The sequence below is a fragment of the Chrysemys picta genome, chromosome 10 (assembly GCF_011386835.1).
Source record: "Chrysemys picta bellii isolate R12L10 chromosome 10, ASM1138683v2, whole genome shotgun sequence".
Lineage (NCBI taxonomy): Eukaryota > Metazoa > Chordata > Testudines > Emydidae > Chrysemys > Chrysemys picta.
In genome coordinates this window covers 38,982,171-39,054,259 of record NC_088800.1, presented here as the reverse complement: position 1 = coordinate 39,054,259, position 72,089 = coordinate 38,982,171, and the positions used below count along the sequence as shown (strand labels likewise).

The window sequence follows — 72,089 nt, the reverse complement described above, 5'->3', positions numbered from 1 at the left end:
TTTTTGGCCCCCCCCTGCCCCCCCCCCGCGTCACCCCCTCTCCCCCCGCATCCCGATATTTGTCTTGGGTGATCTGGTCACCCTAGTTGTGTGCAACTGCCCAGCTGACCCTGCTGGCTACACATTGCGGATGTGCTCCTGCCTGGAATACACAGGAGGTGTTGGATCTCCTGGGTCTATGGGGAGAAGAGGCTGTGCAGGCACAGCTCCGATCCAGACGTAGAAATGTTGATATCTATGAGCAGATTATGTGGGGCATTGAGGAAAAGAGCTACAAGAGGGACCAGCACCAGTTCCACATGAAAGCCAGGGAACTGCAGCAGGTGCACCAGAAGGCCAGAGAGGCCAACAATCAATGTGGTGCAGAGCTGCAGACCTGACGCTTTTACAAAGAGCTGAATGCCATCCTCAGCAAAGACCCCACCACAACCTCTAAGACCCCCACGGATACTTTGGAGGAGCCCAAGTCACAGACCGTGAACAGCGAGGAGGAGGAGATGGATGAGGAAGAGGAGGAGTATGGGGGACAGGGGATCCAGCAGCACAGTGAGCCAGGACCTGTTTTTGACTCCAGCACAGTCCAGCCAGTCAAGCATGGGCGAGCCTGATGCAGGGGAAGGAATGTCTTGTAAGGATACAGTTTGCTTTGAAATTACAGCCATGGAACCCCCAAAGTAGTAGGACACATCTGTTGATTTACTTTCTTTTACTTGTGGTAGAAGAGGTACTGAAACAACCAAGAGAGATAGTGTTGCTATCTGCTTTCCATTCCTGTGAGTGTGCTCCACTCACCACTAGGATGGCGCCTCCTCCTGGTCACTCTGGGGAATAGCTCACAAGTTCGACACCCCTTCCCATGGTTGCACGCTGTCTCTCCACCTCTCTCTCTGGGTTTGCAGCCCATCTCTCACTCCATGAGCTGCTGCCGCCTCTTCATGGCTCAGTCCTCTGGCCAGGTCCTTATACGCGTGTTCCCCTTCTGGGATATCAAAGTCTTCTCACCAGCAAATCCTAGGCAGTCTTCCCATTTGCTGCCTAGTAGTGCTGCACTCTCAGTGGCTGGCAGGGGAACCTGGGCCCGCTCTCTACTCCAGGTTCTGGCTCAGAGTCTCTTTAGCCAGCAGTCAAGGTCTGTTCCCTTCTAGACCTTACTGCTCTCCCCAGATCTCTCCTACCTTCCTGGCTTCCGCCCCTCTGGGTTTTCCAGCCTAAACACATCTCTCTTTTCCCGGGGAGTGATTGCAGCCCTCTTCTGCTACCAATTTCCTGTCTTTATAGTTCCAGCCAGCTGGTTCCTCCTCTGCTGGGCTCCCTCACTCCGTCAGGGGATTGCTTAGCCACCTGATTCCCCTTAGCTGTGGCTTGTTGTGTTCATTAGCCCCCTTCTCACTCTGCATTAACCCTTTCCGGGCAAGTATGGGGTGAACACCCCATCACAACACCCCTTTAGAGTTGTGGGAGAGGGGAGCCAGGGAGGGCAATTTATGTGCACTGGGATGTTCCATGAATCCTCCATAGAGATCTCAGTGAAACTTTCATGGAGGTACTCTGGGGAGGGCTGCCTTATTTCTTCCACCGCAGTTGGACACTTTCCCACACCATTCAGCAATTATTTCAGTAGGCACCATTGCAGTACACAGGCTAGCAGTATATGTGCTCATGTGGCATTGGAACGCCAGCAGCAGCTACGCGCTCTCTGCCTTTGTTACCTTCAGGAGTGAGGTATGTGCTAAAATCACCCCTGCCTGTGGAAAACAGTCCCAGTATTCAGTCCCATTGCCCTATACACATACCCTCATGCCTGTGAGCTATCTTCCCCATCCCCGAGGGCCATACTCCCCATGCTTGTGCTGCGACTGGTGCTGTTCTGTATCCATCCCCAGGAGAAGTGAGAATGTAGTGCTTACAACTTGTGGGGATCAAGTGAAGTGAGTTTAGTATCCTCAGTTTCAATTTCTGTCGTGAATACACTGACCATGGTACCTCTGTGTACTGTATCTGCAGCTGCTGGTATTGTGGAGCGGGGACCCTCAAGGCCATAGTCGCAGAACGCCTGAGCCTGATGAGGAGGAGAAAAAAGAGGACTGGGATGATATGTTCCAGGAGAAGCTGCAAGTCTGTGCTGCATCAGAAAATGAGACCAGGGCCAGGAGGATCACCCTTGCACACTACCTGGAGAAGGAGAAAGTGGAGAGGAAAGAGGCCTGGGAGTCCAAGAAGGAAAAGGAGAGGGAGATGCACCAGAACATAATGGCGCTTCTCAAGCAGCAGAGATGTGGCAGACTTTGGTGGACTGCAGGTCCAAGAATTCCATGCTCTCCTCCCTTTGCAGCCCATAGCCAACTCAATACTGAGACCTTCCTACCTGCCCCCTGTGACAATGCGGTTCTGGCGGAACCCAACTGAGAGTGCCAACTCAGGACAAATTGCTCAAATAGGGCAGTTACAGCCCAAGGCTGGGGTTTTTTCCACCTCTAAGGCAAACCACCAGCCAGACTAAGAGGACTCCAGTCTCACCCCACTGGCTAACTGCAAGTCTCACAAGCAATCTCCTTAGATACTCCAGTTTCCCAGTATTACCACCAGTATCACTCGTTATGGGGACAAATGGTTATGAAAACCAATACCCCAGTAAAAGAAAAAGGTTCTTCTGATCCCAAAGGACCAAGCCCCAGACCCAGGTCAATATACAAATCAGATCTTACCCACAAATCACGCTGTTGCCGATCCTTTAGAATCTAAAATCTAAAGGTTTATTCATAAAAGGAAAAAGATAGAGATGAGAGTTAGAATTGGTTAAATGGAATCAATTACATACAGTAATGGCAAAGTTCTTGGTTCAGGCTTGCAGCAGCGATGGAATAAACTGCAGGTTCAAATCAAGTCTCTGGAATACATCCCCCGCTGGGATGGGTCCTCAGTCCTTTGTTCAAAGCTTCAGCTTGTAGCAAAGTTCCTCCAGAGGTAAGAAGCAGGATTGAAGACAAGATGGAGATCAGGCATCAGCCTTATATAGTCTTTTCCAGGTGTCAGATCACCTCTTTGTTCTTACTGTGGAAGATTACAGCAACATGGAGTCTGGAGTCACATGGGCCAGTCCCTGCATACCTTGCTGAGGTACAAGGCGTATCTGCCTTCTCTCAATGGGTCCATTGTATAGCTGATGGTCCTTAATGGGCCATCAAGCAGGCTAGGCAGAGCTAATCTCAGCTTGTCTGGGATGTTACCCAGAAGCATAGCATAAGTTTGCCATACAGACAGTATAGAGCCAATATTCATAACTTCAACTACAAAACTGATACACACATCTAGACAGCATAATTATAACCAGTAAACCATAACCTTGTCCTAGACACCCCATTTGACCCCCTTTATACAAGATTTGGGTGCCACTACAGGACCTTGGTTGCAACAATGATCTATACGGTCCCAGTTTATGTCAATAACGTCACACCCCCAACGCAAAATTGATGCAGGAAGGGATGACACAAACATCACTGACTGCATCCCAAGAGCTCCCCATCCTGGGTTCTGTCTCACTACAGCTAGTATTGGGTTAGAAGCCATACCAGTGTATAACAGAAATGGTTCATCAAAGTCATGTTCAATAACATGATTGAACCTCTTTACAAACTCAAGGTAACACTTAGTTAGAACAATAGTGGATTGGATCTGCTCTGGCAGCATGGTTCCTGTATGTGCCATGTGATCTTGCCAAGAGCTAAAGAAAACTGCTACTTTATCCATACAAGCTCGGGCCAATGTTTGGAACCCAATTAACATCGAATAAATGCAGATATTAATGTTCTTCATAGTCCAGGAATCTTGGCATTTAGCCATGAAAGCAATATGGTAGTGTGCCTCAGTCTTCCTTTTCATACAGCACATTAGGTCTGGAATGTCCTCTCCCCTGTGAAAAGTTCCCATATTGTTTATATGCATTGCCTGTGAAACCCCAGTGTAACAAGGCCTTTTAACATAACGTGTGTTTTCATGTATTCCTTTTAACATGTTCAATGAATTCTCCAAAAGATTAGGCACATTGTACATTTTTACCGTTTGTGGCAATAGCAACACATTAATTACAAAATTTAGCAATAACAACAAGTTCATTGCAAGTGTCCATCTACAGTCATGTTTGTCATGCCACCCCTTTGGCTCAATACCATTGAAGTTTGGGCATTTTAGGGTTAACCTGTGGCTTCCCTTTGCAAAATTCAGTTTTCTCTTTCCTCCTTGTCCTGCAGGATCAAACCCTGATTTCTCTTGCTTAACAGAATTCACTGGCTGATGGGGTGGGCCCTCTGTGCTAACAGCTATTAGCAAGTCCTTCCTTTCCCAGCCAGGCAAGTAATTTGCACTACCCCAGACCAGAGCCAGTTCACCAGTTTTTATATTCGTAACTGCTATCATCTCCAAGGCTGGACTCTGTCTTAAAGAGATACCACACAAATCCAAAAAGTCTGCGGGTGAGAGTTTGCTTCCTCTCCCCCGCATCCTCAAGCATTTAGCCATAAAACTGCTCTGCTCTGACACATCAGTAACCAAATCTGTCCTCAAACCCTGAAGCACAAACTGCTCATTTAAAGAATCAGAAAGGAGACATTCCTGTTCCAACACCATTGTCTCCCCAACAAGTTGGCCCCACACAGCCACTTGGTTATAGGGATGCCTCAATCCCTTAACAACTTTTACTTCCTCTGAGACCTTCTCAAAGCTACCCACACTGGATCTTTTACAAGGAAAGTTAGTGGATCCCTTCACAACAGACAATTTTTGGCTGCTAGGAACTGAAACTTCCTTGATTAAATCACTCTCACACCCTTCAATTGCAGGGAACTGCTTGCACCGAGTACCATGAGGATTCCTTTCTCCAGGAGCTTTTCTAAGCAGAAATTCACCCCTCACAGAAATTCTGCCCTTACCCTCTTCACCTAGGGCTTGCTCTAAAGGCACACTTTCCTGAGCAACAACAGACTCTGTCTGGGTCTTACTTACATTCAGGATCACCTTTGGCCCATCAGGCAGATCTCTACACAATCCCCTTTCAGGCGAACCCATAGACTTCCTAGATAAAAGGTTAGAAATACTTCCCTTCTCTTTGCCACACACAAGCTTAGGAATTTTTTCCTTTTTGCTACAAGTTGTTAAACTGTCCGTAGGTAACACAACCAAATTACCTTTCTGCTCTCCTTGTGCCCTGGCTAGGGTATCACCCTGATCAGATAGAGTTGTTACACCCTTCTCCAACCACACATGAGCCACAGGCAAAATACAAGCACCAGAACTGTTTGGTCTCTGGGATTTTGCTAAGCCACTAACTGGATGCAACCTAGTTACGGGGCCATTCTCCCCAGCAGATGCAAACTTAGGACCATTCCCTTCCTGGGCTATGGTTGAATCCAGAACCAACTCTGAGACAACTAAATTACTCTCAACCATCACAGGCCGAAAGGCACCTTCTGTCTGCTCCACAGACAAAAAAGAGTTGGAGACGCATTTTCCTTTACTAGACATACTGTTTGGGATTTCATTTCCCTTGTCCCAGCACACCGGGCTGTTCACAGACAACTGCTTGGAGACTGGGGTAGCTTCCTCCATAGGCAAGTCAACACCCCTGACAGACACAGGCACATTTCCTTCACTGTCACTGTTCTTCGCACAGGAAACAGATAAGGTATAGGGGCACTCATCTTCCACTCTCCTTGCCTTCCCAAACTGCTGACTAGATAAAGCCATCAGCTCACAAGACTGCCTAGGCTCATCCAAAATCTCCTTGTTCTCCTCTCCCTTCGCTTGATCTAATTCCAGATTTACTTCTGAGACATTAGATAGACATTCAGAAACTTCATTCACAGCCAAACAGCTACTTTCCAAAGACAAACTTTTGGAGAAACCCTCCATAGGCACAACCTTAGGAACAATCCTCTCTTGTGCCTGGTTTGTATTAACTTGACTGACCATAGCTTTAATATCATTTCCAATCATAATATCCTTAGGGATTATGTCTTTTACTCCCACAACCATGGTGCCCTCCAATCCCTTCCATTTCAGGTGGATTTTAGCCAAAGGCACCCTGACAAAATACTTAGATAAGGCTACAACAGTTACATCTTCGCCTGGCAAATAATCTTCCTTCCTGACAAGACTTGCTTTAACCAGAGTAATATCTGCTGCGGTGTCCCTCCATGCCATACACCTCACTCCATTGACTTCTGCACTGCTAATAAACTCTGCATTATTTCCCCCATATTTAGCTTTAATGTGAGTTTTAAGGTCAAATCCTTCAGAGACAACAGAAACAGCATTTGCACACAGGGCACCAATGCTGGGCTCTGTGTGGCTTGCCTGTGAGTTTACAACAACAGGGTTAGCATTGGCCGTGGCATTTGGGGTTGCTGGTTTTGGGCTGCCCTTCAGTGTCGGGCAGTCTGGTCTCATGTGGCCCAGCATACCACAGCGATAGCATGTAACCTGCTGGGGATGCGAGTTCCTACCCTCCGGGCCCCCTTGAACTCCTTTAGAAGAGTCAGGTTTATTTTTAAATCCTTCCCTCCTCTTGAACTGGGGAGACTGGTGATCAGTTTTCCCCGGGGTTTTACACCCTTCTCGAGCCCTGTTTTGGGTATGGGCATCGGCAATCTCTGCTGCCCGTAGGACTGACTCAGGGTCCCTGTCACACACAGCTGCTCTCACATTGTCAGGCACAATGTCTAAGAACTGTTCCAAAGTTATTAAATCCAGCAGTTTTTCAAAACTCCCATGAACCTTGGCTCCCATAACCCACTTTTTAACAAAACCCATCAGCTTATGAGCACATTCTACAAAAGTACAATCCTTAGGCATTTTAAACTCTCTAAACTTAACTCTGTAAGATTCAGGAGTAACCTTGAATCGCCTTAACACAGAATCCTTAAACCGCTCATAATTTAACGCTTCTTGTTCCCCCAAGTCATTAAACACCTCCCTGGCTTTTCCAGTTAGTCTGGTTAGCAGGACAGGCATTCGCTGACCCTCAGGGATCTGGTACAGATTGCAGAGGCGTTCAAAGGTAGACAAAAACTCCTCTATATCCTCAGTATCATTGTAAATGGGACACATCCTTTCCCAGTTTTTCTCATGGCGGGGGGGAAGTGGAGTACCAGGTGGGGATGACTTTCTCCGCTCTTCCATTACTTGGAGCTGAAGTCTGGCCGTCTCCTGTTCCATCTTGTGAGTCTCCTGTTCCATCCTGTGAGTCTCCTGCTCAGCAGCGAGCAGCTCTAGACGCCCCTTACGGGCTCTCTCTTCAGCCTCCTTCTTTCTTTGATCAGCCTCTTTCTCTCTCTCAGCAGCCTCTTTCTCTCTCTCAGCAGCCTCTTTCTCTCTCTCAGCAGCCTCTTTCTCTCTCTCTCTTTCTAACTCTGCTATTTTGTGCTTCTCCAGCAATCGAAGATCTGCCAGCTTCTGTTCATGCTCAAATTGCAGTTGACTTGTCACCCTTTGCATCCTAATTTTTTCTGCATCTTCTGCAGCCTCAGGTAAGGGCTGTGCTCTTGCCCCCTGATCACTGGCTATTAGCAGATTTCTCAATTCTTCCTTTGTAGCTTTCTTTCTAAAGCTTATCCTCTTTTCTGAACACAAATTTTCCAGGGCTTTTTTCCCAAGTCCCTCATATGCTCTTTGCTCAGCCATTGCAGCAGCTCTTTAACCAACAAAACTCTCAATCCCAAAATTCAAATTTGGATAGCGTGGGGTTCTGACCCAAAGCTTAATTGACCTGGTTCTGTGGATCCTGCCGACTACGCCACTGTGACAATGCGGTTCTGGCGGAACCCAACTGAGAGTGCCAACTCAGGACAAATTGCTCAAATAGGGCAGTTACAGCCCAAGGCTGGGGTTTTTTCCACCTCTAAGGCAAACCACCAGCCAGACTAAGAGGACTCCAGTCTCACCCCACTGGCTAACTGCAAGTCTCACAAGCAATCTCCTTAGATACTCCAGTTTCCCAGTATTACCACCAGTATCACTCGTTATGGGGACAAATGGTTATGAAAACCAATACCCCAGTAAAAGAAAAAGGTTCTTCTGATCCCAAAGGACCAAGCCCCAGACCCAGGTCAATATACAAATCAGATCTTACCCACAAATCACGCTGTTGCCGATCCTTTAGAATCTAAAATCTAAAGGTTTATTCATAAAAGGAAAAAGATAGAGATGAGAGTTAGAATTGGTTAAATGGAATCAATTACATACAGTAATGGCAAAGTTCTTGGTTCAGGCTTGCAGCAGCGATGGAATAAACTGCAGGTTCAAATCAAGTCTCTGGAATACATCCCCCGCTGGGATGGGTCCTCAGTCCTTTGTTCAAAGCTTCAGCTTGTAGCAAAGTTCCTCCAGAGGTAAGAAGCAGGATTGAAGACAAGATGGAGATCAGGCATCAGCCTTATATAGTCTTTTCCAGGTGTCAGATCACCTCTTTGTTCTTACTGTGGAAGATTACAGCAACATGGAGTCTGGAGTCACATGGGCCAGTCCCTGCATACCTTGCTGAGGTACAAGGCGTATCTGCCTTCTCTCAATGGGTCCATTGTATAGCTGATGGTCCTTAATGGGCCATCAAGCAGGCTAGGCAGAGCTAATCTCAGCTTGTCTGGGATGTTACCCAGAAGCATAGCATAAGTTTGCCATACAGACAGTATAGAGCCAATATTCATAACTTCAACTACAAAACTGATACACACATCTAGACAGCATAATTATAACCAGTAAACCATAACCTTGTCCTAGACACCCCATTTGACCCCCTTTATACAAGATTTGGGTGCCACTACAGGACCTTGGTTGCAACAATGATCTATACGGTCCCAGTTTATGTCAATAACGTCACACCCCCCACCCCACAGTATTCTACATGACATCAGAGGCCGCTGCACTACCCCTACCATTCCACCCCAGGGGACATTAAAGACAATCACAGCTGTACATTCACTGACCTGTGAAAGCCACAGTTGGTGTAGGTGTACCTGAAGTGGAAATGACTGTTCTTTCCCTTAATTTATTAAGTTTTGCTAAGTTCTGATTTTTTTTATTTGCCTGGTTCATGTTACAGAATAAAACTCTGTTTTTTGGAACATAATTCATCTTTATTAGTTCACAACATATGCTGGCTGGTGCCGATCATATCTGACAACCATAAATTTTCTGTTACTTCATTTTGTCACAGCACCCATAACATTCTCTGATATTAATAGATGCATTGGTAATGTTATATTCCTACACACACAGTACTCACTACAAGATTCATACTGGGCTGAAAAAGAGCAAGGCCAGGTAGAGCACACTACAGCAACACACACTACTCTGGCTTACTATTAAAATGGTCTTTCAAAGCCTCCCTGAGATGTATAGCTCTGTGATGAGCTCTTCTTATAGCCCTTGTATCTGGCTGTTCAAATTCAGCAGACAGCTGCTCCACCTCTGCCTTCCACTTTGGTGGAAACTTTTCCCCCTTTGCTTCACAGATATTGTGCAGGACACAGCAGGTAGTGATAACCCTTGGGATTTTCTTTTTTCACTGAGGTCCAATCTCCTAAGTAGACCATGCCAACGACCTTTTAAATGACTAAAGGTACATTAAACTTTCATTCTGCACCTGCTGAGCCTGTAGTTGAAGTGCTCCTTGGTGCTGTCGAGGTGGCTGGTGTCCAGCTTCATGAGCCATGGGCGCAAGGGGGAGGCTGGGTCTCCCAGGATCACTATTGGCATTTTAACATTCCTAATGGTAGTCTGCTGATTGGGAAAGACAGTCCCTGCTTGCGTCTTTCTCAACAGCCCTGTGTCCAAGCCATCCACTATGTCCTGCACATTGCCCAAAGTCAGAGTCCTGCATAGCAGGAGATGATTCATGGCCCTGCACACTTGCATGACAACCACCCTTGGGGTAGATTTCCTAACTCAAAATTGCTTCCCGACTGACTGGTAGCATTCTGGTGTTGCAAGTTTCCACTGTGCAGTCACCGTTTGCTTCTCAACTGTCAGCACGGCTCTCATTTTGGTGTCCCTGTGCTGGAGGGCTGGAGCTAGTTTGGCACACAGATCCAGGAACGTGGCCTTGCGTGTCCGAAAGTTCAACAGCCACTGCTTATCATCCAAAACCTGCTTGACAATGCGATCCCACCCGTCAGTGCTTGTTTCTCGGGCCCAGAACTGGTGCTCCACCATCTGCAGCTGCTCCGTGAATGCCTCCAACCACCTTGAATTGTTTCTTTCTATGTCCCACAGCAATTTAGTCTCCAAGGAATTGTCATGTTCCCCATGTCTAGTCTTGTGGCTCTTCAAATATTGCAGGATTGGGAGTCCTGTGCTTGCAATGCTCATGACAATAGTGTTGAGCTGTGCAGGCTCCATGCTTTTGTCAGAGATGGTGGACAGCGAAGAGGGATGTACGGGTTTGTGGGGATTTTGAAAAGAGATGCAAAATGTAATGGGATGCAGATGAAATTATGGGATGGAGACCATTGCATTGTGGGAAGTTGAATCCATGCTCCCAGTCACCCCTGCAACTCATTTTGGCCCCATTAGGCATTGCAAAAACTTCCCCAAACACCCTGCGCTGGATGGCTGTGTGTTGCACAGTGGGATAGCTACTCGTGGTGCACTGCGCTCTGCATTGATACAAGCGCTCCTGGTGAGGACGTGCACTGTTGACACGGGGAGCATAGTGTGCACATGCACAAGTGATGTAATAACTGTGGCGGCTGTATGCTGACATAACTTAGGTCAACATAGTTTTGTAGGGTAGACATGGCCTTTGTCTAAAAACCTTATATAATGACAGAGGTTTTGGAACTTAGCTGGGGAATGAAACTGCACATCCCACCAGTTACAGTTGTTGACCTGAATGTATAGGGCTAGTTTATTACAGCTTGCCAATGATCTGACCAGAAGATACTTAGGTTCTTGTCCCAAATTCAGGCTACAGAATTAGAGAACATAGGGAGTTCAATGTTTTGTATGGAAGTAATACAGTTCTATAGTCCTTGGTGATAACATCTCTTTTCTAAAAGGCTACTTAAACTAGCATACTCACACCCTTCCTTGGAGACCTGGTAGTGGGAGACAGAGGACCAGCCTCATCTCTGGCACGCCCAATGAATTCGATGGTCCAGGCTCCTCAATCCCCAACTGGTAGAGATCAGGTTTGAGTGTTGAGCTAAGCTATATTGCAAAAACGGAGCGGATAGCTTAACAGAAGATAACAAAGAGAAAACGCGACCACCTATCATGGATCTTATAGGGTCCTGGCACTGCCCTGAATATTCATATCAATGCCCAAACTTCTATGCCCAAATCTTATTTCCTCACTCAGATAAATCTTTGGGTATACTTACTATATAGGCTAGCATATTCTGACATATTCATACCATATTCATACATATTAATATCGATTATCTCATCCTTGAAACTGTTACCTTTGGCCTAGATCATTACTTCCATGTTCTGCAGCGTACCTTGTGGTTAACAGTATGTTCCAGAATTTTAGTAAACACATTCAGTTCTCTGTTCAGTTCTCCATTAGGTTCCCCAAAATAAAAGCATAACCAGTAGGCCATTTATCTATGCCAAAAGGTACAAACACTTATGCTAACTTGCTCTAGCTAATCATACAGGATACAGGCCTGTAGGTCCTGGCATTACAGTCAAGTAATGTGCACTGGAATTATTCAGTACATAACATAAACCAAGGGAATAATACAGTCAATCAAACCAATAAAGAAAACAGAGTATATAATATAGCAAGCTTGCAGGCTAGCCCCATGGGCTACACAGTGAAAAAGAGACACAGAGCCAGCTCTTTACCATACATCCTTACATCTGTTTCTGTATTCTGTACAGTGCTGTACTAATTTCTGATAATCTCAGATTAAATAATTCCAATTGAGGAATAATTCCAATTCAACAATCTCGAATCATCATTAACTTCAGACATGCAACAGACTGAGATCCCTGGAAGATATACATCAAATTACTCTTAGAATATGCCCATATTCTGCATTAGTGATTTTTTCCTTCACTTGGAGGCTGACGAGCAAGGCCCTGGACATCTTCTGCTGGTCAGCTGAGAAGTGGCACTGGTTCTGAACAGGACACCAGTGTCTGAAGCAGGAAAACAATTATCTTGTGACCTTTACGAGCCATGGGTTATAAATGATACCTGCAGTTGCTGTGAGAAGTCCTTGCCATTATGTGGGGATGCACCTTCCCTAAGTCTCTGGCAATTCAAGAGGTCCTGTCTTAGTAGCAGTAATTGGCAGCATTATTTTAGATGTTAATGATTACTGTTTGTATTACAGTAATGCCTAGAGGCCTTAATCTGTACCGGCGCCACTTTGTTTCAGTTTTCACCAAGAAGGTTAGTGGCGATTGGACATCTAAAATAGTGAATGCCAGTAAAAATGAGGTAGGATCAGAGTCTAAAATAGGGAAAGAACAAGTCAAAAATTACTTAGACAAGTTAGATGTCTTCAAATCACCAGGGCCTGATGAAATGCACCCTAGAATACTCAACGAGCTGAGGGGATATCTGAGCCATTAGCAATTATCTTTGAAAAGTCATGGAAGGTGGGAGACATTCCAGAAGACTGGAAAAGGGCAAATATAGTGTCCATCTATAAAAAGGGAAATAAGGACAACCCGGGGAATTACAGACCAGTCAGCTTAACTTCTGTACCCAGAAAGATAATGGAGCAAATAATTAAACAATCAATTTGCAAACACCTAGAAGATAATAAGGTGATAAATAACAGTCAGCATGGATTTGTCAAGAGCAAATCATGTCAAACCAACCTGATAGCTTTCTTTGACAGGGTAACAAGCCTTGTGGATGGGGGGCGGGAAGTGGGAGATGTGGTATATCTTGACTTTAGTAAGGCTTTTTATACTGTCTCGCATTACCTTCTCATAAACAAACTAGGGAAATACAACCTAGATGGAGCTACTATAAGGTGGGTGCATAACTGGTTGGAAAATCGTTCCTAGAGAGTAGTTATCAGTGGTTCACAGTCATGCTGGAAGGGCATAATGAGTGGGGTCCCGCAGGGATTGGTTCTGGGTCCGGTTCTGTTCAATATCTTCATCAATGATTTAGATAATGGCATAGAGAGTACACTTATAAAGTTTGCGGATGATACCAAGCTGGGAGGGGTTGCAAGTGCTTTGGAAGATAGGATTAAAATTCAAAATGATCAGGACAAACTGGAGAAATGGTCTGAAGTAAATAGGATGAAATTCAATAAAGACAAATGCAAAGTACTCCATTTAGGAAGGAACAATCTGTTGCACACATACAAAATGGGAAATGACTGCCTAGGAAGTAGTACTGTGGAAAGGGATCTGGGAGTCATAGTGGATCACAAGCTAAATATGAGTCAACAGTGTAATGTTGTTGCAAAAAAAGCAAACATAATTCTGGAATGTATTAGCAGGAGTGTTGTAAGCAAGACACGAGAAGTAATTCTTCTGCTCTACTCAGCACTAATTAGGTCTCAACTGGAGTACTCTGTCCAGTTCTGGGCGCCACATTTCAGGAAAGATGTGGACAAATTAGAGAAAGTCTAGAGAAATGATTAAAAATGATTAAAGGTCTAGAAAACATGACCTATGAGGGAAGATTGAAAAAATTGGGTTTGTTTAGCCTGGAGAAGAGAAGACGGGGGCGGGGGGGGGGGGGGCAGTTCGCTGCTCCAGGCCAATGGGAGCTGCTGGAAGCGGTGCAGGCCGAGGGAGATCCTGCCTTGAGTGCAGGGGACTGGACTATATGACCTCTCGAGGTCTCTTCCAGTTCTATGATTCTATGATTGTGCAGGACACTGGATACATAGAATACATAAACTAGATGCCTGGTAGGAGCTTCTTTCTCTTTGCTTGATGGAGGATCAAGTTCTCACTTCCTGAATTGAAGGGAACAGGTACCCACTTCTCCCCTCTTCTTGTGGGGACAAAGGAGGGACCTGGGGAGTGCTTGATGGGGCCAAGGGCTTCAGGATTCCTCTGGGTTATTTGAAGGGCTGAATAGCAACTGATTTCTGCAACTCCCAGAATTTGAATATTATTTGAATAGGTTATTCACCAGGGCCTAATGTGTAAGTTTGATAATTAGCATGGTGGTAAAATGGTCATCGGATGGGAATGCATATGCTTGCCCATGGGCAGTGGAATTTTTCCAGGCTTGGGTTGGACAAAGGTGGGCTCTTCCCCTGCTGGACAGAGAAAATACCATGCACGTTTATGATACTGGGTGCCCAATAACACAGATCAGAAATGACTGACAAAGAGGGTAAGAAACCTGAAGACATCTCCCCCCCACACCGCAAAAAAAGGGGGAGGGAATGTTGCCGTTTCCTTTCTGATGGCATTTTAGCCTCTCCAGCCTGTTGCTGCTAAGAGATTGATCTTTTGTGGAGCTATGAAGGTGGGGGATTTTATAGGCTCTGTGGGAAGACATGGTCCAAAGCTCAGAGGCAGGTGAAGACTGTGTTTGCAAATGTCAATACCACATGCAAATCATTTGCAAACTGGCCTTGCAAATTTGTTACTGTTTATTCTAAGCCTTTGTAAAATGTGAGAGGGTTTGGCATGTGTCTTCCAGGGATCAAAGGGTAGACCAAGCAGATAGAGTTGCTGGGTCACCGTCTGGGCTTTTGGGCTTTGCATATTGCACAGGCCTTCAACAGCACATTGGCCTGTTTGCCCGGATGTGCTGAGGAGCAGTTTCTGGGCTTTGTACTATTTTATTTTCCTTTCCCTACTAAGGCTATGAATTAAATATATCTAAAGGCTAAAAAACTCTAAGTACCAGGAAGTGGGTGGCTCAGGCAATATGGAGCCTTTGGCCTTTAGTCTCTTTGAATTTGGTCCAGGTCAGTAGTGTCTGTAAACTGCTACCATCTGGATCTTGTTGAGTGGTCTGTGTGAAATGAGCTTGGTGGATCTCAGCCTGTTTCCTCTGCTTCATTAACAAAAATTGGTCCCTTCATTGGAAATCTCAGCAGAGAAGCCAAATATCTACTTAGATTGTAAGTTTTAGGGGGCATGGAACATCTTTTTATTCCGTGTTTGTACAGCCCTTAGCACAATGGGGTCCTCATCCATGACCGTGGCTTCTAGGCTCTACCACAATACAAATCAATAGTGATAATAATAATAAAGATGAATTGAGCCACACACTCTGAGCTCCATCCTCCTAGAGGTTCCCCTTTCACGCCTAGAGGTGGCCCTTTCAGAACAGGGTTGAGGTCCACTGGTGGAATAGGTTTTGAACTAATATTTTATTTGTTTGTTTAGAAGAGGTTTTTGTCTAAGATATCCCAGTGCGGTTTGCAGGGGACACTTAATTAAGGGAAGCTGAACTAAGGAAATTCCTAGCCCACCCACACATCACACGTAATTGTGGCTTTTACCCATTAATATCCAAACATGGCCTCCACTATGTGTGTGTGTGTGTGAGAGAGACCACTTCAACACTCATTTTTGAGCACTGTCACCTTTGTGCACAGGTGATGGTATTTAAAAATACATGTGGTAGCATGTGCAAAGCTGCACAAATGGAAACCAGGTTGAAGCTCCTCTGAAAACTTGACCCAAAATATTAGCATGCTCACTGTACTGGTGGAGAACTTTACCCCTGCCTGGAGGTTGCTATTCAGTTTTACTGGCTTACTAAACACCTGTACAGAACTGAGCAGTTCTTGGCGCTCGTTCTGCAGGTGAACATCAGTTAGAAGAGGAAAATTACTGGGAGAAAGCAACAGGAAGGTGCATCATGCTTTAGGTGGCATTGATGGCAAATAATATCCTCTCATATTCATGCAGAGTCTTTCATTAAAAGGAGTAATTAGTGTTTATACTAACACAAATTCATTAATTCCTATAGCACCCCACCTATGTCATGGAATAGGGGAATATTAGTGCTCCCATTGTACAGGTGGGAAACTGAGACAGAAAGGCTTGATCATAACTGCTAAGCACCCGCAGCAGGCACTGCCTTCAATGAAATTGAAAGGGGACAAGTTAAAAACTGATCAAAGGAATTCCTTTTCACATAATGCATTATTAGACTGTGGAACTCATTGCCACAGGATGTAGTTTAGGCCAAGAACTTGGTAAACTTCAGAGATGGATTAGACATTTGTATGGACAACAAAAACATCCTGAGTTGTAATAATTAAGGATAAAATAAGAGTATTGGAAAGGAGTTAGGGATTGGGATGGGCCCTTTTGGGGGGAAGATTCTCCCACATTTGCCTGTTGTGGGATTTGTGTACCTGAAGCTTCTAGTGCTGGCCAGCATTGTGATACACAATACAGGACTTTCATGAGCCATGGGTCTGATCCAGTCTGGCAATTCCTATGTTCCCATGACTCAATTGGCATTGTGTATGCTCAGCACCTCTGAAAATCTTGCTCAAAGCTACCCAGAGGTGGCCATATCAGGAACAGAACTCAGGAATTCCTCATTCCCAGTCTGGTGTTGTAACTGCTAGTCAATGCTGCCTCTGATGGCACTAAGAATCCCACAACACTTTCCATAAGAGTTTTCTGACAACTTTTCTTTGGTTTTCTGACAAAATGCTACCTCCAAAATTGTCCTAAATTTCCCCTGTCATTTTAACTGGATCATCACAAATGTTGTGCAGTGTCCCGGGAGCTGGTAAATTACAAGCTGCATCCCACCCCAGAGGAGATTTCTATTTCAGTAATGAGCAAAGAGAGCCTCTGGTATATGAATGTAGAAACATGTTGGAGTCCAATTTTTGTGTGTGAAAGGTGCTGAATAAACATGAAGTAATTGCTGTATCATGGTTACACTAAGAAGAAAATTGTGTCTTATGACTGGCTGATGACAGTCTTGTGTCAAGTCAGGTCATTGCAATTGTTTATTTCCATAGGGTTTGACAGTGCTGAGGACTGGCGCTTTGTTAACCTATAAGGTTGCAAAATTTAAATAATAATACCTAGCATGTCTCATCTATAGATCTCAAAGCATTTTACCCCTAATTTACAGATAGAGTAACTGAGGCACAGAAAGATGGACATGCCTAAATGGTAGAGGTAGGAAAGAACCCAGGTCTTCTGAGTACCAGTCCAGTGCACAGCCACACTGCTTCTCATCAGTGAACGAATTGTCATTGTTTTACAGCTGAATGAAAATGATTATTCACCACTGATAAGACAATTGGATGTCATATGGAAATTCCTGCCCCCTAATAGCCTCATCAAAGCTTTTTTCTGAACCTCAGCCTTCTCTACTCTTTAAAATGACAGTGTAATTTTTTTTTTTTTTTTTTTTTTTTTTTGATGCTCAAGAGCTTTATCATCCAGAGAGTTCTGATAAAGGAAGTTCAGAGCCATATTTTCCTGGCAGCCTCAAATGGCTTTCTGAATTGGAGGGGTCAAAGCTGTGCAAGCCAGCACCTTGTATTTTCGCACACACTAGCAGGTAGTTGTTAGTCTGCCAGATTTGCATAGCAAAACATAATTTGCCTATGCAAACCTGGGCTTTTTGCATGTACACAAAATCGTGGGCTCAGATTTAGAGGTTTCTGTTGAAAATATTGACACTGGGACGTAGGTAGTAAAAGGTATTAGGTCAGCTCCTGTCCTCCACTGCAGCCACTTTGCACCAGTCCACCAGCTCAAGGTACCAGGAAGCTGACTGGTCTGGCTGCCTGAGTATTCCATCAGTGTGGGGAAGTCCCTAGATGGCTTACTGCTGGTATAGTGGCTCTGACTCCTCGCCCCTCCCTGCCCCCTGACATAGGTAGCATGGCTGGGGTGCCATTGCATCCAGCTGAACCCTGGCTGCTGGAGTTGTCCCTATTGGCTTTGGGCAACCAGCACAATGTAGAGCAGCCCCAAGGGTACTCCAAGATGTGCCTTTGGATCAGACTGGCAATTTAAGGATTGGGGTGGTTTAAATCCTCTGTTTACTACTCTCTCCTGAACAGCACTGTGTACAGAAGGTTCAGGCTCCAGGATCTGGTCCATTGACTTTATATTTTGATGAGTATCGAGATTTATGGTCCCTCTAGGTAGTCACTGACCCTCAGCAAAAGGTCCAGTCTTTCCCCCTGTGGTCAATGAACCCTGAAGGTTACTTCAGTGGAACTCAATATTTATTCTTCTTAATCATTTGCGTTTATTGGTACTAAAATAAACAAAAGCAGAACAAAGTAGTTGCCTTGTTCCGCTGATTTTGTTAGGCCCAGCGTGGGTCAGAGCTGAATCACATGGTCAGACTTTCCAACACTGTTTGGGCAGTTGATAGCCAGAAGAGCTGACACTAGCCAAGGGAAAACTGCATGTCAAACCAGAAGGGATGCTGACCTTGCTGGTTAAATTCCTTGAAGTAGTTTCGCATGTATCTATGTGTTTACCTATTCTGATCACTTCCTCCTCTCCCTGTGAAGAGCTGATGAATCTATGTGGGAAACACATGCTCATCAGTTTGGAGCCCATCAAAGCGTTATCATCTCAGCAGTGGATTGAATGACTTTTAAAAATCTGATTCATCCAACATGTGGAAAAACTGGGTCAGGAGCCGAAGAAGTGACTCCAAGAAAGAAGGTGAAGGCTCAAGATGCCTTCACTTATATGGAGCTTTTGTGGACTTGCACAAGCAAGTCACATCCTGGCATCATTTATGTCTGGTTTGAGACAATATTGATATTGGTAAAAGATAAGTAATGTAATAAAGGATGTCAATTTGTCAAATGACTTCCCAGGCCTGCAATGCCAGCTGAATCATGCATTCACTGAGTATATAGGTGCCCGTGTTCTGTATCTGAAGTTCAGAGAATTATTTGTAGGACTAAACTCAGAGCTCATCAGTGGAGTTAACACCAGGAATGGATCTGGTCTGGATTTGTTATTGTGGGCCTAGAAATCCTGAAGGAACCTTTTCTTTCCTGTGCCCTCACTTTGTCCTGCTCCAGGCCAGGAAGCTTCTGCCCTAGAATGTCTAGGTAGCTAAGGGGATATCCCCTGACCATTTTTGGTTATGATTTCCCATCCTCCTCTTCAGGCTTATTTCTCTGTTTTTTCTTTAGGGTCAGGAAGGCCTTTTCCTAGATCACAATGACAGCAATCTGGAGGGGGTTTCACCTTCCTGTGGAGCACAGAGCCGGGCTCATGCTCACTGAGAAGACTCAAGCTGTTGTATTACATACATCTCAGGGCGTGAGAGTTGGGGCATCGGCGAATCTTGGTCCTTCCCATCTTTGTCTATATCTCCAGTTGTTGCAGGCAAGACGGCCAGTGGCAAAACCCGGCAGCTGGGGGTGCTTTCTGTGGGACTTTCTATCCCTCTGCAGATTTTGCAGGGGCTTAGAGATTGATCAGTGCAGTGCATGGGAACTGGCGGGATTTCTGTGGTTAGAAGCTGGAAGTAAAAGCTGAGGTGGTTCGAAGACTAGGCCGGCCTTGAAATAGGGAAGAGGGGAAGGTAAGAGGAACCAAAACTGAACCTCAGAGGAACAATAGTAGGCTCTAGGGAGAAGTGAAAACAGCTGTGATTACTAAAAGCAGTGATGTGAAACAGTGGGAGGGCTATTTGTGTTTCTTTCACTTCACTGTCTGGGCAGGTTTTCTTGGTTCTGACCCTTTCCTGCAGCCTTAGCTACAAATTCTTTCCTGCTCTGGGCTGGACCATTGATGTCGGTGTATTCTTACTCCCTCTGACTGTCAAGCCTGCAAAAGGCATGGAGGGGTATGGTCCACTTCTGGAAGTGAGGGATGGAATTCCAGCACCGGGTCTGGACTAGTTCATTAATTAAACTTGGTGAGATTGGCACTACTAACCTTGCCAGTCTAAAACCTTGAGAGGGCTGGCTGGGGTAGGAAGGGAAGGCTCTTCTCTGCCAAGCCCCTGGGTTCTGGAATTCTCCTCCCCCTCAGTATATGTTCAATGGCATCTTCCAGAGCCAGCATTATTTCAAATGCAGTTGTAGGTGGTAGTCTGAGTCCGTTGTATGGAGTGTGATGTTGGGCACTGAACATTTCCTTCCCACTCTGGGATGTATCTGGGCATGCTCTGGTGGTTTATCTTTTGGGTTTTTTGTTAAGGTACTCAGGTGACCCTCACTGCTGTTCCAGGCATGACAATCTGGAGGCAAATTTGGTGTGGGGAAGGGGTGCTTGGAGGGGCGGAAAATAGCACTTGCTTTTTAAAGAAGCTGAATTGAGCTGCCTGAGCAGGAGAGTTGGGATATTCAAAGCTGGTGAGGCTAGTTTGGGTCAGATAATTCTACCCATGCAGAAATAACGGGACAGGGCCAGCTCCAGAATTGTTGCTGCCCCAAGCAGCAAAAAGAAAAAAAGTGGGGGAAAAAAAAGAAGCTGCGATCGTGATCTGCTCTACCGCCGCTGCTTCAGTTTTCGGCGGCAATTGGGCGGCAGGTCCTTCGCTCCCAGAGGGAGTGAGGGCCCCGCCGCCGAATTGCCGCAGAAGAGCTGGACATGCCGCCCCTCTCCGTTGTCCGCTCCAAGCGCCTGCTTGCTGGGCTGGTGCCTGGAGCTGGCCTTGTAACTGGAACCACCAAACATTCCAAAGTGCAGGCCTGTTGTTGGTTATTTCACTTTCCCACTGGTTCTTTTTGCTGACAGATTCTAGAAACTTTTCCAGTTGGACACGTCACCTGTCCCACATGCCTCCTTCCCTTCCTCACGCAGCCTGTCTGGCAAAATCCTTTCTCACCAAGGGGCTGGGTTTTGCGCCTAATGCAGAACAGGGTTAACTCCTCATTTCACCTGAGTGTGGAGTGGGCGTGATGGGTGTTCTTCACCTGGCGCTGTATAAAAGGGAAGGTGCCAGGCTCTGCTTGTGAGTCAGACCACAGCAATCACCAGACATTTTACAGAGAATGCCGCTCTGAAGAGACTCATAGACTCATAGACTTTAAGGTCAGAAGGGACCATTATGATCATCTGGTCTGACCCCCTGCATGCTGCAGGCCACAAAACCGTCCCTACCCCTTCCCTTGACTCTGATGTTGAAGTCCCCAAATCCTGTGTTTTAGTGACTTCAATTGGCAGAGAACCCTCCTGCTAGCGATCCCTGCCCCATGCTGCGGAGGAAGGCGAAAAACCTCCAGGGCCTCTGCCAATCTACCCTGGAGAAAAATTCCTTCCTGACCCCAAATATGGCGATCAGTAAGACCCCGAGCATGTAGGCAAGAGTCTCCAGCCTGACCCCTGTTAGCCATTATACTATTTACCTGCCATTGCTTGGTATTCCTTGGCTAATATGTTTTACCATTAAACCATTCCCTCCATAAACTTATCTAACTTAATCTTAAAACCAAACAGGTCCCTCGCCCCCACCGTTTCCCTCGGAAGGCTGTTCCAATATTTCACCCCTCTGACGGTCAGAAACCTTCGTCTAATTTCAAGCCTGAACTTCCCCACGGCCAGTTTATATCCATTCGTTCTCGTGTCCACATTAGTACTGAGCTGGAATAATTCCTCTCCCTCCCTGGTATTTATCCCTTTGATATATTTAAAGAGAGCAATCATATCCACCCTCAGCCTTCGTTTGGTCAGACTAAACAACCCGAGCTCCTCTAGTCTCCTTTCATACGACAGGTTTTCCATTCCTCTGATCATCCTAGTGGCCCTTCTCTGCACCCGTTCCAGTTTGAGTTCATCTTTTTTAAACATGGGAGACCAGAACTGCACACAGTACTCCAAATGAGGTCTCACCAGCGCCTTATACAACGGAAGCAGCACCTCCTTATCCCTACTAGATATACCTCGCCTAATGCATCCCAAGACCGCATTGGCTTTTTTCACCGCCACGTCACATTGTCGACTCATAGTCATCCTGCGGTCTACAAGGACCCCTAGGTCCTTCTCCTCCTCTGTTACTTCTAACCAATGCGTCCCCAGCTTGTAACTAAAATTGTTGTTAGTCATCCCTAAATGCATCACCTTACACTTTTCACTATTAAATTTCATCCTATTTCTGATACTCCAATTCACAAGCTCATTCAAGTCTCCCTGCAGAATATCCCTATCCTCCTCCGAATTGGCAACGCCTCCCACCTTCGTATCATCCGCAAACTTTATCAGTCCACTCCTGCAATCGGTTCCGAGGTCAGTTATAAATAGATTAAATAAAATGGGTCCCAAAACCGAACCTTGAGGAACTCCACTGGTAACCTCCCTCCAACCTGACAGTTCACCCTTCAATATGACCCGCTGCATTCTCCCCATTAACCAATTCCTTATCCACCTCTGGATTTTCATATCGATCCCCATCTTTTCCAGTTTAACCAATAATTCCTCATGGGGAACAGTATCAAACGCTTTACTGAAATCCAGGTATATTAGGTCCACTGCATTTCCCTTATCTAATAAGTCCGTTACTTTCTCGAAGGAGATCAGATTCGTTTGGCACGATCTGCCCTTCGTAAAACCATGTTGTAATTTATTGCAATTGCCATTAACCTCAAGGTCCTCAACTAGTTTCTCTTTCAGAATTTTCTCCAGCACCTTGCACACTACAGATGTTAAACTAACAGGCCTGTAGTTACCTGGATCACTTTTTTTCCCTTTCTTGAAAATAGGAACCACATTAGCTATTCTCCAGTCTAACGGAACCACCCCCGAGTTTACAGATTCATTAAATATTATCGCTAATGGGCCTGCTATTTCCCGCACCAATTCCTTCAATATTCTCGGATGAAGATCGTCCGGTCCTCCCGATTTAGCCCCATTAAGGTGTTCAAGTTTTGTTTCTACCTCGGATACGGTAATCCCCCATCCTGTATGCCCCTCTGTCACGGTGCTAGTATCCCTAATACCTTCATGGGCCTCATTAAACACCGATGCAAAATATTCGTTGAGATATTGCGCCATGCCTAGATTATCTTTAATCTCCTCTCCGGCTATAGTCTTCAGCGGTCCCACTTCTTCTTTCTTTGCTTTCTTCCTATTTATATGACTGTAAAACCTCTTACTATTGCTTTTAATTCCCCTCGCTAGGTCCAACTCTACACGGCTTTTGGCCTTTCTCACTCTATCTCTACATTCTCTGACTTCACTAAGGTAAGTTTCCTTACTGATCCCTCCCCTCTTCCACTCTTTGTACGCTTTCTGTTTTTTCCTAATTGCCCCTTTGAGTCGGTCGCTCATCCAGCTTGGTCTAAATCTCTTGTTTGGTAATCTTTTTCCCTTTTTTGGGATACAGGCCTCTGACAGCTCATGCATCTTTAACTTAAAGTAATCCCAGGCATTATCTGCCTTAAGATTCATTAATACGTTTGCCCAATCCACTTCCCTTACCAGTCCCCTTAATTTGTTAAAATTAGCCTTTTTAAAATTATAAACCCTAGTCTTTGATTTAATTCTGTTACTCCTTCCATTTAGTTTAAACCGGATTAGCTCATGATCACTGGAGCCCAAGTTGTCCCCTACTATCACTTCCTCAACGAGGTCCTCACTACTCACCAAAATCAAATCTAAAATGGCTTCCCCCCTTGTCGGTTCAGCTACCACTTGATGAAGGAATTGATCAGCAAGCACATCTAGGAACATCTGAGCCCTATTATTGCTACTAGTGTTTGTTCCCCAATCTATATCCGGGAAGTTAAAGTCCCCCATAATTACACAGTTCCTATTAGTATTTACTTCTCTAAACACATTAAATAGTTCTTTATCCATATCCTGGGTCGATCCCGGCGGTCTATAGCACACCCCAAGCACTATCCCTGGAGAGGCTCTAGTAGTCCTTTTACCCAGTGTGAGTATTGCCCAGATGGACTCCGTGTTATCTATTCCATCAACTATTATTAGGAAAGTTTGAGGTCTTTTGTTTTTTGGTACTGTGAGAAAATTTGTGCCAAGCCAACCTGTTGATGTTGGTTGTTCGCTTGTTTCTGCGCTCACTGCTTTTTTTTTTTTTGGCTGCTAATTTGCTTTGCACAAATTATCTTTCTTCTGCTCCTTTTGGCCTGGTCTACACTATCAGTTTAATTCGAATTTAGCAGCGTTAAATTGAATTAACCCTGCACTCATCCACACAACAAAGCCATTTATTTTGAAATAAAGGGCTCTTAAAATCGATTTCTGTACTCCTCCCCGACAAGCGGAGTAGCGCCGAAATCGATATTGTCATTTCGAATTAGGGTTAGTGTGGCCGCAATTCGATGGTATTGGACTCTGGGAGCTATCCCACAGTGCACCATTGTGACCGCTCTGGACAGCAATCTGAACTTGGATGCACTGGCCAGGTAGACAGGAAAAGCCCCGCGAACATTTGAATTTCATTTCCTGTTTGCCCAGCACAGGAGAGCACAGGTGACCACAGAGAGCTCATCAGCACAAGTAACCATGCAGGCTGATAATCGAAAAAGAACACCAGCATGGACCGTACAGGAGGTACTGGATCTGATCGCTATATGGGGAGAGGATTCAGTGCTAGCAGAACTTCGTTCGAAAAGACGAAATGCCAAAACTTTTGAAAAAATCTCCAAGGGCATGATGGAGAGGCCACAATAGGTACTCAGAGCAGTGACGCGTGAAAGTCAAGGAGCTCAGACAAGCCTATCAGAAAACAAAGGAGGCAAACGGTCGCTCCGGGTCAGAGCCACAGACATGCCGCTTCTACACTGAGCTGCATGCAATTCTAGGGGGGGCCGCCACCACTACCCCACCTCTGACCGTGGATTCCGAGGCGGGGGTAATCTCATCAGCCACACCTGAGGATTCTGCGGATGGGGAAGAGGAGGAGGAGGAGGAGGACAAGCTTGCGGAGAGCACACAGCACTCCGTTCTCCCCAACAGCCAGGATCTTTTTCTCAGCCTGACTGAAGTACCCTCCCAAGCCTCCCAAGCCAGTACCCAAGACCATGACCCCATGGAAGGGACCTCAGGTGAGTTTACCTTTTAAAATATAAAACATGGTTTAAAAGTAAGCGTTTTTTAATGATTAATTTGCCCTGAGTACTTGGGATGCATTCGCGGCCAGTACAGCTACTGGAAAAGTCTGTTAATGTGTCTGGGGATGGAGCGGAAATCCTCCAGGGACATCTCCATGAAGCTTTCCTGGAGGTACTCCAAAAGCCTTTGCAGAAGGTTTCTGGGTAGTGCAGCCTTATTCCGTCCTCCATGGTAGGACACTTGACCACGCCATGCTAGTAGCAAGTAATCTGGTATCATTGCATGACAAAGCCTGGCAGCGTATGGTCCCGGTGTTTGCTGGCATTGAAGCAACATCCGTTCTTTATCTCGCTGTGTAATCCTCAGGAGAGTGATATCGCTCATGGTAACCTGGTTGAAATACGGGAATTTAATTAAGGGGACAGAGGTGGCCCTTCCTACTGGGCTGTTTGCCTGAGGCTGAAAAGAAATCCTTCCCTGTAGTAAGCCAAGCACGGGGGTGAGGGGGTGGTATTGGCACTGAGCTTTTCACATGTGGCTAGCAGGGATCTTCCCCGATACCAGCCACGTGGTGGGGAGAGGGATAAAGCGATCATCCCAAAGAATTGGATGGGAGGGGGTTAGTTTGTTTTCTGCTGCTGAACGTTAACAGGAAAACCGCAGCACTCAACGGGCTTTGCTTGGTATGTGGGAAAGGAGGGTGCAGAAGCCGAAAGACAATGGCTTACCATGGCCGCATGCAAGCCGAATTCTGTTGCCCGGACCTGCGTCTGTAATCTCTAGCAGCAAAGCCACAGGCACTCAATATTAAGAGGCAAAATGCGACCTTGCACAGAAATCACATGTGCTATGTAATGTGAATAGTGTTGTTCACCGTGAAAGAGTATGAGCATTGTTCTGTAAAATGTATCTTTTAAAAAAATTCTCTCCTTTTTTCCCTCCCTCCAGCAGCTGCAAATTTTTCAAGCCTCCCTCCTCTGTCCCAAAGGCTATTTCAGATAAGGCATCGGAAAAAGAGGACGTGAGACGAGATGTTCACGGAAATCATGGAATCCACCCGCAATGAAAGAGCTCATCTGAATGAGTGGAAGGACATGGTTTCAAAGTATAGGAAAGATGCCAGTGAACATGAGGACAGGAGGGACCAATGTGAGGAGAGGAGAGACGCTTGAGATGAGAGGTGGCGGCAGGAAGATCAAAGGAGGCAGGATGCAATGCTGGGGCTGCTGCGTGAGCAAACAGACATGCTCCAGCGTCTGGTGGAGCTTCAGGAATGGCAGCAGGATCACAGACTGGTGCTACAGCCCCTGTATAACACCCCTCCCCCCTCACCATGTTCCATAGCCTCCTCACCCAGACGTGTAAGAACGCGGGGGGACGGGGAGGCTCCGTGCACCCTCCCATTCCACCCCAGTGGACAGCCCAAGCAAAAGGCTGTCGTTATTTTAACCTTTTTTTAGAGGCCTTTTCCTTCCTTCCGATCCTTCTCCCAAACCCCACCCGGGCTACCTTGTCAGTTCTCTCCCTCTTTTTATAATCAATTAATAAAAAATACATGATTTTTAAACGATAGTGACTTTATTTCCTTTGAAAGCAAGCTGTGATCGAAGGGGGCGGGTGGGTTGCCTACAGAGAATGAGTCAATAAAGGGGGCAGGTTTTCATCAAGGAGAAACAAACAGAACTTTCACACGGTAGCCTGGCCAGTTATGAAACTGGTTTTCAAAGCTTCTTTGATGCGCCGCACTTCCTGGTGTGCTCTTCTAATCGCCCTGGTGTCTGTCTGCGCGTAATCAGCAGCCAGGCGATTTGCCTCAGCCTCCCACCCTGCCATAAAGGTCTCCCCCTTACTCTCACAGAGATTGTGGAGCACATGGCAAGCAGCAATAACAATGGGGATATTGGTTTGGCTGAGGTCTGAGCGAGTCAGTAATGTGCGCCAGCAACCTTTTAAATGGCCAAATGCACATTCCACCACCATTTTGCACTTGCTCAGCCTGTAGTTGAACAGCTCCTGACTCCTGTCCAGGCTGCCTGTGTATGGCTTCATGAGCCATGGCATTAAGGGGTAGGCTGGGTCCCCAAGGATAACTATAGGCATTTCAATATCCCCAACGGTTATTTTCTGGTCTGGGAAGTAAGTCCCTTGCTGCAGCCGTTTAAACAGAGTAGTGGTCCTGAAGACGCGAGCGTCATGAACCCTTCCCGGCCAGCCCACGTTGATGTTGGTGAAACGTCCCCTGTGAGCCACCAGTGCTTGTAGCACCATTGAAAAGTAATCCTTGAGGTTTATGTACTGGGTACCCTGGTGCTCCAGTGCCAAGATAGGGATATGGGTTCCATCTATCGCCCCACCACAGTTAGGGAATCCCATTGCAGCAAAGCCATCCACTATGGCCTGCACATTTCCCAGAGTCACTACCATCCGAAGAAGTGGGCAGTAGCCCACAAAAGCTTATGCTCTAATAAATTTATTAGCCTCTAAGGTGCCACAAGTACTCCTGTTCTTTGTACCTTTCGTAGCAGCAGCTCAGTGATTGCTTTGGTTACTTGCATCACAGCAGCCCCCACAGTAGATTTGCCCACTCCAAATTGATTCCCGACTGACCGGTAGCTGTCTGGCGTTGCAAGCTTCCACAGGGCTATCGCCACTCGCTTCTCAACTGTGAGGGCTGCTCTCATCCTGGGATTCTAGTGCTTCGGGGCAGGGGAAAGCAAGTCACAAAGTTCTATGAAAGTGCCCTTATGCATGCGAAAGTTTTGCAGCCACTGGGAATCGTCCCACACCTGCAACACTATGTGGTCCCACCAGTCTGTGTTTGTTTCCCGGGCCCAGAATTGGCGTTCCATGGATAGAACCTGCCTCATCAACAACATAATCTCCAAAGCGCTGGGACCTGCGGTTTGAGAGAATTCTGTGTCCATGTCCATGTCCATGTCCTCATCACTCTCGTCGCCGCGCTGCCGTCGCCGCCTCCTCCTTGCCTCGTTTTTCTGGTCCTGGTTCAGCATAAACTGCACGATAATGTGCGAGGTGTTTACAATGTTTATGACTACTGTCTTGAGCTGAGCGGGCTCCATGCTTGCTGTGGTATGGCGTCTGCTGTGTTCACCCAGGAAAAAAGGCGTGAAACGGTTGTCTGCCATTGCTTTCATGGAGGGAGGGGTGAGGCTGTACCCAGAACCACCTACGACAATGTTTTTTGTCCCATCAGGCACTGGGATCTCAACCCAGAATTCCAATGGGCAGGGGAGACTGTGGGAACTATGGGATAGCTATGGGATAACTACCCACAGTGCAACGCTCTGGAAATCAACGCTAGCCCCGGTACATGGACGCACACCACCGAATTAATGTGCTTAGTGTGGCCGCATACATTCGACTTTATACAATCTGTTTCCAAAATTTGAATTCTATAAATTCGGATTAATCCCGTAGTGTAGACATACCCTTTGGAGTGGACTTGTAATTGCACTTTAAAAGAGGAATGATCTGTTTGGTGGTGTTGGCTTATTAAAGCTTGGCCTTCCCCTGTGCTCAGATGGGCTCAATTCTCAGTTATTCCTTCCCTGCCCTTGCGGCAGAGACAGGTTGAGGTACAGGTAGTGTTATTCTGGGGCTGTATAAGGCCCTATCTTGCCGCTGGTGTTAGAGCAGCCCAGAAGTAGCTCTAATTTACACTTTGTTTCCCAGGACCCCCTAAAGGCCTTGGGAAGCAGAGAATACCCATAATGCAGTGTATGTTGGCCAGGCTTCTGATGCAGTCTATGCTTGGGACTAGGTTAGAAGTAGAGCTCATGTAGAGCCCTTATGCCAGCTGTGCACCCAGTGGAGAGGCCCCCCTGCATTAGGGATATTTTCAGGGGGCTATTTATGCACATTTAAGCCATCTTTACACTGCCTAAGTGGCATAAAGGGGCCTAAATGTAACTAAGAATGAGGTTCAATGTCTATTTCTGCAGACCTCATCCTGCATGTGAGGGTGTCTGTGTATATGCCGTGCAATTGCTTCTTAACGGTGATCTGTAAAGCACCATTCCAGAGGACATGCTTCCATGTTGATGATGCTTGTTAAAAAAATGTGTTAATTAAATTTGTGACTGAGCTCTTTGGAGGCGAATTGTATGTCTCCTGCTCCATGGTTTTACTCACATTCTGCCGTATATTTTGTGTTATGGTAGTCTCAGATGATGACCCAGCATATGTTGTTTGATTTAAGAACACTTTCACTATAGATTTCACAAAACACAAAGAAGATTTCAATATCAGATTTCTAAAGATAGCTACAGTACTTGATCCAAGGTTTAAGAATCTGAAATGCCTTCCAAAATCTGAGAGGGATGAGGTGTGGAGCATGCTTTCAGAAGTCTTAAAAGAGCAATACTCTGAAGCGGAAACTATAGAACCCGAATCACCAAAAAAGAAAATCAACCGTCTGCTGGTGGCATCTGACTCAGATAATGAAAATGAACATGTGTCAGTCCGCACTGCTTTGGATCGTTATCGAGCAGAACCCATCATCAGCGTGGATGCATATCCTCTGGAATGATGGTTGAAGCATGAAGGGCCATATAATCTTTAGCGCATCTGGCACGTAAATATCTTGCGACGCTGGCTACAACAATGTCATGCAAACAACTATTCTCACTTTCAGGTGACATTGTAAACAAGAAGCAGGCAGCATTATCTCCTGCAAATTTAAAAAAACTTGTTTGTCTGAGTGATTGGCTGAACAAGAAGTAGGACTGAGTGGACTTGTAGGCTCTACAGTTTTACATTGTTTTGGTTTTGAATGCAGTAATTTTTGTACATAATTCTACATTTGTAAGTTCAAGTTTAATGATAAAGAGATTGCACTACAGTATTTGTATTAGGTGAATTGAAAAATACTTTTTCTTTTGTTTTTTTACAGTGTAAATATTTGTTATCAAAAATAAATATAAAGTGAGCACTGTACACTAAGGCAGTGGTTCCCAAACTGGGGTTCGTGAACCCCTGGAGGTTCGCAAAACGTTACAGGGGGATCTCAGGAAAAAATTCCCTAATGGCGGACAGAGCTGTCCCTAGGGACCCCGGGCAGCACGGGGCCAGCAGCCCGGAGCCCCTGGACTTCAAAGCGCAAAGCAGATCAAAGCAAGCCTATCTATCACACTGAGGAGATTTAAACTTCAAGACTCCTTATAAGAAATGGAAAGGGAGGTGGATATTTTTTGCTGTTTTTAAAACTAAATAGGCAGCTAGTCTTGTTTTTAAAATGATTATGAAGAACAAGTTTAAGCTTTGTTGTAACGTGCATTGTTTGCGTGGACTGCTCAAGACCTGAATGCCTGTGTAGGAGGAACTCTTCGAGTTGGCTTCTTAAATACCTTCATGCTGTTTCACATCTGATACTCCTTGATGAAAGATAGGAGCCTTGTCTTATAACAGGCTTATTCAAAGTGATACAAGCTACGAAAGTGAGATCTTGGAAGAGTGTTGCCATTTTCATAATGTAATAAAAATACTGTAATGATTAATAATAATGTGTAATAAACATGTCATAAAAACAAATTGTGTATTTCCAAGATCACTGCTTTTAAAATTTATACTCAGGTAAAGGAGAAAATCCCTGGAAATATTAATTTTAAGAAGGGGTTCGTGAGACTTGACATTTTAGTGAAAGGGGTTCACAGGTTGTTAAAGTTTGGGAACTACTGCTCTAAGGGTATGTCTACACTAGGAAATTAGGACGAATTATAGAAGTCGATCTTTAGAAAGCAATTTTATACAGTTGGTTGTGTATGTCCCCACTAAGTGCAGTAGGTCGGTGGAGTGCGTCCTCAATACCATGGCAAGCATCGACTCAGAGTGGTGCACTGTGGGTAGCTATCCCACAGTTCCTGCAGTCTCTGCCACCCATTGGAATTCTGGGTTACGCTCCCAATCCCTGATGGGGCAAAAACATTGTTGCAGGTGGTTTTGGGTATGTCAGTCGCCCCTACCTCCGTGAAAGGAACGGCAGACAATCGTTTCACGCCTTTTTTCCATGCAGACGCCATACCACGGCAAGCATGGAGCCTGCTCAGCTCAGCTCACCGTCACCGCTGCTGTTGTGTCCTGGGTGCTGCTGGCAGCAGATGGTGCAGTAGGTCTGCAAACCATCATCATCCACCGCTTCTACTGAAACTCTGCTCTCCTGCTGTTGTAAATGAGCTCAGTCTCAACTGAGTAAATGATGACTGAGCTCAATAGAGTAAATGAGCTCAGTCATCCACTGCTTCCACTGCAACTCTGCTCTCCTGGTGCCATGAATCCCCTCGCAGGTCCTCTCGTCATTCAGTATAAATATCTGTTCTCATGGCATCCGTTGTCATCTACTGCTTCCGCTGCAACTCTGCTCTCATGCTCTCCTGCAGACGCCATACCACAGCAAGCATGGAGCCCGCTCAGCTCACCGCTAATGTTGTGAGCATTGTAAACACCTCGTGCATTATCCTGCAGTATGTGCAGAACCAGAACCTGCAAAAGCAGGCGAGGAGGCAATGACAGCGCGATCACGATAGTGATGAGGACATGGACACAGACTTCTCTCAAAGCATGGGCCCTGGCAATGTGCAAATCATTGTGTTAATGGGGCAGGTTCATGCCGTGGAACGCCGATTCTGGGCCTGGGAAACAAGCACAGACTGATGGGACCACATAGCGTTGCAGGTCTGGGATGATTCCCAGTGGCTGTGAAACTTTTGCATGTGTAAGGGCACTTTCATGGAACTTTGTAACTTGGTTTCCCCTGCCCTGAAGCACAAGAATAACAAAATGAGAGCAGCCCTCACAGTTCTCACAGTTGAGAAGTGAGTGGCAATAGCCCTCTGGGAGCTTGCAACGCCAGACAGCCACCGGTCAGTCAGGAATCAATTTGGAGTGGGCAAATCTACTGTGGGGGCTGCTGTGATGCAAGTAGCCAAAGCAATCACTGAGCTGCTGCTACCAAAGGTAGTGACTCTGGGAAATGTGCAGGTCATAGTGGATGGCTTTGCTGCAATGGGATTCCCTAACTGTGGTGGGGCGATAGATGGAATACATATCCCTATGTTGGGACCGGACCACCTTGGCAGCCAGTACATAAACCGAAAGGGATACTTTTCAATGGTGCTGCAAGCACTGGTAGATCACAAGAGACATTTCACTGACATCAACGTGGGATGGCCGGGAAAGGTACATGACGCTCGCATCTTCAGGAACTCTGGTCTTTTTGAACAACTGCAGGAAGGGACTTACTTCCCAGACCAGAAAATAATTGTTGGGGACGTTGAAATGCCTATAATTATCCTTTTTTCAGGGTAGCAGCTGTGTTAGTCTGTATCCGCAAAAAGAACAGGAGTACTTGTGGCACCTTAGAGAGTTATTTAACCCAAATTTATTAGGGTTCCTTGGGGACTCAGCCTACCCCTTGATGCCATGGCTCATGAAGCCAGACACAGGCACCCTGGACAGTAGTAAGGAGCTGTTCAACTATAGCCTGAGCAAGTGCAGAATGGTGGTAGAATATGTATTTGGATATTTTAAAGCGCCCTGGCGCAGTTTACTGACTTGGTTAGACCTCAGCAAAACCAATATTCCAATTGCTATTGCCGCTTGTTGTGTGCTCCACAATATCTGTGAGAGTAAGGGGGAGATGTTTATGGCGGGGTGCGAAGCTGAGGCAAATCGCCTGGCTACTGATTACGTGCAGCCAGACACCAGGGTGATTAGAAGAGCACAGTAGGGTGCGCTGCACATCAGAGAAGCTTTGAAAACCAGTTCATGACTGGCCAGGCTATGGTGTGACAGTTCTGTTTGTTTCTCCTTCATGAAAACCCGCCCCCTTGCTTCACTCTACTTCCTTGTAAGCCAACTGCCCTCTCCCCTTTAATCACCGCTTGCAGAGGCAATAAAGTCATTATTGTTTCAAAATCATGCATTCTTTATTAATTCATCACACAAATAGGAGGATAACTGCCAAGGTAGCCCGGGAGGGATGGGGGAGGAGGGAAGCACCAGGCGGGGTGGTGGATGAGGGGAGGAGGGAAGGACAAGGCCACACTGCACTTCAAAACTTATTGAATGCCAGCCTTCTGTTGCTTGGGCAGTACTCTGGGGTGGAGTGGTTGGGTGCCTGGAGGCCCCCTCCCCCCCCCCCCCCGCGTTCCTGGGCGTCTGGGTGAGGAGACTATGGAACTTGGGGAGGAGGGCGGTTGATTACACAGGGGCTGCAGCGGCAGCCTGTGCTCCTGCTGCCTTTCCTGCAGCTCCACCAGATGCCGGAGCATATCAGTTTGATTCCACAGTAGCCTCAGCATTGCATCCTGCCTCTTCTCATCACGCTGCCGCCATCTCTCATCTTGCTCCCGCCACCTCTCTTCTTGCTCCTGCCACCTCTCATCTCGTTCGTCCCTCCTGTCTTTGCGTTCATTTTCTGCTTTCCTGGACTCTGACATTGTTTGCCTCCACGCATTCTGCTGAGCTCTTTCAGTGCGGGAGGACTGCATGAGCTTAGAGAAAATTTCATTGCGAGTGCGTTTTTTTCACCTTCTTATCTGCGCTAGCCTCTGGGACGGAGATGATAGGGCATGGGTCAGCGACCTTTCAGCAGTGGTGTGCTGAGTCTTCATTTATACACTCTAATTTAAGGCTTCGTGTGGCGGTAATACATGTTAACGTTTTTAAGGAGGTCTCTCTATAAGTCTACAACATATAACCAAACTACTGTTATATGTAAAGTAAACAAGGTTTTCAAAATGTTTCAGAAGCTTTATTTAAAATTAAATTAAAATGCAGATCTTATCAGTTTAGTATGATTCTTGCCCTTGCTTTTCCTTGCTGAGTTTTCCAACGTCTGGCACGTATTTGGATACTTTAAGCTGCACACAGGTTTCTGAGTGATCAGTTGTTAACCGGCTGGAACCCCAGATCAGCATCTGAGGTGATTGGAACTGGCGGCTGGTAGGGCTGAGCAGGGCCGGAGGCCTGTACCCTGTCTGGCAGGGAGCCTGCGCTGGAACTCCAACCGGAAGCAAGGTGAGTGGGGCTGCGGCCAGGGGGACCCCAGCTGGCAACGGGCCAGCAGCCGGAACCCAAGAGCAGCGACTGAGTGGCTCAGCCCACCGCCACTCTGGGGTTTCGTCTGCTGGCTCCTGCCAACCGGGATCTCAGCCCGCTGCCAGCCTGGAGTTTCTTCACCCAGGCCAGCAGCGGGTGGCGGGACCCCAGCTGGCAAGGGGCCAGCAGCAGGAACCCCAGAGTGGCGGCAGGCTGAGCGGCTCAGCCCGCGCAGTGTGCCATCAAAAATCGGCTCGCGTGCCACCTTTGGCATGCGTGCCGTAGGTTGTGGACCCCTGTGATAGGGGTAGCATTGAAACATATGCAGCTGCGGGAGGAAAAAAAGGGAGACACATTTCAGAGAACAATGGGTAGACTCTTTCACGGTGAACCAAGCTGTTAACATTACATAGCACATGTGCTTTCGGTACAAGGTCACATTTTGCCTCTTATATTGAGGGCCTGCTGGTTTGGTGTGAGAGATCAGACACACAGGACCGGGCAACAGAATTTGGCTTGCAGGCAGCCATGGTAAGCCACAGTCTTTCAGCTTCTTCAACCTTCATAACATGTGGGAATGGTTTCAAACAGCAGCGCCCTCTTTTCCCATACCAAGCACCTTGGTTGGGTTGGCCATTTAAAAGGAGGGGCTGTACTGGCCGTGAATGCATCCCAAGTCTTCAGGGCAAATTAATCATTAAACACGCTTGCTTTTAAACCATGCATTATATTTACAAAGGTACACTCACCAGAGGTGCCTTCTCCGGCTTCATGGTCCGTGAGCCCGCCTTGAGAGGGTTAGGAAGGTATTGGCTCCAAGGTGATAAACAGTTCCTGGCTGTTGGGGAGAATGGTTTCTCTGCTTGTGTGACGTGCACTATCCTCTTCCACCTCCACCTCCTCATCTTCCTCATCCCCCAAATCCTCATCCCTGTTGCATGAGACTCCCCCCTTGCAGGTGTCTACGGACAGGGGTGGGGTAGTGGTAGGGACCCCCCCTAGAATTGCATGCAGCTCAACATAGAAGCGGCATGTCTGGGGCTCTGACCCAGAGCGGCCGTTTGCCTCTTTGGCTTTGTGGTAGGCTTGCCAGAGCTCCTTAATTTTCACACGACACTACTGCGGGTCCCTGTTGTAGCCTCTGTCCATCATGCTCTTGGAGATTTTTTCAAATATTTTGGCATTTCAACTTTTGGAACGGAGTTCTGATAGCACGGATTCATCTTCCCAAACAGCGATCAGATCCAGTTCCTCCCATTCGGTCCATGCTGGAGCTCTTTTACGATTCTGGGACTGCATGGTCACCTGTGCTGATGAGCTCTGCATGGTCACCTGTGCTGAACAGCTCGCCACGCTGGTCAAACAGGAAATAAAATTCAAAAGTTCCTGGGGCTTTTTCTGTCTACCAGGCCAGTGCATCTGAGTTGAGAGCGCTGTCCAGAGCGGTCACAATGGAGCACTCTGGGATAGCTCCCGGAGGCCAATACCGTCAAATTGTGTCCTCACTACCCCAAATTTGACCCAGCGATGTTGATTTCAGTGCTAATCCCCTGGTCAGGGAGGAGTACAGAAATCGATTTTAAGAGCCCTTTAAGTCGACAAACATAGCTTTGTCGTGTGGATGGGTGCAGGGTTAAATCGATTTAACACTGCTAAATTCGACCTAAACTTGTAGTGTAGACCAGGGCTTAGTATTCTGTGTTGTAACTGAAATCAATATATTTGAAAATGTAGAAAACATCCAAAAATATTTAAATAAATGGTATTCTATTGTTGTTTAACAGTGCAATTAATCACGATTAATGTTTTTAATAACTTGACAGCCCTATTATTAATTTATTATTATTATTTTATTTATTATTACTTTTTTAATCTCTAAAGAAAGTCAAAAGGGTTTCTTTATCATTTTTTAGTTTCTTCTTTTTTAAACCAGAAATTCAGATCTTGTCTCCCATTTTTCCTGAAAAACTCTACGGACAGCTGGAGAGTTGGTAAGATTCTTACACCAGCGATCCCAAGCCAGGAAAATTAGACTAACTAAAAGAGAAAAGGATTTTTAGCCAGTTGGTTTAAAACTCTTGCTTGTTTTTGTGTTAGCTTTTGAGCTAGGTGCTTCAGCTAAATAAGTGCTATCTTTGTTAAAGATTAAACACTACAGCCAGTCCATTAAAGATTCAGAACTCCCAGTCCACATCTGAGAAAGTTTCTAATGAGTCCTTAGATTCATAAAGAAAATTTCTTAAAGGGCCCAATTAAAAATTATCACTCAAACTAATTAATGGATTTACTTGTAAATTCTTCAAAAAATCATTCTATGCTCACAGAATAAGTGCTGTAAGGAAAGGCTACATAACAAGAGGTAAGCAGGCACATTCTCTGCTAGTGTAAATGGGTGCCACTCCATTGACTTCAATGGAGTTTAACCCATTTACATCAGCAGATAATTTAACCCAAAATATTTCCTAGAGCAGAGCTTTTTGAAAAAATCCACTCTCTTGATTTAAAAATTGTCAGTGATGGAGAATCCTCCATGAAGCTGAATAAGTTGTTCCAATGGTTAATTACTTTCACTGTTAAAAAATTATGCCTTATTTCCAATCTGAATTTATCTAGCTCTAACTTCCAGCCATTGGATTGTGTTCTACCTTTCTCTGCTAGACTACAGAATCATTATTAAATATTCATTCCCATGTAGGTACTTATAGACTGTAATCAAGTCACCCCTTAATCTTCTCTTTGAAATGAAACTCATCCCAGCCAGGCCACGTCCCCCTCGCAACAAAGACCTGAGTAGTCCGTCCCTGTTCAGCTAAGCATTTAAGCACCTCGCTGCGTGTCTGAAGTGAATGATGATTCAAGATTGTCAAATAACAGGCTCAACTGGAATTATTTAATCAAGGATTATCAATCAGAGATTAGTACAGCACTATACAGAATACAGAAAGAATAGATACATTACCACCCTCGATGTAAGGTAAAGAGCTTGCTCTGTCTCTCTTCTTCACTGTAACTGGTAGGATGTGCAGTTTCGTTTCCCAACTAAGTTCCAAAACTTCTGTCATTATATAGGGTTTTTAGACAGATACCCCTCTTTGCCAAAAGTACTCTCCCAGAACCATATGCTCTGATGACATTTAATATGTTTCAGTGGGTCCGCTTTCCTCCATAATCATTCTTCCCTGTTGATTCCCCAGTAGGAAACATTATATATATAAAGGGGATGGCTTCCATGAACATCTGGAATTTTATAGACATGGAGGCGCCAGGGATTATTAGATACAGCCTAATGCATAGAATTCCTGAATAGGGTTACTTGTCGGTTAAAGGCTAGTATTCTGGGCCTTAGAATTTAAACATTCTCTTTGTTAATATCATAAAGATGCTAAAGAATATTTAATATATAAATGAGTCAAATATACAGAAAGAAAATGACTAAAAGGGTTAATACTTCCTAACAGGTACTAACAACATGACGTAAGCCCATTTGCTTCTATGGGACTTAAGTATATGCTTTGTTTAAGCATGTGCTTAAGTGCTTTGCTAAATATGGATGGGATTAAGTGCATGCTTTGCTGAACTGGGTCCTGAGCCAGCAGAGAGCCCGTGCAACATCCTGTGAAGTTGATGACAAAGTCAGGCTCTGTCAGACCAACTAGGAAAATGAGTAATTATAAGGAATGGGACAGGGAGCACCCAATAAAGTGGAACTACTCTGGGGGGATAACCTTTAGCTTCTGCTAGAAGATAGTGCATGGGGACAGATTCATCCCTTGTGTAACTGCACTGAAGTCTGTGTAGTTACACCAGAGATGAGTTTGTCCCCTGGTTTATGTTCTGGCACATAGAGTAACTGACTATCTTTTGAGTGAATGTAGTGTCTGATCCAATGTCTGTTGAAATCATTGGGAGTGTTTCCACGGACATCAGTGGGCATTGGCTCAGGCTCTGAGTGCTGATGAGGTGTGCTGGCCTGACAGCCACAGAGAGAGACTATAGCTCAGGTGGAAGCAATACGGGCTTCCTCCTACAACCCGTCAGTTTCCAGCCTTGATCTGGAAGGAACCATCTCTTGGGTGTGAGGGGTGGAAGCGGGAGGATTTGGTTTTCCTTTGGTTTTTCCATTGAACCTGCCAACTATTGTCCACTTTAGAAGGGATCATTCTGATCATTTGCCTGACCTCCTACATAACACAGGCCATGACTTCTGATTGAGCTAGACAGACACCCAGTCTTAATTTACAGTCTAGGGTAATGTCTTTGTGATGGCTATGGGGCTTATTTGGCCTAATCTTTTTCTAAATGCCAGTTTAATGATCTGCTCCCGCGTGCTTGAAAATAACACCACTGCTTGGGCCAGAAACCAGATGTGTGTTTTGGACCGTAGATACCACCCTCAATTTGGCCTCACTTTCCTTGCACCATGAAGCCACTAGATGCCTTGGAATGGCTCACATCAGCTCTGAAGCTAATTATTGTTCCCAGCTATTTCAGGAATTATTTGCAGCCTGGTCACGTGTCACCCCTGTAATGACACATACGCACGCTGCCTGGCAGGGACATGGTGACAATTAGGCCTGGAGAGTTGGCGAGCCACCCAGCCTTGTGAACATGCCATTGTTCTCCCAAAAGAATTCCCCCCTCAGGTCTCTTCATCAGAAGGGAAAACAACTTGTTCCTCCTGTTTCATCATCTATTAACCCTTCTCACAGCAACCACCTCAGCCAGCCATGGCACTGGTCCATGGCAGCTATAGAAGCATTTGTTTAAAACCAGCAAAATAAGGATCAATGTGTTTTTTACCTCTGTTGGCTCAAGGCAGTTTGGCCCTAGGCTCCAGTAGGGAGTAAAGGGAGCTACGAGAACAAGGAGTAGATAGAGCTGAATGACTTCTGACTTCTGTTCCAGCTCATGAGTTAAAACAGTTGTTTGCTCCCTGGAGTCTCTATGATCATTTTTTAGATTGCTTTAGCAGCTTGGGAAAGGCACCACATTGACAACCCTGGAGACTGGAGCCCTCCCTCTGTCCCTAGAGCAAGTACAGCACATGCAGCATCAGTGGAAGCTTTCATGCCTCCTGGCAAAGTGCCTCAACCCTGAGCAAGAAGGACCCAACTCTGGGGGTTGAGAGGGAAGTTCATTCCCCATGTCCTTTAAGTTCTTGGCCTCTCTACTGAGCCTGCCATTAGGAGAGCCTGCTGGTGACCAGATGTACCAATTTTATAGGGACAGTCGTGATATTATGGGGCTTTGTCTTATACAGGTGCCTATTACCCCTCACCTCCTGTCCCGATCGTTCACACTTGCTATCTGATCACCCTAGTTGAAACCAACAGCTTATTTCGTAGGAACATAGGAATTGTCAGACTGGATCAGACCCTTGGTCCATCTAGTTCAGTTTCCTGTTTCCAACAGTGGCCAGCACCAACTGCTTCCTACAGTACTACTGCCTAGCCAGTTATTCCCCATTTTGTAGGGCCTTGTCTACACCACAGAATTTTGTCAACAAAAATTATGTCGACATTCAAAAAGCGGTATAATAAAAATTGGTATTGCATGTTCACACTCGCTCCCTTTGTCGGCAGAGCGCATCCACAGTTGCACTATCATCGACAGTGTGAGCAATGCACTGTGGGTACCTATTCCACAGTCCACCTCGATACCTTCTGTCAATAGGTCTTGAGGGAAGGTGGAGCAGATCACAGCGCATCTTGGGACCGGGCTCAATGTCCCATGATGCATTGTTTTCTCTCCCAGCACTCCATGGGCTTCCGGCTTTCTTTCGCGGCAGTTTTCAACAGCCCTTGTTTGCTGTGCAGCCCGACATCTTTGTGAGAAGGGATGGATCCCACACTGCTCTCCTATGCTCTGATAACTGTCATTAAAACATTGTGGATGGTAGTGCAGTTAATCATGAAGTTCCTAACTGAAGAAGACTCCCAGTTGCCTGACGTGCTGTGTGTGATATGGATAGGAGCAACTTTAGATTGCTTTTGGCATTCACGGAACAGCTGCAGACGGTGGACTGTCGCTTTTGGGCTCTGGAAACAAGCACTGAATGGTGGGATCATATCATCGTGCAGGTCTGGGATGACAAGCAGTGGCTACAGAACTTTCAGATGTGGAAAACCACCTTCCTGGAACTGTGTGCAGAGATTGCCTCAGCACTATGGCGCAAGGACACCGGAAGGAGAGCTGCCCTATCAGTAGAGAAGCACATGACAATTGCTGTGTGGAAGCTGGTGACTCCAGACTGCTACCGGTCAGTCACAAATCAATTTGGAGTCGGGAAGTGGACCGTTGGGGCTGCATTAATGAAAATGTGCAGGGCAATTAATCGCATCCTGCTATGAAGGACCATGACTCTGGGTAATGTGCATGAAATAGTGGACAGCTTTGCAGAAATGGGTTTCGCTAACTGGAGGGGCGATAGATGGCACACAAATTCCAGTTTTGGCACCAGACCACCTTGCGATGGAGTACATCAATAGGAAGGAGTACTTCTCCATGGTGTTGCAGGTGCTTGTGGATCACTGTGAGCATTTCACTGACATCAACACGGGATGGTCCGGGAAAGTGCATGATGCATGCATCTTCAGGAACACCGGCTTACATTCCAGTACACAAATGATTAAACTGCCTGAGTATGTATTGGTAGGGCCTGCTATCTCAGTTTGTAGGAAACAAAGATGAGCTACCATTAAAAAACTTTGCTTTTATTGCACAGGAAACAACACACACACACACACACACACACGCTTGGTGGGTAAGGAGGTACCAGGGAAGGGCAGATTTTCAGAGCTATGTATAGGTCCAGCTATCATTTTGAAAATAGTCCAAAGGAGGTGGAGTGAAGGGGAAACCAAGATGTCCCAGAAAGTGGAAAGGACTGTGTGGGTGGAGTTTGGGGGGGCATGGAAAAGAGTTCTGAATGTGCTGCAGGGGAGGGCAGACATGCATCTGCTCAGTCTGCACATTATTAAGGACTTCAGCATCTGCGTTTGCTCCTCCATGACTTTAATCATCCGCTCAGTAGCATCCTTAACAAACTTATGATTTTCTTTTCTGCCTGCCATTCGGCTTCTCTCCACTCCTTGCATTCCCTTTTCTCTGCATTGGAGAAATGCAGTACCTCCCGCAACATGTCTTCTTTGCTCCATCTTGGGCACTTTCTTATCTGGCGGAGATGCTCGGCCACTGTGTATGGGGTGTTCTTCAAGGCCACATCTGCCGAAGCACAAGGAACAATGCACAGAAGCCTGATTGTTAAATTCACACACAGCATTGAAACATTTCAGTGAAATACATCTATGGTAACATAACAATCACGTTCTCACTCACCCTTGGCAAGCACACATCTTAACAAACACCCAGAGCATGTTGAGTGTTGGCTGGGGGGGAGCGCTCTACATGGGGAAAAGAGCACTCTGCAAGGGTTGTGGTGCAGCTGACTAGGGAAAAAATTCTAAAATTATCCCATACTTTTCCACAGTAAGGGATTATTGTAGCAGATATCTCACAGCTGAGGGTAAGCAAGGAAGTGAGGGTAGATCTACTACACACTTGTGGCTTCCACTATGGTCCCTATGATGCTTACCTGTGTGCCGCTTTGGTCCCTGCACAGGTGATTGCCTAATGGTGCAGGAAAGTTTCCTATGACGGTGGAAGGAACAAAGCTGCTCTGCCAAGGAATCTTTGGTCTTTCCTAGAAGATCTCTAGGAAACTTTCCTAGAAATCTCTCTGGAGGATTCCCATGAGATCTTGGAGTGCATCAATACCCTGTTCTGCTGTACTGATTATGCACAAGAAAATTTCCAGCACACAGAAACACAGCCAGCCTTGTACATTTCTATACCCTGAATGCACCTCCGCACTACACAAGCCACAGCCACTTACCAGGCGTCTCCTCTCCTGCTTTTTACTCGCTGGAGAGAAATTGCTGAGACTGGCTAGACACCTCCGGAGTGGTGAACAGTTCCTGGCTGCCTGCCCCACCTGGCGACTCCACCGGGAGCTCCACATCGTCATCTAACTCCACCTCTTCATCAATGACTTCATCCTCCGGGTTAGGTCCTCTTTCCGCTACTCCAGGCCCGCCAAAGTATCCACAGAGCTCTTGGCAGTAGAGATGGGGTTGCTACCGAGGGTAGTGTCCAGCTCCTTATAGAACTGGCAGGTCTTAGGTGAAGCACCAGAGTGACGATTTGCCTCCCTCGCCTTATGGTACGCCTGTCTTAGCTCCTTTCTCTTCGCTCTGCACTGCAGCATGTCCCGATCATAGCCCTTTTCGCACAAGCCTCAAGAAATCTGCCTGTAGGTATTAAAATCCCTATGGCTCAAGTGCAGCTGAGGCTGCACAGCCTCCTCTCCCCATATACTGAGCATTTTATTTTTTTCTTCCTACGTGTAGTACTTTGCACTTGTCTTTATTTAATTGCTTCTTGTTGATTTCACACCAATTTTCCAGTTGTCAAGGTCATTTAGAATTCTAATTCGGTCCTCCAAAATGTTACAACCCTTCCCAGCTTGATGTCATCCACAAATTTTCTAAGCATACTCTCCACTCCATTATCTAAGTCATCATGAAAATGTTGAATAGTACTGGACTTAAGATAGACCCCTGCAGGACCCCACTAGATACATCCTCCTAGTTTAACAGTGAACCATTGATAATTACTCTTTGAGTAAGTTTTTTTCAACCAGTTGTGCACCTATCTTATAGTAATTTAATCTAGACAGCATGTCCCTCATTTGCTTGTAGGACAAATGTCAAAAGTCTTACTAAAACCAAGATATATCAAGTCCACTAGCCCAGTAACCCTGTCAAAGAAGGAAATCAGGTTGGTCTGGTGCGATTTGTTCTTGACAAATCCACATTGGCTATTACTTATAATACTATAGGTGCTTACAAATTGATTGTTTAATAACTTGTTCCAGTATCTTTTCAGGTATCAAAGTTAGGCTGACTGATCTGTAATTTCCTAGGTCTTCTTTCCCCCCCTTTTTAAAGATAGGTAGTGTGTTTGCCATTCTCCAGTCCTCTGGGCCTCACCTGTCCCCAATGAGTTCTCTAAGATAATCACTAATGGTTCTGAGATTGCTTCAGCTAGTTCCTTAAGTGCCGTAGGAGGAATTTCATAAGGCCCTGCCAGCTTGGATATATCTAACTTATCTAAATATTCTTTAACTTGTTCACAGGATACACAGCTTACTTTATTGGTGCATAGCGGTTGCACGTGTACTACGTACAGTCTGGATGTGAATTGGCTGGTGAATGGTGAGTAATTTGGCTTCCTTGGTTCTGAAGCCAACGTCGGAGTCCATGCCACTGTGTGGCAATCCATGGAGAGGATGGAGAGCAAGGAGACTGGCAATCCAGCGATGAATTAATTATTGGCTTACTGGGCACACAAAAACATGACCCTGGAAAATGAGATTGTTCATGATGCTCCTCCCCTTAGATTTCACCATACGCAGTCATGACTAAGCTGGGTGTGACTCCACTGGATCACAGGTGGTGCCCTGCTATCCTCCAGCCTGCAAGATTTGCTAAAAAGAGGAAGAAATGTATTATTATTTGTAGCTCCCTGAGGCCCCAATCAGCATCAGGGCTCCATAGTACTGAGTGCTGCACAAATACAAAATCAGTAGAAAAGCACTTGGCGTGTTGCAATGAATGAACCCAAATGTCCAAAGATTCAGTTAGGACAAACAAGTGCTTTAGAGTTTTGAAAAATCATGAGTTTAAAATCATTGCATAGTGCAAAAAAATTACCCCCCACCTCTCAGCTATGAAAAGACTATTGGTACCCTAGCAGGGCAGAGATCATGCAACTGCTGGAATTTTACAGCTGAGAATGAGTTAGTAGCTGAACTGAGGAGCAAAAAAGGGAGGTGAAAAAAGCATCCCTCACAAGCATCATATCTCAGGCCAGGAGACTGGTGGAGTCTGAACAGGGGAATGTCTGAGCATAGGTAGAGCAAAAAAGAAGGAGAAATAAGGGCTCAGTCATGCAAGGTGTTGAGTATTGGACCAATTGCTGCTCTTGATTACATCTGTGTAAATCTGGAGTAAATTCTCTGAAGTCAATGGAATTACTCTAGATTTATATTGTGTGAACAGAAGTTGGCTCCATGCTTACTATTTAAATGATTTCTGCTCCATATCCTTAGTCTATATCTCTTTTTATTGCTATTAAGGGACAATAAGTGTTATCATCTATGTACGCTGTGGGTAACTGGGCAGGGTGATACTAAAGTAGCACGTTCACAAAGACTGGCATTAAAAATCTGATTTGGACAATCTTTGAGGTTGACTTAGAACTGTATGTTAGACTCCACTCCCCCGATTTAAGAAGCATGTTTTTCAGGGGACCCTTTGGGAAGTACGTATGGAGAATACTGAATGTTTAAGAACAGGAAGAAACACGTCACCTGCAACTGATATTTGAATAAGGAATGTGTTTTCTCTTATTGATCTGCAGCCTCCCCCCAAGGGAAATAATGATCTTGGTTTGGTATGGAGGGTGACATAAAGCCAAGAGCTAATGGAAATTTGAGATTTGAACTGCCCAATCTCATGGCATAGATAGATAGATAGATTCTCCATCTGAAGTGGACCAGATATACTCCAGGATGTGAGATCAGACTGAGCTGATAGGGTGAGACAGTTTCAGGCTGTGAGAGAAAAGGAGATTGTTCTGCCATGTTATGAGCAATATTTCAATATCCTGTAACTTGAGCACAGCGCCAGCCTCTGCCATGCTTTCCATAGCATTTGATTAAGCATGTTTATTTCTACATATCTTTTATGCTATTTTCTCTATTTCTGTCAAATTATAAATAGAATATCCTTGAATTGGAGGCAATCTGAATGGGGTATCACAAATGTTCCTGGGACATGGGCTCCTCAGAGAGAGAAAACGAGGGTGCAGATCCAGAAATGAGTAATGGTTTAGGCACAGGGTCTTGGACATGTTAGAAGGCTGTGATATTCCTTCCCAAGCAGTGCCACAGGAAAGCTGGCATGAATCATTATGGGCAGGGCTAGACCGAAGGACCTGAAAGCTACTGTGCACAGTGCCAAGGCAGCAGGGGACTGTCTCTTAACAGAAGGCAAACTTCTGTTGTGTCTGGGTTGAGGTGAACTTTTCAAGACTGAGTTACATGGTTTTGCTTGGTTTCCTAATGAAATATAGCAGCTGGTCACATGACAGGGTCTTTTGCCCCACCCCCAGAATCCACTGACCCTCCAGTCACCCAGAGAAGGGAACAAAAGGTGCCAATTTCATTTTGATTTTCAACTCTGGCCATGTGGGTTCAGACAAACCTGTGAATCAAAATGAAACTCTCTGTAAATAGAAACCATAGGAGCCAGGGATGTGCATGGCCCTTCAGTTAGTGATATCTGTGACATCTCCTAGGTGCAATACTTCCCCCACATCCACCCCAAAAATAAATCCATCAATCCCATATTCTTGCCTCTGCCCCCAAAAACATATCCATCCTTCAATCACCTGCTGACCCAGTGCCTCTCAATCCACCATGCTTCCCCTTCTCAGCACCGCTTGGAGGTTCCTCAAGGTGGCTTCCCTTCCAGGCCCCTATTCCACACAGCAGCAGTAGCAAGGCAGGTGCGTTTCCTGTCTGGCTGTAGGGTAGCTGGCGAGCTACGGGGTAGACTGCTTTCACACTGTGCTGGATGGTAGGTTGGGGAATGGGTTCCTTTATTGCCTGAGGTGGGTTGCTGTGGTGGGAATGGATTTGACTGGGGGGAGCAGTCCCTGTGGCTGGTGGGAAGATGATATCCCTTGACTGGTGGTGGAATGCAGGTCAGGGATTGGTTTCCCCTGACCTGCACTGTGGATCATGGGAGAGAGAAGACGATGCCAGAGTCCCTCCTAGTACTGGAAATTCCAGTTCTGAGCTGGAGATGGGCAGAGCAATGCCAGTGCAGAGGCAGCCACCCAGGTTTGCACAGCATGCACTGTAGGTAGCCATTCAAGAAGGCAGCCATAGCAAAAGGTGTACAAAAGTCATTGGGCGATGCTGCCAGTCCATCCCGTCTCCCCTGTGATGACACTGCCAGCTGTATTGTACGTTCTGAGACGTCTCCCATTACTCATCCTGTGCCCTTGACCTGAATGACTATTGTCTGTTACTCACTTTTCACTGACAGTTCTCTTGTGGTCCAGGGGCTTAGGCCCCACTGGCTGTCATGCCTGTGCCTCAGCTCTGCCATCATCATCCAGTTCCATTTCCCCTCACCCCCTTTCAGCTCCTGAGCACCCGCAACCCTGCCCCTGATCAACCACGTTTGCTAAGGTTATGAGATTATCACTCTCTGCCCCCTCAGGCAGGGGTGTTCTGCCACTCATGGCTGCATTTGTGCTGCATGCAACACACCAGGAATAGCCTGTTAACTCTTATGGATACATGTTGTCATGGATGCCAGCCTGAAGCAGACCTGAATATCAACTTGAGATGACCCAAAGCTCTCTCAGTGACCATTCTGATAGACCTTGGGGCCTTGGTAGGCCTGTTGCACCCTAGTATGAAGGTCAAGCAGTCAAAAATCATGAGATTGAGAAAATGGTAATTTGGGGGCTCATTTTATTTTTTCGTCTTGTTTCTGTATCTTTAGACTTGGGTCATATTTTCAAGATTCTGTCTGTAACCATAAGGGCGAGAAGCTTACTTTTTTTTTTCCAAATGAAAGCTGTGATTCTCATGTAATCATGATTCCAGATGCTGGGGCTTTGAGAAACCATTACATATTGCAAGATTTGTGATAAAATCTTGAGAATTGGCAACACAGCTTCCCAGGGACATTCTGAGGTTTGACCGGTTCAGATTTCTAAAACCCTCAGCTAGCTGTACTCCCAACTCTCACAAACTCATCCTACGTCTCACAATATTTTGTGCTTTTCTTAGAGCCCAAGGCTCTGGATTAAACTGATTACATGAGAAACTCAGCTTTGTTTGTTTGTTTGTTTGTTTGAATGGTTCTAACTCTCCTGGTTGGTGACAGAAGCTTGAAAAAGTGAACCCAAAGGCACAATAAACCTGAAGGCAAGCAAAAGGACCTAAAATATATGATCTTACAACAAATCTCATGATTTAAAAGATAATGTCATGATTTTTTTTCAGGCCTCACACTATTTTTGAACTTTTGGAGCCATATTGTTAAAGGTGCTACAGAGGGGTACAGCATTATTCTTAATACCCCGGATCTGAACTCCTCCAAACTATAGGGAAGTTCGGATCAAGTTTCAAACTTTGCTTCTCGCACCCATCTCTAATAATTGTTATTATTTGATCTAGAGTAACAGTAATAATACCCAGCTCTTACATAGTGTTTTTCATTAGTAGCTCTCAAAGGATTTTACAAATGAGGTCAGGATCATTACCTCCATTTTACCGATGGGAAATTGAGGTATGGGGAGCCAAAGTGACTTGCCTAGTGTCACCCCACTGGCCAGTGACAGAGCCAAGGATAGAACCCAGCTCTCCTGAGTCCAGTGTTATGAAGTTTATATGTGGGTAGAGCTAAGAGGCATAGTGGTACTGCCTGTGCCATACCTGTGTGGCTTCAGGGTATTCAAGCTGGCACCTTTCACCAGCACAAAATTCAACTACATAAATAAATAACAGAAGAAGAAGGGAAAAAAATACACAGGCCCAAGCAAGCCCTTGATTGCATCACATAGAAAGAGGATCATAAGGCCCACTGGGTCAGATGCCTTGGAGCCAAGCCAGCCTGGATGGTGTTTAAATAGAAAGGTTATGTACGTATAAGATTTATTTAATGTTTTAATTAGTTGCTTGTTTGTATGACTCAGTAATTCTTTGGTAATGTTTGCTTTGCTGGCTCGAAGAGCCTTTCAAAATCCTGGCTGTACAAATTTCAAGCCCAGCCAGTGTTCCAGGGAAGCTTTTGTTCTCAGCTCCTGCCGTTCAGTTTTAAAATGGACCAAAATCATAAGGCCCTTTGCCCTGGAGGAGATTGCAACACTGCTAGCTCCTCCCCACTCCTGGGGTGTGTTATCTAGGTCATGAGAGGAGGCGGGGCGAAAGGATCTTGTGCCACTGATCCCAAACACAGCTATGCTGGTGATCAGCTGTGACATTGCTATGGTCCTGTGATCAGTAAAGGCTTTGTCTACATTAAAGTAGACAGGCCATTCGTCCTGTTTTAACCTGGACAGCCCTAATTTTAAATGCTTTGTCCCCTGTCCGGTACTGAGATAAAACCAGGACAGGGGACAAAGCATTTAAAATTAGGTGATGCCATTCTGAAGAGCGCACTGCTCTGCCCCCAACCAACATGACCTCACACACACTGTGCATGTGAGATCACACCTGTGGTCTACACATCTGTAGTACCAGAACGTCCGGTATTGTAGGGGTGCATGAGTGGCCACCCTACTTTAATGTCACTGTGTCTGGACCGCCCTGTTAGCTAACCAAGACAAGCTGTGTCCAACGTCGTGTCAGAATCTGCAATCCCTCGCTATCCTATTCAGACATGGTAATAGTTTGTAGGGTGAACTGACCCCAAGCAGAACTGGCCAAAGCTCTGGCTGCACAGAGCCTGCAGGAAGCATGATCCATCCTCTGCTATTTTATGGCAGCTCTTGCTTCAGTGTGTGTGAACCACCCAGGAGCCTGCAGGAAGAAGCCTGGTTGACTTAGCCTGAGTTTGTGCTGGAGGCTCCATCCTGGATCCCCAGTAGAAGGGTTTTCATATGGAAGGCGATGCTGTGGAGATGGTACCCCATCCATTCAGCATGGAAAGGGAGGCTCTATGCAGGAGACCTCCCTCCACACACCTCCCTCCTCACATGCCCATCCCTCCGTGCTGGAAATAGTACAATTCAACTGAAAAAATCCCATCTGCGGCTGTGTCAAGTTTAAGTTCAGATGAGGCAGGCAAATGCTCACTCACCAATGTGCATGACCCTTTCAGCCTCCTGAAAATTAGGCCCTTAAATTGGCGAAAGCACTAATACATTTGCAATAAGGAATAATCCTGCACTGACAGGGATGGACTGGGTGGTCAAATAGGATTCTTTCACCACTAACATCTATGGTCCCATTATTCTCCATGAAGCATATCACAAAACACAGCTCCTCAGGTCCCTGAGGTTTTACAGTTATTTATATAACTCAAGATTTTATATCAATAACAACTGCTGTAGCTTTATCTATCAGATAAGGACCAGACATCCTACCCTCCTCTTCCCCTCTAACTTTTAACTGTCCAGGCCAGTCATTACGTGAAGGATAACAAACCATTGGGGCCATCCTTACTGCTGAAGCAATGCAGATGTAGTCATTTATGAGTTCTTCTCCTGAGGGTTAGACTACATTCTGGTCTCTTCCATTTTAAAATTCCTCTGGATTCTCCAGAAGACAATAGCAAAAACAAAGCCTTTTCTGGAGTGTGTTCAAGATCCAGATCCTCAGCCAGTGTAAATCCATTAACTGCTTTAAAGCTAAGCCAATTTACCCCAACTTGGGATCTAGCCAAATGCTTTTTTGAAATGACTGTGGCAATATATTGCGTAGATGCAGAATTATCTTTCAAATCAGTTTTAGTGCCTCAACAACAAAACCAGCAAATTGCCATCAAAAGGGAAATTTAAATACACTTTTTGTTTGTTTGTGTGTATGTGAGTTTTTTCACTGATGTTTTTACCTCTTTTACAGATCAGCTGTATTGGGAATGAATTTCAGGTACGTATGATCCATCTCTACATCTGATGAATGTTTTAAAACTTTTAAAATGAGATTAGAATTGATTTATAGTCATGCATTGGCCCCGGGATGATGGCGATGGGCACATTACAAACCCAATAGAAAGATTAGATTAGATCATTCCATGTTTAAGGTTTCACAAAACATTTACAAAGCAGGGATCTATATACTAGAACCACAGTGACTGCGTAGAAGGATGTGGTGGCTGGTCTGTCACTGATAACAGGATGCTGAGCGTGGTATATACATGACAGAGAGACTGTGCTTGGTATTCGATACATGGGGCCTTGGACGTTGGAACCTGTTTTGTTGAGAGAGGGAATGCTGGTCAAGGACACTGGGGTTATCCCCTCCTGTTTTGATCAAGTGCCAAAGGACCTTTATCTTCCACCTGGCCAATCGCTGGAGATGGACAGGAGGGAAGGGGTGTTTACTGACTCTTTCTAAGAATGGATTAATTGTGATTGCGATGCTTTTTCAAGGTAGTGTTTGAGTCATATCCAGGATTAGGAACAAACCAAGAGTACATGTGAGAATAACACCAAAAAGACTAAACTGAACATTACATATCTCTGACATTGACATGGGACTCCCAGAAGGAGGATAAAGATGACTATTTACAAGGCAGATAGGTCATACATATCAGAGTCCTGTGCTTTGCTTTCAGGGTGAAATCCACCCTGTGCAGAAGGCCAGTACAAAGTCTGTGGCTCACTTAAATCCCACTTCAACCCACAGGGTTGGGATTTAAGTGGTTCATAGACCTTGTATTAGCTCTCTATGAGATCCCATGAAGGGCCAGCTACCACTTATTTTTGTCTGGCTGTTCCTTGGCCATCTTCCCTATTGCATTCATGTTGCCGATTTTCATTAGCAGCCACATGTGTGCAGGAGGAGTCTGTGGGTGTCACATGGGGAATGTGTTTTTCATGCCTGTGTGTTTTCAGGTTACAAAAATGTTAACATCTGTTTTATGCAATCAATCGATTTCACAATCTTTGCTCACTGGGAACAACTGGCAACAACTGGCAAGGAGCGCTTAGTGCTTATTGCTTAACTGGCTGAATCAGCTGACTGAACGTCTCTGACTTCAGTAAAACTTTACTGGATCTTATTCCCGCCACGCCCCCCCAAACGCTGCAAAAATAATTGAAACCCCATTTTTGTTGTTTATTTCCTGTAGATCCCTCTCTTAACTATTTCTCCCCTTGTTCTAAGTTACTGCTTTTCAAACTGTGTTAATATATTCTGGAGTGTTTTGTAGAAATTGATTAATGCGCTGGTAGCCTGGGATAGAGAGCTTTGCCATTGCCTTCAGTGAGCCAGGACTGTATCCAGTGAATTCATCTGGGGAAAGAAAATCAATCAATCTGCAGTAATCAGGCAGAGAGCTTGATTGGCTCAACCCATCTGAAAACAATGGTGGTCCGGTCTGCTTAGAAACCAAGCTTTCACCAGGGGATTTCAAAATACTTTGTAAACATTGACAGCTTAGTTCCTCATAACCCAGCTGTGCGCAATGTAAGAATAATCATCCCCATTTTGGATAAAGAGAGATTAATGGCTGATTTTCAGAAGAACTCAGCTCTCCCTTAGGCACCTAAATGAACTGGCCATTTTTTTTAGAAGTCCTCAGCACCCAGTAGACCCTTGACTTGCCTAAGGTTACACACAAAATCTGTGGCAGAGCCCAAAATTGAATGTGATCTCCTGAGTCCCAGGCCCATGATCTAATCACAAAAACAGCCCTCTCCTCAAAAAGCACTGTTTTCTTAGCCCAGTTCATGATACTAAGGCTGGGTCTATACTACCCGCCTGAATCGGCGGGTAGAAATCGACCTCTCGGGGATCGATTTATTGCGTCCTGTCGGGACGCGACAATCAATCCCCGAATCGACGCTCTTACTCCACCAGCGGAGGTGGGAGTAAGCGCCGTCGACAGGAAGCCGCAGAGGTCGATTTTGCCGCCGTCCCTACAGCGGGGTAAGTCGGCTGCGATACGTCGAATTCAGCTACGCTATTCACGTAGCTGAATTTGCGTATCTTAAATCGACCCCCCCCCCCCCCCCGTAGTGTAGAGGTAGCCTTAGACTCTGACAGCAGGGAGAATTTAGAAAGGCAGAGTCCATTTTCCTGAGTTGGAATTTACCCGAGACACCAGGATTAACACTCCATCTCTGAAGAGAACTTTAAAGGCTTTAAAAAAACAAAATCTACCAGAACCCTGCAGTGCATTTCCATGGCCACCAGGCTTCTGAAGGGAAGTACCACCCTGTAGAGAAATAACTGCCCTTATAAATGCAAAGCTCAAGTATACTGGCTGGCATTTTGGACACACAAAATATGAAATATGCAAATCAGACAATCTTATTAGCTACCGAGATAAGTAAATCCAGATATAGCTTTGCCTTCTAGCTGTCGTTCAATCAATAGCATTGCGCAATATTTGGCATTCCATTGCCTCAGAAACCAAGACCTACGTGAGTGAATTGTTCTCATTTCATGGCATCTAGCCAGACAAGGATGTGAGTCTCACTTTGCATTTTTTAGCTCATATTGGGGTCTGGTTCTGCTTTGCCATGTTGCATCCTGGCCTTGTTTGTTTCTTCAGATTTTCAGTAGTTCTGTGTTTTGGGGAAGTTTTTTTCTGCTTCCATATTTGGAAAACTTCCCTGCCTCCCTCTAATGTGTGTTAAAAATACAAGGGAGTCACACTTTGTTGCTTCTGTTGACTGAGCTCACAGCACACACCAAGGGCTCCTTGCACTCCCTCCATCCCCCACAAGCTCCCTGTGTGCCACCTTCCCATCCCTCTCTATTGCAGGAACTCCCCCACCCAGCTTCCCTCATGCCAGGGGCTCTGTGCCCCCCATTCCTCCCTGCCTTTCCCCATGCCCCTCATTCTACCTATGCCCCCTTCCCCTCATTCCTCTGTTGTCAGTTAGTTCTCTCTGTGTTGTGCGAGCTCTGGCCAGGTAGTCGACCCAGCACACCTTGACCAAACTGCCCAAAGAGACCACAGACACAGTTCAGTGGTGAAGTCATTCGGCCAGGTTTATTCTTAACAAAGCATGGTCCTAGTGCCCTAGCTGTGCTACAGATACACTAACACACATATGCCCGTTACAATGGACCGGCTCAGTAACCAGTGGGACTTTCCACCTCCCTGTATGCCAGGTGAAAGGTTAAGGCGAGGCATTCCAACATTTATAGACTGAGACAAACAAACAACTTACCTACCATCTCGCGTGTTTCATGACATGTTTGTTATCTCCCCTTGTACCTGTCGCTTGATGCTTCAGATAAAACATCCCTATTCACCACCTGGCTTTGTACTTTATTCCTAATGTTTCAGACAACACATCCCTGTTCATCCCTTCTGTCAAACCAGCACGTGTTAGGTTGGGGTGTCTGTGTGCTTGCCTGCTGGAATGTGTTTCCATAATTCTGTGTGTTTTAGCCACTGAATATGTAAGTTCATGTACCAGACACTGAACTTGCAGGCAAGCGTCTGCATTTTGACAGGGCCTGACTTTTGCTCATAGCATAATTTTGGTTCAGACCTCAGGTCTTGCACCAGGTCCATGCTTCAGGCTCTCTCTTTCGACTACACTCCCGCATTTTTCCCTGCCACAGTCACCAATTCTCCCCAACATCAGGGGCTCTGTGTGCCCCCTACCACTCTCCCCCATGCCAGCATCCCCCATTCTCTGCCCCCATACCAGAGGCTCTGTATGAACTCTCTTTACCCCCATTCCTCCCTTTCCCGTCCCTAGGATCCCCCATTCTTCCCCCACCAGGAGATCTGTGTGCCCCCTTCTTCTCAAGCCAGGGTCCCCCATTCTCTGCTTCATGCCAGGGGCTCTGTGGCACACTCCTTTAACTCCTCGTTCCTCTGTCCTGCCCCACCCCTTTCTCCTTCAGTGTGACAACATTTTAAAACTGTATTGGGTGGAAGGGCGGACCTGAGATGAGGGTGTTATTATGCTGGAAGGTATTAATGGCTGCTAGCAACAGGTCCTTTGATCTGTAGAAAATTACAGAGATGTTTGAAGCTGCTAGCTCTGTTAACCAGATGCCTCCATTTCCTGCTTTCAGCTTTTCTGATTTTCACCCAAATCCATAGGGCTGCCAATCCTCAGGCCTAGCCTCCCGCAGTATGCAGCCTACTTGGGCTTGTCCCCTGGGGGAGGAGCGAGATGAGTATGTGTAATGTGTGAGGGGGGGCACGAGGGGGAGCTGATCCACCTGGAGAAGGAGTCAGGACTGTTGGGATGGCACTGCAGGGGATCACTGGCAGGGCCGGCTCTAGGATTTTTGCCGCCCAAAGCAAAAACAATTTTGGCCGCCCTCCCCTTATTTAATTACCCCACCCCCAGCCCCGCCTCAACTCCGCCCCTTCCCCAAATCCCCAGCCCTGCCTCCTCCCCCCAGGCTCTCAAGCCTAGGAGGGAGGGAGGGAGGAAGGGGGAGAAGCGGCGCCACACCGCAGCCACTCGGAGTCTCCCCCTCCCTCCCAGGTTTAAGAGCCTGGGAGGGAGGGGGAGACTCCGAGTGGCCGCGACGCGGGCGCCGCTTCTCCCCCTCCCTCCCAGGCGCCCAAACCTGGGAGGGAGGGGGAGCAGCGGCACACGAAACGGCCGCTCGGGATCTCCCCCTCCCTCCCAGGTTTGAGAGCCTGGGAGGGAGGGGGAGACCCCGAGCCACCGCGGTGCGCGAAACAGCTGATTCGCGCGCCGCTGCTCCCCCTCCCTCCCAGGTTTGAGAGCCTGCGAGGGAGGGCGAGTAGCGGCGTGTGAATCAGCTGTTTCGCGCGCCGTGGCAGCAGCAGCGGAGGTGAGCTAGGGCGGCCGGGGCACATTTTTAGGGGTGGCATTCTGGCGCTGGCCATGCCGCCCCTAAAAATGTGCCGCCCCAAGCACCAGCTTGTTTTGCTGGTGCCTAGAGCCGGCCCTGGTCACTGGGGCACTGGACTACTGCTGGAAGCTGGCCTCTGCTTTGACCTCCTGCCCGACGTCTTGTAGAATCTGGCTATAACCCAGGTTCTTAGCACTTAGTCTAGAGGAGGATCGCCAGTAGCTGCTAGCAGTGTGGGGATTTTGGCACCCAGCTAAACTGTTCTGATTCTGCAGAAACAGCTGCTATGTTCAGGTGACAGGTGTGGAAGGTTTCCAATCACCATTCAGTCAGGAAACCCATCCGTAATCCTTGGCACATACCAGTGGCCTGATCCTGCGAGGTGCAGACAGCCCACACCTCGCACTGATGCCGGGGGAAGATCAGATCCTCATAGAAGCAGGCCCTGGCCTTTCTGGGGGTGTCGCTCTGATGTTGTAAAGTCTCCTGTAGCGATAAACTGGGGTTAATCTTGGCGCGGTTTTCAGAAGCACTGAGCATTGGCCTAACTCGACCCCTCTTGATGTCACCAGCAGTCTTACCATGCTCTTCAATGGGTGCAGAACTAGGCCAAACGCGGAGTGAGTGCTTTTGAGAATCCTTCCCAGAAGTCCTTCAATGGGGATTTCTCTCTCTCTCCTGTTATTTCTCCCTTGGTCTCAGCAGTGAAGAAGAAACATCAATGATGCCTCCACCCCAGCCAGGCCGGCTGGTCCCTTGCCCAAGATCTCACTCACAAAGGGCTCTTTCTCTTGTAGTTGTTTTTCTTTGAAACGCCTTCATGTTAAGCTGGCTAATTATGAGACTCTCCTGACGTCTCACTTTGACCCAGGGCCATGCTCCAAGAGTAACTGCAGCCAAGCCAGCCAATCATCCCAAGCCGGCTGCTCATTAAATGAAGCATGAGGCAGTGGGATCTCCAAAAGGCCTGGCCACGATGAGAACTGGGCAGGACATGAGAGAGAAAAGCCGCACACTAATGGATTAATGATTTATTCTCCTGCTGTTAACATTAAAGTTATGATCCACTTTCTACTAAATCACAGATAATGTTAGCAGCAGATACATCCTATTAGAACATGCTGTCCAGCCTTTGCCGGTGGGGGATTGTCCCATACAATAGCTATTCCAGTGCTAGACACAATTAAATTTTATAATAATTTTTTGGTAATTGTCTCTGTTTGCGTATATACGTAACGCTCATCTGAGGGACATGTCTGTATTATGTAGATTATGTTATCTAGAGGCTCCAACTGTGATTACGGCCCCATTGTGCTAGCCACTGTACAGATGCACAGTGAGAGACAGTGCCTGGCTCAACAAAACTTGCAGTCGAATAACTAGGGCAGAATTATTGCCTCCAGTTTACAGATGGGTAATGGAGGCACAGGGAAGTTAAATGGCATGAGATAAGGTCACACAAGGAATTCTGTGGCAGAACTGGGAACTGAACCCAATCTCCTGTGTATCAGTCCTGTGTCACAGCTACAAGTCACTCCTTCAAACAGCAGAGTGCACCTCGACGACAGCTTATAAATGCTAATTAATATGTTAAAATGAACCGTTCCTGAGTTATCAAGGAACCAAGAATTATTTACAGGGTTATTCAGTGAACAGTTTTGAGTAACAAATAAAGGAAAGCTGAAACTGCTGGCAATTTGTGAACACAAAACGAGAAGATGAATCCATTGAATAAGTCAGAGGTTCTCCACCATTTTATATTGTGGACTATATCTTTAAAGAGTGGTTGTTTCTTGGATCCTGTCCTCTCTGATTGGCTGTCATGCAGCCCACCACTCTTCATGGTCTCATAACAATACTCTGGCAGCTATAGTAATAACTTATGTATAACTGTAACATTAGGACATTATTTCATGTATCTTTAGCTGTCTTTTAATGGGGTTCAGTAGCTGGAAAAAAGCAGGAGGAGCCAGGACCGTGTGACCAGCCAGTTCTGCACAGATCACAATTTGGGAACCACTGAACTAGTCACTATGAGTTATTAATTCATCGGCTGGTATGGGTTCCATTACATAAACTGATAATGACGTTTGTCCCTTCATTACTGATGATTAGTCAGTCTATTCATGCCTGCACAGTCGCATTCTGCTGCAGGTCAGGCAGGTGATAATGAAGTCCATGTTCTAGAAGTGGTTACTGTTGGAGTGCAAAAGATTTAAGGTAGAATATTGTTATGAGCTGGGCTAAACCTTGTTATGAGTTGAATTAAAACTATGCTGAAACTGATGTATGAATATGCCCTTCACTTAAGATTGCTGTAAGGGACAGTTATGGAGTCACACCTAAAACAAGGCCTAATCATCATCGGCAGTACATGCAATGTGCTCAGCCATTTAATGGTGTCATCATCAACCAGGTGAAGAGCCGTAGCCAGCATTCGAAATAAGTCAGTGGGCACTCGACCCTGATATGCGACATAGTCTGAAGTTGACTGCAGCTGCATCGCGGGTCATTAGATAAACTCCTTTTAAAGAGACTGGCCATACAGTTACCCTGTCCTGTTCGAAATCGGTTCAGAGATGACCACAGGTGCCTTGGCAGATCAAAACCTAGTAGACAGGAGGCTTAATAGGGGATTTCTACACTGCGATAAAAAACCCATGGCACTGAGTCTCAGAGTCCATGTCTGCTAGCTTGGGTTCAGGCTGCAGGCTCTGAGACCCACCCCCAGAGCTTAGGCTCTAGCCCGAGCCTGAACATCCACACTGCAGTTTTGTAGCCCTGCAGCCCTAGCCCTGCGAGTCCAAGTCAGCTGACATGGGCCAGGCGTGGGTGTTTTATTGCAGTGTAGACATGCCCATAGAGAGCAGAGAAAGCAAGCAGGGGTGAAAGTAACTTAAAGGACTTACCGGTACGCTGGAGTCCTGAGCAGGGGGCGTGGCCTCAACTGGGAGAGGCGTGGTCTCAACCAGAAGAGGTGGGGCCTTTAAATACCCAGGCCCTTTAAAATCAAGATTTAAAGGCCCAGGGGCTCCGGCTGCAGCTGGAAGCCCTGGGGCCTTTAAATCAGCCTGGGGAAGCCGGTCCGGTCCGGCACAACGTACTGGCTCTTGGTGGTACGCCGTACTGGACTGGACCAGCTTACTTTCACCTCTGAAAGCAAGCCAAGCAGCAGCCGGTAAGCTAGGTGTGACCCTGGAAAAAGCATAGAGAAAGATTCTGGGTAGGGGGTGCTGCCTGAAAGAAGTTTGAGCCTGTGAGCTAAGAAACTGTTTTGATTTTGATTCCTCCTGCATGTGGTGTAAATTCCTTGTAAAGAAACAAGATTGCATCAAAGAAAATACCAGACTCCATCAACAATTTCTACTCCCAATTGGAACATTCTCAGGGCCCCAAACATTGACTAGCTGCTTGGTAACAATATTATTATCTGCCTGGTGTGATGGTACCATTCAGATCCACCTCTCTGGGTGGATCAGCATAGTGTGAGTGGGTCAGCCAGTGTGTGTTCAAACAGGTTAGACTGGGTGATTATAACAGTCCCTCATTCTGGCTTTAAACCTATGAATCTAGGAAAGTGCATCCTTCCCACTAATCCCTAACACGCAGCCGCCTCTCCATAGCACACCCGCTGAAACACCTCTTGTGCAAGAACAGCTTGTGGAAGGAGATGAAAGTCTTCAGAACATCCAGGAGAAGGTGAGAAAGAAAGGTGCAGGGAGGCCATGGTGAGGAGAGAACAAGGAGAGACATGCACAGGGAACAAGGAATGGAGACAAAGGGAAGAATTCATTCCTGCCCTGAGAATGCCCTGCAGTCTCACCAGCCAATTAACTATCTTTACATTAGCTCATTTATTAACTTCTCAGGCCCTGAGTCCATGCATGTCACCTTGACAATAAGGTTAACCAGTTTCTTCAAGGCTCAGTAATTCTATCTGTAATCCTTTTAAATGCTGCCAAACTCCAGCTGCATCCACTTACTCATCTCATTCTTAATATATGTAGAGTCCTTCTCTGGCCTCTGAATCATTACCTTTCTCACAATGAGACTAGGGTTTGGGAAGCTCTTTTGGAAGTTCGCTGATCGCTTTGTGACATTGGCTTGGTTTTTTCTGCTTGCCAGATGGGCCAGGATTCACAACAATAATGGAAAACATTCTTTGAGGGCAAAGCAATGAACATACCTCAAGCTTGGGCTTGTCTACATTGCCAAGTTGTCAACAAAACTTTTGTCTTTCACAGGTACTTAAAAAAGCCCCTCTCCCCCTGGAAGATAAAAGTTTTGCTGCGGCAAGTGGCAGTGTGAACGCAGCTTTGTCGGCAGGCGCGCTTTCCTGCCGACAAAGTGAACACCGCTCGTGGGGCTGGAAGTATTTTGTCGGCAAAAGTGCCAACAAAGAGCATTTACACACGCCGACATTTAGCGACAAGGCTGTGTTGACACAGGCCCCAAAAGTGTCGACACAGCCTTGTCGCTAAAAGCTGCATGGTGTAGACAAGTCCCAGTTTGGGTAAAGTCAAACTGATAGATAGCTGTCTGTATTCACTGGTGATGCAAGGCAGGGAAGACCAGACCCAGTCCAGATGCATGAAATTAGAGGAAGAAAGGAAACTGGGGGATGTTCAAGTCAGTGGGTTGGATAAATGTGAAGAAATGTTCTGCCTCTGGCAGTGTCTCAGCTATAGAGCACATCCAGTCCTCAGCCCCTAATTAACAATTGCAAAGAGTTCACTGTGAATCAAATGGAGACAAGAAGAGTGTCTGCTCGCTATTCCACCTGCAGCAGGTTCCACCTCCAGATCATCTTTTATGGAAGATCTCACAATGCTTTGCAAACACTGTAGCCCATAAGATTATTTTGCTAGCTATTATATCCTACTAATCCAGCCAGCAGTATCAATTAATATGTTTATTTTTCTGAAATTAATCCATTTTATTCTTATATTTTATCAGTATCAATTCCTTGGAATTTAGGATGTGTTGAGGCATGTGTTTCCTAATAATAAGTTTTGCTGAAATGCAAGAAGCCTACTGGCCTGTAAGATCCGGTAAAATCTGCTATATAGCAAAAAAATGTCAGCATAAAAGCTGGCAACCTTTGGCACAGAAAAGAATGGCCCCTGAACTTTGGGGAACCAAAAGGAGGAACTATCCAGATCACATCACAGGTTTATCCAGTATCTACAACTGGTTGGTAACTGCAGGGTACACCACAACTTGGAGGTCATCAAGAGAGCCTAGGTTGGCAGTTTTGGAGTGAGATAATCCTTATTAATATATTTAGAAAGTAAGTGTCATAATCTACTAACCTATAGAAGAAGGGTACCCATAAATTTCTTAGGGGACGGAAATAATATTTGGGTATAGTACAGTGGTTCTCAAACTTGGGCTGCCGCTTGTTCAGGGAAAGCCCCTGGCGGGCCGGGCCGGTTTGTTTACCTGCAGGTTCGGCTGATCGCGGCTCCCACTGGCCGCGGTTTGCCACTCCAGGACAATGTGGGCTGCAGGAAGGGTGGCCAGCACGTCCCTCAGCCCGCGCCGCTTCCTGCAGCTCCCATCGGCCTGGAGCGGCGAACTGCGGCCAGTGGGAGCCGCGATGGGCCGAACCTGCAGATGCGGCAGGTAAACAAACCGGCCCAGCCCGCCAGGGGCTTTCCCTGAACAAGCGGCGACCCCAGTTTGAGAACCGCTGGTATAGTAGGTTGGGCCTGAATTACATAGGTCAGGATCCTATAAAATACCTGTAAGAGAGCTCTTTTAGGTTCTAGGCTCTTCTAACTCCTGAAGCTTTGGTTTCTTGGAGTGCTTTTTCCAGTTCTCCTATACTCTAGAGACTAGCTTTTCATCTATCTATCTATTCTATCTTCTATCACGCTATCAGCTCAGCTTGTGCAGTATAGTATAACTACTCAACATTCCTAACCATTGGGGAAGCTAGCACCATCGCGTAATCGGGCATGTCAGGAGTGAGGCTGGTCCTTCACCTCCTATTACTGGGTCCTCAAGGAAGGGTGTGAGTATGTTAGGTTAAGGTACTTATAATAGGAATGTTACCACCAGGAGTTTTGGAATTCTTTTACTGTTTTGCAGTCATAAGTTTCATTGCATTTCTTATTTTTTATGTTAATTTCAATAAAGGTTTTATCAATTTGGTATTGTCCTCAGTGTAAGTGTTCTTGCCAAGCACCCCGAGAGTCCTCTCCTGATATAGAACTCTCTGAGTTCTTGGACCCTGTAGTCTGAATTGGACAAGAACCTATAAATCTTCTGGTCGGATGCGATCAGTGGCGAGCCATAACAACGAACCCATGAAATTCAGGTCAACAACATTATTGAATTAATCATCCCTGCATCCGTAGGAGGGATGGTAAGTGGTGTTAGCCACTTTTACAGATTGGGAAAGTGGGGCACATACAGGTGAAGCAATTTATGCAATGCCACACAAGTCAATGGAAAAGCCAGGAAGAGAGTTCAGATCTCCCAGTTCCATGCCTTAATCACGTAGGGTAACATTCACCCACATGTGGAGGGCCAGCACCAGGTGCATGCACCACATTAGGGATTGGCTATATGGGGAAACTGAGCAAAATACCTGTTGCAGAATAAGCTATTCCACAGTAGCTATTTTAGAATAGTGCCCTATTTGGACAATCTTATTCCAGTTTGGAAGTGAATAAAATAAACCAGAAAAAGGCACTTTTATTCCAGATTAAGAGAGTCCATCCACAGAGTTACTCCAGAATAGCTGTTGTACTTTAAATTCACACACTACCTTTTTTCCAGAATAATTTCCCCATCTAGACAAGACCTAAATCACATTAAAGCCCTAATTTGGGAATTAAGAAAATGGTGCATATATCTGGTATTTGTCCTCTGCAGTGGGACTGGGATCTCATGGGTCCCGCAGGACCCGCTGCCATAATAGTGGAAGCAGGTAAAATGTACTTTGTTGTGGCTGGGCTTGAGTGGGCAAAAAAAACCAGCCAGCGGTAATTTGTGCGAAAACACAAAATGTCTCTTCAGTTTGTCATAAATAGAATTTCCAAACTGTAAAGCAAGATTTTCTTTTTTTTTTTTTTAAATAAAGGTTTTAATACTTAAATTTAAGTGAGGAATAGAAAGAGATTTGATGTCTATTGTAACGGGAGTTAGAGTATTTTTATATGGTTTAAGCAAGATTTGTTTTATTCTTTTAGTGGTAAAAATTGTGTCTGAATTCTATCTATCTATCTATCTTAACCAACAATTTTTTGTGGGGAATTGATTTTTTTTTTTAGTAGCATGGGGAAATCTGTCTCTCTTGTGGGATTTGTGGGATCTAAGATTTTTGCAGGTGGGAGCAGGATAAAAATGCAAGAAACAGTGCGGGAGCGAGTGGGAGTGGGTATTGCGGGGTGGGACAGGAGCAGGATTAAAAACAGTCCCGAGCAGGGCTCTATCTGGTGTTAGCTCTCTGCACAGGAGTGAATTTCACTCTTAGGCCTCCCTGATAATGTTGAGATTGTTTATTATTTATATTTCAGTAGCAGCAAGAAATCTTGACTAGGGCCTCCTGGTGCTAGGGTCTGTACAAACACGTAACAAAAAGACAGTCCCTGCCCCAGCAAGCTCATGGTCTACATGACAGACAGGACACAACAGACAAATGAGGAGAAGAAGGACGGGAGGCTGAGCCGAGCTGAGCAGAAAAGCAGAGATCTCCCACATCCTTCCAGCTCACCACTGCCTGAGGCCCTGTCCGCACTACAGGTGAAGCCACTTTAGCAAAGAACATGAGTCTGAGATGTGTGACTCTGTCTCAGTCCTGTAACTCCACATGTGCAGAGCATAGCGATGGGCTATCAGAGATGCCGTGGGCCAGGGGATCCACTGAGTAACCTCACTAAGAGCATGGAGCAGCACTACTGTTGGTTTGCAGCATTTAAGGGGAGCCTCTTGTGCTCCTTCTTTTGAAGACAGGAGTTTGCAAGGTGATTAAAAATTTATACCCGCAGCACACCCAGGAAGGGTCCATGGGCATCTCTGACCCTCCTGTGGTTTTGGGAAGAGGGTGCAGCTGGGGGAACTTTATTTTGGTTTGGGGTTTTTTGAGAGTTTGTTTCAATGTTTGGCAGAATGGCCTTTTGATTGAAGACATGCCTGTTCCCTAAGCCAGCAGGATCAGGTAAATTCCCAGGGTGTGCTGAGCTCATTTGCTGCCAACACCCAGGGCATTTCCTGAACATGGACAAAGGCTCTTTGAAACACACTCCTGTAGCTTGGTCAAACCATCATCCCCCTCCCTCTTTATCTCTCTTTTCCAGTGGTTATCTGGGTTCCTGCCCCTCTCTCCCTCCCTCCCTCTTTCTTTCTGTTTCTGTCCACTCCCTTTTTTAATCTGCTTTTATCTTTACTTCTCTGTCTCTCCCCCAGTCTGTCTGCTGACTGCTTCTCCTCCCTCTCTCTGTCTTTATCTCACTCTTTCATTCTCTTCCAATCTCTAGCAAGAGGCATTTTCCTCATTGTTTGCACCCAGCTCAGCCTGGTCATTGAAGTCAATGAGGGTTGCATAAGCTTTCATCCACCATGAAGTTGACCCAGTGCCTCTGCCCTCACCTAGTTCCGGTCCCCAGTCTCTCTCACTGCTTCCCTTTCATGGGCCAGGCCTGCACTGTCCTCTCAAATCCATATCAGATGCCCCCACCAATAATCCAAGGCAGGCTAATTTACCTACCATGGCTGCTTCCATCCCAGCCCCACACATCATCCAGCCCCAGAGACATCCATTCCCCCATAAGGGACCATCAGGGGAAGCCAGTTCCTACAAGGGGTAATTATTGGGCAGACACAATGGTCATGGCTAATATCTGTACTAGACCTCTTCGCTAGCAGCTGACAATTGTTTTCCTATTTCTCCTTGCTGCCTCATTCCACTGATTTCTAGTGAGGCGTCTGCTTGCACAAGAGAGCTCGGAATAGCAACACAGCATTGGCCTTCCCCTGCAGAAGTCTCAGAAGAGTCCCCTAGACTGAAGTGTCTCATAGACTCATAGACTTTAAGGTCAGAAGGGACCATTATGATCATCTAGTCTGACCTCCCGCATGATGCAGGCCACAAAAGCTGACCCACCCACTCCTGGAATAATTCTCTCCCTTGACTCAGCTGTTGAAGTCCCCAAATCATGATTTAAAGACTTCAAGTCGCAGAGAATCCTCCAGCAAGCGACCCCTGCCCAGCAAGCGACCAACTTCTGTTGATGAGAGAGACACGCTTTGGCACTTACACAGAGCTCTTCTTCACTTACCATCACCACATTGGGAAATGTCATGCCTGGGAGAGCCAGGCTTTGCACTCATTTATTTTTTCTTCCAGGCATTGAAAATTACTGCATGGGAAAGAGGGGATTTACAGGTCATTACAGGAAAGACATTCTCAATGTATGGATATCCAACACCCAGCTCTGTGTAAGCTCCAAAGCTTATCTCTCTCACCAATAAACGATATTACCTCACCCACCTTATCTCTATGTTACACAAGAGCAATTCTAAATGTTTTGCTATTTTCTTTCATCGAAGAGAAAGACACTTTTTTCTTGCCATGGTTCCTGTCAGGGTAGCTTTGATTTGATACCAGGTTAAGGCTAATGGTGGGTGAAGCAGAGGATGTTCAGTTGTATTGTCTGGATAAGCTTCTAAAAGTTCAGAAGTTTATTCAGAGTTATGTGAACTTCTGGCCAATCAGCAGATAAGGCAGTGCCAATGGAGGAGGACTGATTATCATCACTATAGCACCAAAAAGCCCAGTCATGGACTAGTCCCCCATTGTGCTAGATGCTATACAAACACAGAAAAAAAAGATGGCCCCTGTCACAAGGAGCTTACAATCTAAGTACAAGACAAGAGACAACAGATGGATAATAGATAGATGGGAGAGCACAAGGAAACAATGAGACAGTATTGGTCAGCATGATAGGTAGTAGTCTCTGCACACCAGCCTCCTAATCCTTGTCAAGTTTTTGGTAGTCACCATGGCAAAGGAGAGTTTTGAAGAGGATTTTGAAGGTGGTTGATGAGGTGGCTTTAAGATTCAGGATTTAATTTATAGAGATTTTTTTCCAAAAGGGTTTCAGTAAAGCCCAGGACACAACGTTATTAAGGAAAATTGAGAACCAAGGAACAAGGCTCACAGGTACTATAGTAATAATAGATAGATCCTGAATTTGAAACTACTTAACTACCAAGAGCTTCACTTCATCACCATGTTGGGGAATCTCCTAGAGCCCACATTTTTGGACCTGAATCCAGAAATGTCATGACTGGGAGAGCCAGGCAGTTCACTCATTTATTTTTATTTCCAGGCATTGATAATTGCTACCTGGTAAAGGGGGATTTCCAAGTTTACAAGCTTGCCAAGATAGACATTTTCAATGTATGGGTATCCAACACCCAGGCCTGCCCTTGATTGCTGGAAGCAGGAACTGCTGAGCTATTTTCCCCTGCTGGATCTCGCATGCTGTACACCCTGAGAAGAGAGCTGAATAGAGTTTACAAAGCATGGTTCCATTATAGGGATTATTTGTGTTAGCTAAATGTTTGATTCTGTTATTAATAAGAGATCAGGTAACCAGGCTCAATCAGTTTATTAATCAAAGATTATTAGTCAAAGATTAATGAGTACGATAAAGACAAATACATTACCCGCACAAGGAAGCAGTCCTGCAGCCTGATCCATTCCAGCTATCTTTCAGAAAGTACACCATACTTGTTTACAAAAAAGGGACAAAGAAAATTCCATTCTCATGACCTACTAACCCATGGAGTTCCTTTCAATTTACATAACAGATAAGCTAAAGACATCTGACAACAAGTCATTATCTCATCAACCATAGGACACATCAGTAACATGGAGTATTCCCTTTCTTGGTTTCCTGGGCATCTGAGCATATTTTCTAATGGTCAACAGGTCAGAGCAAGAGGTCACACACATCATTCAACAACATACTAAGATTTAGCCTGAGTACAAAGGATTATAGATACAAAGCATTATGGGACTTTGGTTCATCCGCAAATGTTCATGTTAATTTGGTTCATCTGCTAACACTTGGAGGTGGAATAATGTTTATTTGAATTTACCAATCTACTGGTCTTAAGAAAAGAGGTAGATTTACCCAGTCTTTATCCCTGTGCCAGAGGTCACACCAAAGACAATCTACAGAACAAATTAATTTTCTTTGTGGACTCCAGAACAGACTGACCATGCTCCTCAATAGGCTTCATTATGCTCTACAATAGCTGACACATCTACGTTAGGTAATTTCATACCTGCTGAACTAAGAAATGATCTCCAGAGTCACAGAGCTGCCATACCAATTACATTTGCTGTGCTACCTCACCGTGCCTTAAATATGTCAGAATTATTGTGGGTTCAATTGTGATTGATAGGCTTAGCCCTCCATGGGGCATGGCATTTCTGGGAGGCTATCTATACATTATAGGCCCAATACAAATCCCATTAAAGTCAATGAGACTCTTTCCATTGACTTCCATGGGAATTAGATTGGGTTGAAGCTGCTACTACTGGATCTGATCTTACTGCCATTTAAGTCAATGGTAAAGCTCCGATTTACTTGAATGGAAGCTGTCACACTGTCTGAAGTGGCTCACAACTGAGTGCCTATCTCAGGCAGACTGTGAGAAAACAAGGGCAGACCCCCCAAACTGGTGGTATATTTCATTATTAGATTTCATCAAGCCAGTAACAAATATGAACATTTCTATACCAGATCACTATACCAGTCTTACCCTGGAGTCACAGACAGTCCCTTTAGACTCTCCCGTCTACCTTGTCACCAAGAAAGCTGAACTTTGTAATAAAATGTTACTTAAATCTAAAATCACACCACATCAGGTTTCTCCCAGTCCCAAGAGAACAGTCACTTACCCCAAATCACTTACCCAGGTCCCTGCACAGCCTCCTCTCCCCAAACACTGATAAGCTCCAAACAGGGATCCTTTGCTCCCTGGAGCAAGCATTGTCACCTGGCCAGATAAGTGAGCACTTGCCAAGAAAACAGGAAGGGGAGTTTCAAAGTTCCTGGGGCTTTACAGGGGGAGAGGTGGATGTCTGTTTACCTGGGAGCAGAGCAGCAGAGCTGCTGGCTAGGGTGGTCACCTAGGCACTGTGGGATATCCTCCGGAGGCTAAAAGATGTGTAAACAGGATTTGGGCATGTCTACACTTGCCATTTAAAGTGCAAAAAGTCCCCTTTTTGCGCAAAAACTATGAAAGTGTCTACACTTGCCAATGACTTTTTGCAGTGAAACTCAGAAGTTTCACCACAAAAAGAAAACCACCTCCATGAGAGGCATACAGCTCTTACCAGTGTTGCTTTTGCGGTGACGTGCAAGTGAAGACATGTTCTTAAAGCAGGTAAAATATAATAATAGGTAAACCACAGTTTGTAACTCCAAATGGCAGCGGTGATGTAATAGACTGCCAATTTCCCAAAGCCTTTTCCAGGGCTACCCAGAATAATTCTGGGGATTTCCATCTTCTCATTCAGTTATTCTGCCCTGTTAGAATCCAAACAGTCCAGAGATAAAGAATCTTTCTTTGAATCAGTACATATAGCTTCTTTTCACAGACAACAATCTCCTAAGTGTTTTTACTCACACAGTGGCCAATTGCTTTGAATTTTGCATTCTTCTTCATTTCCATTCGATGAGTTATTTAGTTACAGGGATATACCTAATGTAAATGCCTGCCATTACATTATAATAGGAATAAATAAGTGAAAACAATACAAGAAACATTCCATTAGTTTTCATGCATTTCTAACACCTGAATACACTTTCACATTAACACACACTTTGATTTAGGGTTATTTAGTTACCAGGCATGCATAATGTAAATGTAATGTAATAGTAAACACCAGGATATAGATAGGCAAAAACAATAATTAACATCTCCTTTGATCTCTATTAACACACAAGTGACTTGGCCTGAATATATGCTAATACATTTCACTCCTTTGATATTCACACACAAGTTAATTGGCCTATGGCTCTGGCCTGAAATGGTCTGTCAGCATCACAGAAGCCAGGTCAGATCAATTATCACTGGGCCAATTCATGAGGCTCCCACTTAGTTTTTACTCTGTCTTTACTGTTGGCAAATCACCCATTGACTTTAATGGGAGATTTGCCTGAGTAAAGATTTCAGGGATTGGTCTGTAGACTCTGATCCTGTGAATACTTACACATGTGAATAGTCAAAAGTGCCTAAGTCACTTTTTAAAATAGGACTTCGGCTCTGAAGACACTTAGGTGCTTTTGAAAATTTTAGTCAGAGAGATTTTCATAGATTCATCAATTTTAAGGCCAGAAGTGACCATTAGATCACAGGTAATTAAATTTCACCCAGTTACTTCTGAGCCCAATAACTTGTGTTTGACTAAATCATCTCTTCCACAAAGGACTCCAATCTTGATCTGAAGACCCTCAAGGGATGAAGAATCCACCACTTCCTTGGAAGGCTGTTCTAGTGCTTAATCATTGGATGGAAGTGACTTGCCCAAGGTCCCACATAGAGTCTGTGGCAGAGCAAGGAACAGAATGCAGATTTCTTGAGTCCTGGTCCATCCCCTTAACTTTAAGGCAATCCATCCCCTTTAATGGACTACTGACCCATTCTATTCATTATTGTGAAAGTATTATCTAGGCTGGTGCTGCCTTTAGGTTTCATTTGTTTGTATATAAATCCCATCTCCTAGAACTGGAAGGGACTTTGAAAGGTCATTGAGTCCAGCCTCCTCTAGCAGGACCAAGTACTGATTTTGCCCCAAATCCCTAAATGGCCCCCTCAAGGACTGAACTCATAACCCTGGGTTTAGCAGGCCAGTGCTCAAACCACTGAGCTATCCCTCCCCCCATCACCAACTAGCTTATTGTTTCTGTATAATGGAGTTATTGAGTTTCTCTCTTATGTGTTAGTGGAGGAATAGGTTTTTTATTCCACTGAGCTCCTTCTCCAGTAATTCACTCACTGACTGGCACCTGGGTTTTATTATTATTTTGAAAATAAGTCTCGCTCTCTCTAGCTATCATGCCAAGCCCTCAGCTGTGCGGATTTATACCCGCTGAGGAGTCGGCCTGTGTAACTCTGACTCACCCCAGCGCAGCAGACCCACGGGTTACTTAATGCAGTCACAAAATATAGATCAAGTTGATTACTTTGCTTATTCAGCTTATTCAGCTTGCAGAAAACTATCTTTTGACTTCGGGGTGCAGGGCCGTCCTTACCCATATGCAAAGTACGCAGATGCGTAGGCCACCGGGACATTTGGGGCCCTGTGCAGCTGCGTGCTGCTCCAGCCCCTGCTCCGCCTCTTCCCCATGGCCCCTGCTCAAACCCAGCCCCACCCCCACTTCACCCCTTCCCCAAAGCCCTGCCCCTGCTCTGCCTCTGCCTCGCCTCTTCCTGCCACAGCCCCGCCCCCACTCCCCTGAGGATTGCAGCAGGCCTGCACTCACCAGCAGCAGTAAGTGGAGTGACTCAGCCCCAGCCTGCTCTGCTCCCCTGGCTCCCAGCCACGCCGCCGGTGAGTGTGGGGGGGCGATTCCCCCCTGCCGCCCAAGCCCCAAGGCTGGGAACCGGGGCAGCAGAGTGGAGTGGGCTGGGTCCAGGTCGCTCCACTTCCCACGCCCTGCACTCACTGGGCGGCAGGAAGCAGAGTGATCCAGCCCCAACCCGCTCCACTCTGCCGGCTCATGCTGGGGGGCGGTTTCCTCCCTCCCCCCCAAACCAGTCCTCCCCCCCCCCCCCCCACGGAGGCCTGGGGCCCCACACAGCCCACCTGCGTAGGGCACCAAAATGGCTAGGGACAGCCTTGTCTGGGTGGGGTATATTTCAGTATACCTACTGCTCCTTGCTGTCTGCCCTGTAGCAATACAAGCTGTTTGCTCATTTTTAGGACTTGTTTCAAGATTTAAGCTCACAGGTTCAGACTTGCCAAGCTCTTTGTTCCTCGTGTTTGAAGTCTTTTTTTAAAACACCAAACCAAACCAAACAAACCCTCCTTGTTGTTTGTGAAGCCCATGGTTGGGTGTTCAGGCAACCGAGGTCTATGCCATATCTTTATCTCTGGTTACTGCCCCTTAATCTATCCAGTGGTTTTCCATTTTAGCCTCTGAGGATCCTTCTCCACCCAGTTATCCAGAGAGACCCTCCACACACAGAGGTCTCCAGGACTGCAGTCTGCAAACTGTAGTTCATTGTCCAGCATGGTCAGCCACATTGAGGGATTGCATGCTTCCTTCCCTAATCACCTAAAGAAGTGATTAGTCCGAGAGAGGTGAGCTGTGGGGCTCAGTGGCAAGGTCGGGATATGGACGCAGACTTCCCTAAAGTCGAGGAGCTTACAAATTTGACATTTGGACTGAGCCTTTCTCTAGTCTAGTCCTTGTGCAGTCATGTACATCAGTCCAAAATGGGTACCAGTCATTGCCATTCTGAATGGGTAGCAGTCTGCACTCAATTTACACAGTGGAAATAATCTATAAAAGGAGCAGGGCAATAGAGAATCTGGTCCCTGAGGTTTAAATGTACTCACCTTTAAATGTCTTCACGCTGAAGGGGGAAGGGGGAGTTATGGATTTGAGCAGATGGCTGCCTCAGTAAGGGCCCAATCCTGCAAGCTCCTGTTATCAGTGAGGGTTGGGCACTCAGATTCTTGCAGAATCAATCCCTCTGAAACGATTGTCAAGCTGAGCTATACAATCAGCTGCCACAGACCACCAAAAGCTTGCTTCTGGGAGTGGGAAGCCTCTGGAGGTGGCACTCACGTTCTGAGGAGTGTGATGGGAGATGGGAGGGAGCCAACTGGTAATCACTTATTGGTAATCTTTGTAGCAATTATGGAGTAACACTGATGGGCCCTGAGGGATGTCCGGGCCTCATGCAGAAGAACTTTGAGAGTCAAGGGAGGAGGGGGAGGAGGTGGAAAGAACATGGGGGAGGGTGTGAGCTTCGCCAAGGCTAGTGAGGACTGTGTCCTTGGGAGAAGACACATACAATCAAAAGAAAAGAGCAGCAGAACACCCCCATAGAGGAGCAGGCAGTAGCTCTGCTTCGCTCTGGAAGTACTCCCAAATTGCAGTGTGGGTCTAAAACAGGTGTGACAGACCCAGACCAGTGGGGTACAGGAGTCTGGTAGAGGGCAAATATACTGGTCACTGGATGAGTAGTTTTCTGTTCCCTGAGTGACCAGAGCAGGGGCTGCACTAGAGTAATCAGGAACCTGCTAGAACCAGTTAAGGTAGGCAGGCTAATTAGGACACCTGGAGCCAATTAAGAAGAAGCTTCTAGAATCAATTAAGGCAGGCTAATCAGGGCACCTGGGTTTTAAAAAGGAGCTCACTTCAGTTTGTGGGGGGTGAGTGTGAGGAGCTGGGAGCAAGAGGCGTAAGGAGCTGAGAGTGAGAGGGTGTGCTGCTGGAGGACTGAGGAGCACAAGCATTATCAGACACCAGGAGGAAGGTCCTGTGGTGAGACTAAGGAGGGTGTTTGGAGGAGGCCATGGGGAAGTAGCCCAGGGAGTTGTAGCTGTCATGCAGCTGTTACAGGAGGCGCTATAGACAGAAGGGAAGGTCTCTGGGCTGTTCCCCAACCCACATGGTGAATCTCTGAGGCAAGAAAATCTGCCAATAAGCGCAGGACACACCAAGATAAAGGAGGAACTTTGTCACACTGGTGTCAGGAGTGGGATCTTGGGGTGCAAGCGTGGCGGAAGAAGGAGGGTGATGTAAAAAAACAAAAAACAAAAACAAAAAACAAAAAAAGGGAGAGGTTTTATTTTTTTTTCACCACCATGGATGACGTAGTGCGGGCACTGATACAAGGTATGGCGGCCCAGCAGGAGGCTACCCGTGTCCAGGCAGCCGCCCAACAGGAGGCACTGCGGCTGCAGCGAGAGACTAATCGCCTGCTGATCGACCAGGCTGCTCAAGACCAAGCTATGTTGCGGGAACTGGTAAACCAGGTAAAGTCCCTTACAGAGCTGAATCGCGGCCATGATGGGACGCGGCTCATATGGGCCAGCCATTGGCTGCAGAAAATGACACGGGAGGATGATGTAGAGCCATACCTTCTGGCCTTTGAGAGGACAGCCCTACGGGAGGCCTGGCCTCGAGATCAGTGGTCTGGCATCCTTGCCCCATTCCTGTGTGGGGAGGCCCAGAAGGCCTACCATGATCTGCCTGAAGAGGCTGCGGCAGACTACCCCCAGCTGAAAGCAGAGATCCTGGCCAGATCTGGGGTAACGACAGCAGTGCGGGCCCAGCAGTATCACGATTGGAAGTACCAGGAAGACAAAACCCCGCGGTCCCAATTGTATGACCTTATCCATCTCACACGAAAGTGGTTGCAAACAGAGTCCCGGAGTCCGGAAGAGATACTAGCAGTTCTGGTCATCAACCGATACATGAGGGGACTACCACCAGACCTTCGTGCCTGGGTAAGC

General features: G+C 46.1%; 1 long non-coding RNA gene across 2 annotated transcripts; it reads right to left on the bottom strand.

The window, feature by feature from the left end:
* Nucleotides 1–36,491: 36,491 nt before the first annotated feature.
* On the bottom strand, nt 36,492–66,691 carry LOC135973970 (uncharacterized). 2 transcript variants are annotated; one of them, XR_010591095.1, is made up of 4 exons: nt 66,513–66,691; nt 65,270–65,332; nt 41,870–43,522; nt 36,492–41,199 (listed from the first exon to the last, which is right to left on the bottom strand). It is a non-coding gene; the product is annotated as an uncharacterized LOC135973970 (long non-coding RNA). The 2 variants fall into 2 exon arrangements; XR_010591096.1 differs by having other exon boundaries at nt 36,493–41,199; nt 66,527–66,691.
* Between the last annotated feature and the right edge of the window lie 5,398 nt (nt 66,692–72,089).